The sequence below is a fragment of the Rutilus rutilus genome (assembly GCF_951802725.1).
Source record: "Rutilus rutilus genome assembly, chromosome: 6".
NCBI lineage: Eukaryota > Metazoa > Chordata > Actinopteri > Cypriniformes > Leuciscidae > Rutilus > Rutilus rutilus.
In genome coordinates, this window is record NC_140214.1 from 38,238,594 (window position 1) to 38,310,682 (window position 72,089).

Here is a 72,089-nt window from a genome sequence, read left to right on the forward strand (position 1 = left end):
TAACGTGGTGCTTTTTAAAATTTTTGATTGCGTTCGTTGTGTTGTACGACGCGAGGGAGCTTCAAAGAGCTCTGAATTACGGCTTTGCAAACATTGCATTTTGCTGTCTTGCTCTGCGGTGTTTCCAATGTGAAGTATTTCCACAAAGCGGACGTTGTTGGCTAGCCGCAAACTGCGGAATGGATTTCCTTAGTGGGGGCGTGTCTCATAACTCTGTGTCTCATTGAGCCTCGCCTCCGTTCAGGAAATCCATTCCGCAGTTTACAGCCAGCTAGCAGACTGGCTGGCGGGAATCACTTTTGGAGTCATTTCAGCAGACAACGTTAAAGCGCAGACATGACTCATGGATATCGGATATCTCCGCAGGTTGGATCGGGAAAATCCGGGATACGTGAATTACGCTGGTATCGGTCCCGATACCGATACTGGATCGGATCGGCCCCATCCCTAATCCGGGCCTTAGCCCAGAGAAATCCATGTATGTGTCAGAATAAACTTTAAATAAAGGTAAATCTTTCTTGCTTGTTAAAATAAAAAGTCACAATGTCACACCGAGTTAAACTGAAAACATCAATCCACAATCATCGTTAATACTGAACTGAAATCTACAATAGCAACACCATGGGACCAAGCTTTTATTGCTTGCCTACTCATCAACAAAAAAGCAATTATGCATTCCAAAGTAAGAATACCAGACATTCCAAGATGCTAGATTTACAAACAAAGGGAACAGCACAGGTCAAGTTCAACATGTGCACTGCTACAGCAATTGATTGCAGGAAAATCAGTCCATTTATTTTTCCTACTATTCTGCTGATGTTGTGTCTCTGTCTCACTTTTTTTGTCTCTGTCTCTGTTTTCTTTTCTTTTCCAATCAAGCCTGACTGGCCACACTAGTCCTGGTACAACCGGGATATTGACATACTCTTACTCTACAAAGATATTAGCCTGGCAAGCCAGACCTACATCAAGATGTTAGGTCTGGCAACTCACCATAGACACGGCTCAAATCCGAGGGGCGGGATAAACGGCTGTCTTTCAAATTCCCTCTGCACGCAATAGGACAGCGCTTCAACCAACCAGAGCGTTTTCCCAACAGCGGAGCTAACGTTAGTTGATAGATTCAACTTTTGCCATATCTGGCCGGCAAAACTACGAACACATTTTCCTTTTTTAAGAATGACTTAAGTGCCGTTCTTTGCTCTTTTCTCAAAGAAAAACTTAACTCCAAGTCCTCCAGAGTCGCGGCCAAAGCAGATTTGATAGACTGTTCGCCAGCAGCAGCCGCCATTCTTTGTTTTCAAGTAGCAGGGAACCGTCGCAAGACTCGCAACTCTGTCATCATTATGTTAAGCCCGCCTCTATACACTATGTGATTGGCCTGACCTAATTTTGTTTTTTCCAGCTCGAAAGTCAATGGAGAGTTGCTAGACTACCCTTGGTGCAAAATAAATTTTGCTGCCGCTAGGGTGCGTCTAGATTTCTAGGCTACAAAGATATACCAGTCAAAGGACCTAATCTCTGTTTAAATGCATTACAGTAAACAGATTCAAGTTATTCAGTCTAGCACTGCAGATAAACCTTACCCTCTACTGAAGTCTGTGCATCATTCCTGTGCTGTCGCTGCTTCATTCAATTTTGTCCTAGCTTTGCTGTTGTCTGCTTTCCTCTTCTCTCAATTGTTTTTTCTTTTTTTCTTCTCATCATAACATCTCTCCTTTTGATTTGGGCTGCTGACTGCTCTCCTCGCCTCTCTCCACTCCTTTTCTCTTCTTCTATCCACACCTGTCATCTTCTCCTTAATCTAATGTCTTCACTCCTCTTCTTGGGACAGGGGAGACCGAGAAAGGCCAGGGGCCTCATTTATAAAGCTTGCGTACGCACAAAACGGGGCTGAAAACATGCGTACGCCAGTTCCTGCGCAAAAGGTGGGATTTATAAAGAAAAACTTGACGTGAAAATATGCGCACCTACACGCAAACTCTGACCCATGCGTACGCACATTTTGGAGATGGAGCAGTTTGGCGACACCGATGGTGAGCTGGAGTTAAATGTATTTTTGGTCACTTTTAGAATTAAGAATTAAAATTAAACATAATACAGAAAGATAATACAAATATAATAACACTCACCAAACCTGTCACTTGAAGCAAATATCCATTCCTTCTTAAATGTCCGCGCCAGCGAGCGCGTTGGCCGTTTAGTGAAACTGACGCAGTTTAAATAAATAAAATAATGATTTAAACTATGTTTTACTTCTGATATAAACATTTCGATTAAATATGCCATTCAAATTATGGAGTTAAACACTTAAACATGAATTCATACTGAATAGTTACAATTTTTTTTTATATTCAATCAATAGAAATATGTTGTGGATGCGATTGTTTTTGAACACTTTTCCTGTGGCGTGCTTTAATGTTTTAACCACAGAGATAATTGCTTATCATGATAATACCAGATTGTCTGAGAAAATAGTTTCGTGCAAATAATGCACAAGGTCTATCCGTTTCCATTAAAATGGAATTAAAATAGAATATTAAAAATAAAATTCGGCAAGTGGAAAAGATTGAGAAAAACTTTCTCTGAAATATATTTTACACTATTTGATTTATGTAGGCTATTCAAAAACAAGGCAAGGATAGACAACTACTTGATTTGTATTAATGTAATGTTTCTTGTACCGTTTATATCATTTGCATATGATTATTCATCCACGTGATAACGTTTAAGTTATCACGTGGATGAATAATCATATGCAAATGATATGTAGATGAGGATCTGCATAGTAAAACGAGGCGTTGTAAGCTCCATATATGGTTATTTCAGGGTGGAGACGCATGTACACACAATCTTCCGCTGACTGGGATTTATAAAGTGAATTCTGCGCAGGTTCTGGCGTACGGACGGTTTTATAAGTCTGGATATTTTTTTGCGTACGCCATTTTTGGCTTTTGTGCGTACGTACACTTTTAGTAAGGATCCTACGCACAGTTTTATAAATGAGGCCCCAGGCCTGGATTTATGTTGTGTTTTATTTTGTTATATGTGACAGCAGATATCCGTGAGGGGCTGCTGTCTTTACTTTCATTTTGTATTTATTTAGTTATTAAAGTTTTTTAATGTTCGCCTTCTTCCCGCAACAACGAACTGTGTTACCAGAGGTGTTCCTTTAGTGGAGCCAGTTAAGCACATTCTTGGAACCAATAGCCAGGGGAAGGAGGACACATTTCAGTATGTGCCTATCATAGATGTTCTGAAGACTCAGGTGGAGAAACATGACATATTTGAACCATATTGAAGAACCTGTGAACAAGCCCCAAGTACAAATTTTTTAAGCAGTTACACAGATGGAGAATTCTTTCATGAGAGCCCCTTTTTTGGATATCCTAGAATTGTAAGATTACATCTGTACACTGATGAATATTAAGTGGTAAACCCCTTGGGGTCTTAAAGATCAGTTCACAAATTAGCAGCCTTCTATTTTATGATTGGCAATCTTGAATCTAACTGCAAATGAGGCATATTCATTTGTGCTTACTTGTAAGAAATCAATTTCTAAAGAAGTATTCATACAGAGACATCTTGCTGCCCCTGATTAATGACCTGAAACTGAAGGACTGCAGGTCAGTGTAAATGATCACAACATCAATTTGAAATGCGCTCTTGCCACTATTTCAGCTGACAACTTGTCTGCTCACAGCCTGGCAGGTTTCACCTGCTGCTTTAGCAGTGGACGGATCTGTCGCTTTTGTATGATCCGTGTTAGGATTCAGATTGTTTTGTGTGGGTTTGGTGGTTTGATTGGTGTTTGGGGCATGGTCTGAGAACACCTGAATCGTCTGAGTCGTCTCCCCATAATGTCACATCCTTGAGCCAGCTGTGACATCAGCTACGAAGACTTAAGGTCTCACGTTAACGAAGATGATGTAATAATTCGATCTTCTCAGGTACATCTGTACCATCTGCAAGCACTCAGGTAAAGTGCTGGAATATCCAAACAGACATATGGTGTGGTCAGTGAGTGCCCTTTCACTGAGCTGAACTACTTTGATGTAACAAACTTCCCCTTGACTTAATGCACGGTTTTCTGGAGGGTGTGGTGCCTCTTGCATTTAACATAGGGAGGAATGAATGGGCTTAACCTCCCTCAGAAACTTCCACATTGTGTGCTAAAGAAAAACACACTATCAGGGTCTGGTGCCTCTTCAGGATTTTGCCATTTCTCATTGGACATTACATTCCAGAAGGTGAGGTGCACTGGGACATTTACCTGAAGTGTAGGGATATAGGAGATGTGATTTTGTCCCCCACCATACAAAGAAAAATCATCCCTTTCCTAAGCCTTCAGATAGGCGAATTCCTGTCCTCCTTCCAGTCTGTATTCCCTGAGACTTTCACTCCGAAACTACACTTTCTCATTCATTCATTATCCACAACTGATACTAAAGTTTGGGCCACTGAAACAGCTGTGGTGAATTAGATTCAAGGTAAAGCACCAATACTTACATTTAGGGATGGGGCCGATCCGATCCAGTATCGGTATCGGGACCCGATACCAGCGTAATTCACGTATCGGATTTTCCCGATCCAACCTGCTGAGATATCCGATATCCATGAGTCATGTCTGCGCTCGCTTTAACGTCTGCTGAAATGACTCCAAAGTCCAAAAGTGATTCCCGCCGGCGAGTCTGCTAGCTGGCTGCAAACTGTGGAATGGATTTCCTGAACGGAGGACGAGGCTCAATGAGACACAGAGTTATGAGACACGCCCCCGCTCAGGAAATCCATTCCACGGTTTGCGGCTAGCCAACAACGTCCGCTGTGTGGAAATACTTCACACTGGAAACACCGCAGAGCAAGACAGCAAAATGCAATGTTTGCAAAGCTGTAATTCAGAGCCCTTTAAAGCTCCCTCGCGTCGTACAACACAACGAACGCAATCAAACATTTAAAAAAGCACCACGTTACTGTGCGTTCACACCAAACGCGAATAGCGCGTCAAATTCGCGTCTACCGCGTCTATTTGGACGCTTGAATATTTTGAATCCATTCGCGCGACCAGAGAAAAATTGACGTGCGTAAAAAGCAAAAGTTTGAAGCGAAATCGACGTGCGTCTTAGGCGAAATCCGCTTGTTTGTTTGCACGATGCTGATGTTGATCGAGCATTCATCGAGAGAGTTACTGCATCGGAGCGAGGATCACCCTTCAGATAGTGTGTGTGTAAGATGTTTACACTTGCACTTTTCTTATATTTCAAGACACAAGTATTTGACATTTTGGGACAATTTGACATGACAATCAATTTGAAACCCCAGTTGCATATTTGTTTTCAGAATGGGATTTTTCCTGTTAACAGGATTTCCTGTTTTTCTGACTTCCTTTTCTGACCTTATAACTTACTTACCTCAAGTTGCCTTTTGGGACATACATGCATACATACGTACATAACATATCATTCATAATATTTCAGCAACATAAAAAATAAACAATAATGATAATAATAATATTAAATCAAACACAGCTCTAGTATCGGAATAGTATCGGTATCGGCCGATATCCAAATTCAGGTATCGGGATCGGATCGGAAGTGAAAAAATGTGGATCGGTGCATCCCTACTTACATTACAAGAGGCACCAGTTAAGTCAGTGCTGGGAACTGACGTCGCTGGATTCCCTACGTCAGAACAACTACACGAGACCTCACCTGAACACGTGCTCAAGCTTGAATGCGAGGGCAGATTAATGACGTCACAGAATTTACTATAACGTGGACAAATTGTATTCCAGCTTATTGTGCCACACCAGCCCTATTTAAAGAAAACGCCCGCTTCCTCTACTGTGTAGATGGTGTAAGTATAGAGTCTTCTGTAGTTTCATTAACATTTGATGCACTTGACTTTAATTAAATGAACTGTTCATGCAAATATAAAAATATCAGTCAGTTTACTCACCCTAATGCCAAATTTGTAACACATTATTTGAATGAAATTTACCCTATAATTTACTCGCTCTCTTCCTTAATCATAAGCTTTGTACTGTCATTGAATAGCACTCCAATTTTGAGCGCATCAACCATAAAAGAAATCTGTACAACTCCAGGGGTTAATTCCACGAAACCGGTATGATTTCAGTCCCTCTGACCTTTTTAAGTGCATTTTATCTATTGGGTCACAAATTTTTAAAAGGTTTTTTCTTTTTCTTTTTTATCAATTGAAATGTTTCCTTTAATAAAGTTTGAAAACATGACGTACATTTTATCTTTATATTAGAAATGATCTTGTTTTTTTTTTTTCAGTTGACACCACCTATTTTGTCATGTCCCTCATGGCCTTCTATGAAAGTGTACTTGGGATATGAACAATAAAATTAGAAACAAAAAAAATGCTGTTAATGTTTTTTTGTTTTGTTTTGTTTTTTAAGTAAGTTCATGATTATTCATTACAATCACATTATTTAGTCCCTTACCTCAGTAACCCCTCAACCCCGTTACGCACATCACTCTCCCCCCATAAAAAGAATGAACTGATACTTATGTGGCATCAATAACAGGAAGTGACATCATAGAAGTCTTCTGAACAACATTGCATGCAGACACAGGCAAGTTACCACCTTCTTTGATATTTATAACATATTTATATATTATGATATTGTGGTTGTCAAGCTCAACGACTCAACCCTGTTACATCAAATAAAGATGGAAAACTATTGCTTGTGAAAATTATCTTTGTTATTTCAACAATATACACTATTTCTTAATATCATGCATGCTATGTGCTCTCCTGTTATTCACTACATGTAGAGCAGTGGCCATTTTGAGCAAAAAAAAAAAATCACAACCCCGTCACACTCAACCCCGTTACTTTTTTAATCATAACGGGGTTGTGAGATTGTGATGGGGTTGTGTTTTTAACACTTTGGTTCTGAAGTTATCCAGTCATTTATATGAATTATTATATTACTGCCTAGATTTTCACATCTCAGTGTTAAGTAAATTGCTCTGAAAAAATGTTTGATTTAATGATATCAATTTAAACATCTACAGACATCTATGAGTCTGTGATGGCACCGACACCAGCGGCAGAAAGGCAGAGGCAGTGTCGTGCACGCCTAAAAGCTGATCCTGAAAAAAGGGAGAAATACCTGCAGAATGAACACCAGAGATGGAGAAAAAATTTAGACACAGGAAAAAAGAAAGGTATCAGTGAGTTAAGTGAAAGACAACAGCAGCTGAAGCGCATGCAATACTTGTCTTCAAAAGCAAAATGGTATGTGAGATAAAAAGATTAAATTTGCCATTAGAGGTTGCTATAATTAGACTATGTATAGATAAGACAATAACATCCAATGGGGCGGCACATCAGCTCCACATCAATAATTATGAGTCTTGTTGGTTCTTGCGTGCCTAGTTGTCATATCTGTGTTGTGTCATGAACGATTCAGTCACAAGAACGAAAGAACCAATGAGATTCAAAGTAATCAAAGTGGAGCTGAGCATGTTGAATGTTCTTCGGTCATCAGTAATGTTGACACTCAAACACATTACAAAGCTTGGAAGAGCCTGGATATTATTAAATACATCTCAGATTGTGTTCAACTGAAGAAACAAAGTCATACACATAGGTTGGCTTGTTGGTGAGTAAATTATGGGGTAATTTTAATGACTATTTGATGACTTCTGTTAATTGGTGAAAAGCACTCAAAAGGTGAAATGTTTGTTTTACAGGAACCTAAAATGTCCTACACCAACCATAGTGATCTCAACCAGAGTTACTTTAATTTCATGTACGTTTCCATATGGCAAAATAAAATATATCAAGGTTATCTTTCATTTCACTGATCAGCGACTTGTCGAGCCAAATTCGCTCTACTGTGAGGTCACTTTGTGTGGATGTGATGAAATCACAGTTATGGCTAACTGGCCTTGCACTTGCCAGAAATACTTGGGAATTTTTATTTTATTTTTTTATGGCTCTGTGTATGTGGCTCTTCATTCTTTCGCATAGAAGGGTAGCAGCTCGCCTGCACTACCACTTCCTCACTCACTAAATCTGACACTGCAATAAAAAGGGTAAATATTATCACATCATACTGAAAAAGGATTCAATGTTTAACCACATACAACTTAACCTTAGCCTGTGATTCTTAACTGCCGCAACGGCATTTCTGAACATTAATGTAGCTGAAGTGACCATCCAAACTTCGGGCCATTAACGTTAGCTAGAGCCTTTGGGGCTCCTCAGGCAAACGTTTAAGTCCCCTAATTACTAGGTATTTACCTGGTAAATATATGGTAAGTTATAGTTGGTTATTGGTAATTACCACAGGTAACAAGTATGTAAATGCAGAGAAACTACAAACTAATTACTAAGTATTTACTCATTTACTCGTATAGTGGTATTTTCTCTGTTGCAATATTACATACCTGCAGTTTATTAAAAACAGGACAGGGATTAATACACTCGACACACTCTCAGTTCTGTGATCTCTGTGAGGAGTGTGAAAAGATAGAAAAGTGAACCCCTGCCCCATTAACACTGTAACTGCATCTGCTCTAAACTATTTCAAGTACACAGTACACAATACTAGACAGATAAAGACAATATACTTCGACAAAGGTAACTGCATGATATTCTATGAAAGTAATCCACCCTTTTTAGTAATATTTATGAACTATATTATTTAGAAACCCGCCGTTCAAAATGGCGTGCGGCAATTTGAACCAACATATTAAGAGCTAATTAACACAAAACTCAGAATATGCACAAAAATATTAGTATTCCAGCACACTAAGTGACTCAATCCATCATTAAAACACGTCATCCACCGATATTGGTCGACATTTTTACTTAATTTCTTAAATTTAAACACTACTTCAGAGCTCATTTATAACATACCTGTCTCGCTCAAATCCAAAGCTGTTCTGAGCATTGAGCGAGACGCGATTGGACGACTCGACAGTGGAAATGACGTCACTCAACTATAAAACTAAATACAGCATTTTAAAACAAAAACGTAAATTTTTCCTAGATTCTGTATAGGATACAAACAGTAAAACGTGTCCAGAAACACAAAAATAAAACTCACAAAACTCAAAACACTACACTATCTTGAAATGAAAACGGTAGTTTCCAATAAATTACCTTGTCTTACATAGTTGTTGTTCATTGCTACACCCATTTATAGACCCAGATAGCACACGTACGTCGGGCCGACGTTGGCCCAACATCGAGCGTCGGCCTCCCTCCCTATAACATCGCAAAGGCGTCGGCCAGGCGTAGGCAGATCTCTTGTCAGTCAGTGCTCTATTTCCCAGCTCCGTTACGTCGGCTTTAGGTCGGCCCACTATACGGGAGGCCGATGTCGCGTTGTGCTTGTGAACTTTCAAGTCGCTTTCAAACACTGGAGCGGCCGCGGCGCAGAGTTGCCATGGAAACGCCGCGGGACCACTGCGACTGGTAAGCAGGAAAACTCCCTCTCTCGCTGTTGTTTTCAAATTCACTGCTTTCAGGTCATATTAGTCTCTAAAATCACACGGATAATACACACAACTGTTCTTGACACTTCTCTTACTTGTAATTGATACGCTTATGGTGAATATTTACTTTTATATGGCTTTGTGTCTTCGGAAAAAGTCCGTTAGCATCTCAACTGTTTTCAGAAGAGGTAAGTTAAGCTAAGCTAAGTTAACGTTAACTCGGTTGAGCTTTTGTTTATGAAAGTTTGGGCTTTTAATCACCTCTTATGTGTATATGAGAGGTTTTGTAAAGGTTTTACTTGGAAGTGAGCTAATTTATTTTACACAAACGTAAACATAAACGTATGTAATCGGTGACGTCACTTACATGGAGAACTTACACTTAGACTTAAGTTACATGGTTGAAACTAGCTCAATGGTAAACAAATATTGATTAAAAAAATGTTCTGTGATTTCAGCAGCAACAAAATAACCCATAACAGAGGGAAAGCTCCACGACTTCAACATTTCTGAAGAAAGCTACTGCCGGAGAAGTAGGAAATACAGGCAGGTAGGTAACGTTAGGAAATCCAAAACTAAAGAATTAATTACTGATTTTAGGAAACAGAGTCCCCCTCTTCCCCTCACTATCATAACCTATTGAGATAATACAAGAATACAACCTTGGCACAATAATTGATAGTAAGCTATGTTTTGAATCACACACTGATGCTGTTTGTGCCAAAGCCCAGCAGCGAATGTATTTTTACCGTAGACTGAGGAATTTTAACATTGACCCCACTTTGATGAGAATGTTTTATTCTTGTTTTATTCAGTCTGTTTAACCTTCTGTTTTATCTGCTGGTTTGGTTCCTTGTCTACAAAAAACGATTAGAGAGTATTGTTAGGACGTGTAGCAAGATTGCAGGCTTTAACTTTCCCCCTCTCTCACACATTTAGCAGCTACTCCAACAGAGTGGCAAAGAAGGCACTATCTATTGCAGCTGACCCTAGTCATCCTTTGTCCTGCCAGTTCAAGCTACTTCCCTCAGGCCGTAGGTACTCCATGCCCAGATGCAGGTCAAATAGATTCAGAAACTCATCTCAGAAAAGCATTTCACCTCTGCTGTAGCTTATATATAATATAGCTTAGCTATAGCTTCTTACTTGTAATAAACCTGCCATTATATAATAATATTGTTGGCTCTGTGACAAATGGTTTGTTGTGTTCCTAGATCCTTCAATGTTGATGCCCTGGCCCTCCACCGTAGCAGAGTTGGGCGGATCATCATCTCTAAGGCGCTATGAACCATATGATTAGTAAGTAAAACTTCAAACATACACTAATGTCTAACATGCACTAATTGTGTTGGTAAAAAAATAATGTTTTGAAAGAAGTCTCTTATGTTCACCAAGACAGCATTAAAAACAATAATATAACAAATTTTAAATAACTGTTTTCTATGTGAATATATTGTAAAATGTAATTAATTCCTGTGATCAAAACTGAATTTTCAGCATCACAGCTTCATATGATCTTTCAGAAATCATTCTAATTTGACGCTCAAGAAAAATGTATGATTATTACCAGCTTTCATTTTCTCAAAGGCGTAGCAGGATACCCAGGGCTTGGTTTACACCTATCACAATTTCTAGCCACTGGGGGACCATAGGCAGGCTAGGGGAACTCATATTAATGTTACAAAACCTCAAAAGTGAAATTTTCATACCATGCAACCTTTAAGTGTTTTATACCAGTTTTCTATGTGAGGAAAACGCTTAACTGTACATAGTAGTCTATTTTTAATTAGTATGGTGTTTACAGAGTTATCATTTATTTATTTTAATATCACTGTCTATGCGTTAAGTCACGTTCTGCAAGTGCAAATCTCTAAATTCAACTTTGAACTTTGGTATTTTACAGGGGACAAGTTCTCAAATTCACATTTTTATGCTCTTGAGTTTTGCTACTCTTTTACTTTCATAAAAAACCTTACTGATAATGTTCGGGGCTCAGACACACTCTCCCAATTTAAATCTAGACTAAAGACACAACTCTTTAGCCAAGCATTCAATTAACACATCTCATAATCTTGTTTTACAGTTAATATGTGATGAAATAGTAAAAAGTTCACATGATCATCTTTTGCCTGAAATAATATGAACTGCAGCTATGCTAATCTTTCTCCTGTTGCTTCCCTGTTTCTATCTCAGGATGCTCAGCAAATTCACTAGAGATTATAGCAGCTCCAGTTTGGATCCAGCCTCACTTGTGAAGACTTCAGATGATGGCAACTATAGATGGACATAAAAAAACTGCCAGATATTAAGGTGGGGTAAGTGATATTTCAAAAACGCTGTTGGACACTGTTGATATTTGGAATGAACCCAAACAAACACACCCCTTTCTTCAATGCTCCACCTCCAAAACTCACTAGATTGCCCAGCAGCCGCATCACATTATTGGTGTAAATAACTAATTTATGTTATTGCATGACCTGCTCAATAAAAGCGCAACACTAAGAACGTTTCAGGAAACACGTTTTTAATTATGATAAGGGCTGGATTTCCCAAATCTTCTTAAAGCTACATCATTCCTAAGTTATACCTTAAGCTGTACCTTATCGTTAATACGTGTTTCCCGAAACGTTCTTAGTTAATTGTACCTTCTGTAAGTCATACGTTCGGATATTTCCCCACCGGTTAATCAAGTGTGACAACACCGGTAATACCATAATAGAAGTGACGCGCATGCGATGCAGCGTGCTCGTTTTTCCAGGCACGCATATGCCACAGCGAGATGAAAACATCTCAACTTTTCAGAATGCCACAAGAGCACCGCTGGTCATGTGACAAAAACCAACCGATCAGCTTTGGCCTTTCCGTAACAACATGGAAAACTCGGCCGAACAGCCGATCATAGCTGTACAGGGCGAGTTTTTATTTCTCATCTCCATAAATATATCTAGTAGTAAAGCTAATGCAAGGGCTAGAAATCAATTATTCCTTTGCTGATACTTCCTTGTCATCATGGAGAGCGCAGTTCATGGTTGCATAGCAACGACAGACGCCACAGGAGCGCAAGAGCTTGTAGAAAGGAGAGAGCGCTTTTCACACGTTTTTAGACGCGATATGTGAACGGCTCCTAATTCAGGATAAACTGAGAATCTATTTGGTTTAAAATCATTTTTGTTTTGTTTAAAATGGAGATCACGATAACATACATCAGAATAACATGTTTCAGTCTACTTAAAAAAAAGATACTCAATTGAATCATTAATTCAAACACTTTTAAAACCAATTAATTCAGTGTCTCATTCATAAACACCTGGGCTGGGTTTCGCGATAACGTTGTCTCTTAGCGTGCTACGAAGACTCTTAAGGTATAACTTAACTAAAGGAATACCATTTATAGGCGTGTTCCCCGAACCATACCTTAGAAAGCTGCTAAAGATATTCCTTCTTCCGTGTGACGTTACCCAGTGCTGCCCGTGGCGATGCTGCTGAATCTGCTGATATTGATGGCTCGAGAATCAATCTCGTGCAGGGGCTGCTTCACTGCGTTAACTGAGAAAGCGGTGTTCTTTATAAAAGCAATTAAGAAATGTACACGGGTTGGGTGAAAATAAACACTGACATGGATTCGGATGGCAATAAAATCACAGACTTACCCCTGTAAATGTTTAAAATACCATACGAACCCATGAGAAACAGTTAGCATCTACTTACAATTTAACTGACAGTATGCTTACACTGGCCTTTGAAAGCGCACCGCGGACAACTATTCGCTGTATCACTGCCATAGTTTGAGCAAACTCCCCACTACAATCATTCCCTTTAAATAGACTATTAAACCTATTAAACTATTAAATGATTTGCCAGCTGATGTACCTTTGATTGTTGTTAGATTTTTAATTATATTATCCAGTGTAATGACAATTTTATTCTTAGCTTTAGTCCTAACTGCTTTTTCTCAATGTTTTTCACTCTGTTACAGGTTGCCAGGAAGAATCCTTCTCTACATTGTTGCTGTTCCTTTTTGATCCCTTTTCTCCTGGAGTTCTTTCTGGTGTCATTAAAATGTCTTAACTTGAATTGTGTCTGTTCATTATACTAGAGACAGTTACACACAAAATTAAGAAGATATTTTTCAATGTCAGTAGAGCCTACTTTTTTCATATTGGATAGTCAAGTAACTCCAGGGCTGTATATATGTACATAGACATTGAGGGGGACAAGTCCTACACTGCAAAACATGCTTTTCTTACTTAGTATTTTTGTGTTGTTTCCAGTCCAAATATCTAAAAATTCTTAAATCAAGAAGTAAGAAAAAATAATCTTGATTCAATTGGAAAACAAGATTATTTTTTCTTACCCCACTGGCAGATAATTTATCTTATTTTAAGCAAAAATTACTTAAATTACTTTGTTTATCTGAAAACAAAATAGAATTTCTTATGTTATTTTACTTCTCTAGTAAATGCTTCTTGATTTAAGAATGTTTAGATATTTGGACTGGAAACAACACAAAAATACTAAGAAAAGCATTTTTTTGCAGTGTATAATTATGTCAATATTAACAATAGTATGTCAATAGTTAGAAATGGCCAAACTGGAAATTCAGTATTGGAAATTCTTGCTCCACTCTGTTTTTAGGATGGCAAAAAGGTTTAAAAGTTACATTTTAGGCTGGTCTACCTTACAGCGACCATCCAAATAGATAGCCAATCAAATCATAGAAGGCGGGGTTTACTGTTCACAGAAGCAGAGCATGTGTTTCATCAGTTTAACGTTAAAAGAGTGCGAGGTAAGATGGAAGTGTAAAACTACTCCACTTTTTTTCTTGAATATGGCCATTTTGAGGGATGAAAGTTGCATGTGTTCAGTATCAAAGCTATTTTATCAATTTAAGTCTCGGGGCAATGTTGACTACATTTTGTGCTGCTGAGTGAGTGTTGCAGCGCGATCTCCGCTCTGTGTGTGTGTGTGCGTGCGTCAATGAAAGCAGCGCATGGTGTCTAATGTAAAGAGTAGCCCGAAAGGTCCGACCTATAAATAAAGGTCCTATAAAACCCATGCAGAGCTGCCAAAAGATTTACAGCTTTGCATCGTTCAAACATCGGCCGGATATCATTTTCGATCAAAGGCCGACGTCGAGGAGACATATTGCCGATGAGCAAACGATCTCTGAGCGACATCGTGCCGATGGAACTTTGTACATCGGGCCAACGTCGGCCCGACGTACGTGTGCTATCTGGGGAGGGTTTATCAAATAATTTACCTTACACTTACCTGGTAACTACCCCGCAGGAACAGTTTTCCCTAATGTCATGGCACATCTTAAATACTGGGTATGTTCTTGCAGATGGTTTTACAATTTACTCAGTAAGTAAAGTGCAACTGTACTGTAAAATGAAGCCTTGTTTATTTCCATGGTATTACTGGAATTGTACCATATAACCTGATCATTCCCTTTTCCATATAGTCAAAAAATTTTACCTCGTATGTCCTGCAACGTTACCAAGGAAAACATGACAATTTACTCAGTAAGTAAAGTGAACCTGTACTGTAAAAGGAAGCCTTGTTTATTTCCATGGTATTACCGGAATTGTACCATATAATCTGAATCATTCCCTTTTCCATAGTCACTTTTTTTTTTTACCTCGTATGTCCTGCAACGTTACCAAGGAAAACATTACTTACTTACTTACTTACTTACTTAATACTTTATTGTCAGACCGAGGTCTGAAATTTTTCTTGCATGACAGTATCCATGTTTACCACAACATTTAACATACATTCAACATTGACATTCACTCTAACCACACAATTATACATTCAATACAACACTTATCCATCAACCCCAGCATCCCAATACTCTTGTTCTCTGATTAGGTTTTTTTGTTCAGCGCTAGAACTGCCTGATGCACAAAAGAGTGTTTCAGTTTCACCTTATTAAATTTGTGAACTGTATACCTCCGCTTTGACGGTAGTAGTTCAAACTCTTTGTGCAAAATATGCATGGGATTAGAAACTATATTGTCAGCCAACCTGAGAATATTATTGTGATAAGCTGAGTCATAGAGCTTCTCAAGCGGCTGACCTACTATCTTTGAGCAGATTTTTAATTGATTAAAAACCTTTGTTTTTAACACGACAGACAGACTTTTATACCAACTAGAGTTACAGTATTGCAATAAACTCATTATCACAGACCTAAAAAACAGCAGAAGAATCTGCCTTCTTACTCCAAAAGACCTAAGACGGCGAAGAAAATAGATTCTCTGCTTGGTCTTTTTACATAGGGTCTCAATGTGATCTTTCCAAGATAACATATCATCTATGGTCACTCCCAAATACTTATATGTCTTGACCAGTTTAATTTCCTCCTTATGAATAAAGACAGGCGCTATATCTGCCGTTGACCCAAATACAATCTCCTCAGTTTTACTCGTATTAATGATAAGAGCATTATTCTCACACCATTCAATCAATTTACTTACACCGTTATGATGACCCTCAGAACTATCTAAGTCATTCAACACAGATATTAGGACAGTATCATCAGAGTACTTCAAAATATACTGATTTAACATGTCCGTTCGACAGTCGTCTGTATATAATGTAAAAAGTATGGCGGAACTAACACAACCTTGCGGTACTCCGACATTTGTAATAATTTCAGACGACACGGTTTTATTCACCCTGACTCTCTGAACTCTATCTGTGAGAAATGATGTATACCACTGAATCAAATAAGGGTTCACCCTCAGCTGTACGAGTTTTAACACCAGTCTGTCAACCTGTATGGTGTTAAATGCAGAAGAGAAGTCCAAGAACAGAGTTCTCACAATTGTTCTCGGTTTATCTAGATTTTTAGAGATAATATGCACTAAAGCAGCAACTGCATCTTCAGTACTACAGCCTTTCTTATAGGCAAACTGCCATGGATCTAATCTATATTTAACTGCCGCAACCAAATACTGAAGTAACAGTCTCTCTAGACATTTCACAATCACAGAAGTGAGAGCTATTGGTCTATAGTCTTTGTATTTTTTTGGACATGATATCTTCGGTAGTGGTTTTATGTCCGCAGTTTTCCATATCACAGGGACAGCATGTGTATCAACTGAAGCTTGAAAAACTGGTTGCCACACAGGTGCTAGTTCCTGTGCGAAATTTTTTAAGAGGCCTGCACTACATCCATCAGGACCCACAGCCTTTTTTGTATTAATAGATTGAAACATTTTCCTAACATCTTCAACCTCAATAACAATTCTATCTGATGGTACTAGAACTCTATGTGTTGTTTCTTTGTTCTTATCTTGTTTGCCTGTTAGTTCAAACCGTGTAAAAAAGTTGTTTAGTTCATTCCCAAACCTAAATTCATCATCAGTTACAATGGATTTATTTGAGGACGACAGTCCAGACATAGTTTTCATAATATCCCAAGCCTTTTTAGTGTTGTTAATTTTAAATACTTTCTCCAAACACTTCCTATGAACTTCTTTTGTTTCTTTTAATTTAATTTTTAACTCTCTTTCCGTTTGTTTAAGTACCAGACTATTTTTATCTTTAAAAGCTACTTTCCTCACATTTATCATATCTTTAATATCTTTAGTCACATATGGTTTGTTATTTGGATAAACTTTAATCTCTTTAGTAGGTATGTTCAGCTCCACACAGAAGTTTATATAATCATTTAACACTGTAGTTCTTTCGTCTAATGAGCCTTCATCAAAGATTTCCCAGTTTGTCCAATCAAAACAGGCTTTCAGTTGTTCTACACTTTCATTTGACCATATTCTGATCATTTTCTTTTCTGGTTTACTTTTTTTAAGTTTAGTCCTATACACGGGAATCATAAGCACAACATTGTGGTCAGAATTTAAAATTGGTGGCATACTTTTGGACACATAAGCATTCCTGACATTCACAAAGCACTTATCAAGGATATTATTGTTTCTTGTTTGAGTTTTTACATACTGTTCGAATCCCGGCAACCAAGTCTCCAATTTGCACTGGTTTAAATCACCCAGTACAATCACAGGGGCATCGGAGTAGCTGAGTTGTAGTTCATGAACATAGTCCGCAATCAGGCTTGCTGCCTGAGATGGTTTGCCGCTAGGCGGTACATATACCACGAACACCAAGATACAACCAAATTCTCTAGGCAGATAGAAAGGTCTTAAAGTCATGCCGAGAATTTCCACATTTGGATCACATATCTTATATTTTACTGAATAGTTTCGACACCATTTCTCATTTATATACACACAGATACCTCCCCCTATATTTTTACCTGACGATGTATCTCTATCAGCTCGAACTAAAGTGAAATCAGGGATTTCAAAAATCGAGTCAGGCATTGTAGGCTTCAACCAACTTTCCGTGAAGCAAAGCAAAGATGCTTCACGAAATTCATTACAGTACCTTGTGTGTGATCTTATCATGTCTATTTTGTTATTCAGAGAACGCAGATTACTGAAGACAATTGACGGCAACGGAGGTCGTTTAAATCTCCTTCGCAGTCGGCTCCGAATTCCTCCTCTTTTTCCTCTTTTCTTTCGTTTTGTTCTCACCAGCTCACGTGGAACATTTTCAAACAGATCCTTAGACTGGCCTGTTTTCGACTCTTGCGTTGTCTTGAAATTTAACTCCAGCAACATCTCCCGAGTATAGGGGCGTACAACCCTCGTGACACCGCATGTGTTTGAAATTCCACGTGCAGTTGGGCATTGCATTGCATTGTGCAGTGTAGTTGGGCATTGCATTGTCAAACATAGTCCATAGCCGCCGATCATCCACAAAATCCAGATCAGGAGTACGTTATTCTCGACCTTCATCTTTCCACTACTAATCACCGACCGGACTTACTCACTCATAAACAAACAAACAAACAAACCGTAAACATGGTATACTGAAACGCAGTGCTGCCGCTGAGCAGCGCACCGGAAAACATGACAATTTACTCAGTAAGTAAAGTGCAACTGTACTGTAAAAGGAAGCCTTTTTATTTCCATGGAATTACTGGAGTGGGATCTTACACTATAATCTGTAATAGCTATTACAGATTATAGGGTAAGATCCCAGTAATTCCATGGAAATAAAAAGGCTTCCTTTTACAGTTGAAATCTAACAAGCTGACGATTAGCTTATTAAACATAACAAGATAGCAATCAGCGATAACCCGCCAACAGAATTCAAGCCACTTACCTCTATAATTAAAGATAAAATTCTCGTAGAAGATCTTGTATCCTTTCTCCAGCTTGGAAGATTTTACCTTGGAGTGTTCATTCACGAGTTGCAGCACATTGTCTTGACCAACTTTTGGGAGATGCAAGAGCGAAGTAGTCCAGCGATAACAGGCAGCCATGTTGAGCGCAATAACCGGAAGATTCAGTACACTGCTTCAGCAATTTTCAATAGGGTCCGGCTGCAGACTTATGGGGCAAGAGGAGCTCCACTCAAGAGCGGAAATACGTCACCTCCACTGCGCCCGAGCGGATACGTCACCTGACCTAATCTTCACGCAAAATATCGAAGCGGTATACTAAGCTGTTACGTTTTATGACTTTTTTAATATAATAATATTATATTATAGTAAAAATAATTTCAGAATTTTGTATTTAAAGCAAAAAAAATTACAAATCAACCACAGTAAAAATAATGAAGAATCATTTCCATAATTTCAATTCAATTCAAATTTATTTGTATAGCGCTTTTCACAATACATATTGTTTCAAAGCAGCTTTACAGAAAGTGCATTTCAGAAATGTACATAGAGAAATACAGTTAGTTAATCATGTATTAATTTAGGGCATAAACATATCGCCAGCGCCGAGTCTCTTCACAGGCTTCGAGTCGTCTCTGCACGGGCTTAGAGTCGTCTCTTCACGGGCTTCGAGTCGTCTCTGCACGGGTGTTGGGGCATCTGTAGTTTCCATGGGAGGCTGGATACAAACTGGAGCTGACGATCTGTATTTACCTCGGGACTAGCGTCCCGAGATAACAACAGAAAAGCAGACGGGAAAAAATGTGCATAGCTGCTGTTCATAATATTAATGCATTCAATCTGATTCAACTGTAGTATAAAAGGTAAGTATTATGTGAATGCTTGGCTAAAGAGATGCATCTTTAAGTTTTAAACTGGGACAGCGAGTCTGAGCCTCGAACAATATCAGGAAGGCCATTCCAGAGTTTAGGAGCTAAATGTGAAAACGCCCTCCCTCCTTTAGTGGACTTAGATATCCTGGGAATGACCAGAAGCCTCGAATTTAGTGATCTTAAGGAGTGCGATGGATTATAGGGCGATAGAAGATCCGTTAAATACCCAGGAGCTAAACCATTTAGGGCTTTATAGGTCATTAGTATTACTTTGTAATTGATACGGAACTTTATAAGTAACCAATGTAGAGATGATAGAATCGGTGTTATATGATAATATTTTCTTGATCTAGTAAGAACTCTAGCAGCTGCATTTTGGACTAACTGTAGCTTGTTTATTGAGGATGCAGGACAACCAGCTAATAAAGCATTACAGTAATCTAGTCTCGAGGTCATGAATGCATGAACTAACTTTTCTGCATCAGAAAGAGATAGCATGTACCGTAGCTTAGCAATGTTTCTAAGGTGGAAAAAGGCTGTTCTTGTAACATATGAAATATGATTTTCGAAAGACAAGTTGCGGTCTAATATAACACCCAGGTCTTTTACTGTAGAGGATAAAGTAACAGGACATCCTTCTAAATTAAAGTTGTATTGTAAGAGGTTTTGTGGGCGTTTTTTTTGACCAATAAGTAATACCTCCGTTTTATCTGAATTTAATAGCAGAAAATTACACGTCATCCAGTATTTTATATCTTTAACACACTCTGTCAATTTAGATAATTTATTGTTTTCATCTGGTCGTGATGAAATATATAATTGAGTGTCATCAGCATAACAGTGGAAATTAATTCCATGTTTTCTTATAATATTACCAAGTGGCAGCATGTATATTGAGAATAGCAGAGGGCCTAACACAGATCCTTGCGGCACTCCAGTTTACTGGCATTATCTTCGATTTTTCCCCATTTAAACAGACAAAATGGTAACGGTCTGATAACTAACACCAGTGTAATTTTGTAGTCTATCTAAGAGTATTTTGTGATCTATAGTGTCGAACGCAGCACTAAGATCGAGTAAAACTAGTATTGAGATACAGCCTTGGTCAGAAGCTAGAAGTAAATCATTTGTAATTTTAACGAGCGCAGTTTCTGTGCTATGATGCGGCCTGAATCCTGACAGAAATTGTATTTATGTCAAAAAAAAAAATCATCTTAAATTATTTTGACAACATACAATAACTGCAAGGGGACCATACTGTAACAAATTAGTTTATATTAAAATAAAAAAATATGAGCAAAAATAATTTATCAGAATTTTGTATTTAAAGAAAAATAACATACAAATCAACCACAGTAAAATAATGAAGAACAATTTCCACTGTTAATTTAATTGTTTTTGAGAAGAACAAAAAAACTATTTTGACAACACACTTGACCTGCAAGTGACCAAAACTGTTACATCAAAGACACATTGCGCGCACACACACTTCACTCTTCAAGACCTCCATCGTCTAAAAAGCAATCCCAGCTGCAGTAGCCAGGGTTGTCATCTGAGGAGTAAAACCCCAAAAGCACTCCCCGTTGTCCATTTCCCTGGTAGCCAGTCCCACAATCCTTGTAAAGCTGGCTGCATCTCTAGCACCTAGAGGTGGTGTACGGCTTTCTGTACCTTTGACAGTATCCCTCTAAAAGTCTTTTCCAATTCACTACACCTGTTCAATATCAAAAGACAATGAAAGTCACAATCTTTTTTTATCTTTGAAAATGTACTGCACACTTCTCTTTATACCAGTGGTGTCCAGGAGACTGCGACCCTCTGAGCCTGGTGTTGTGGGCACCTCTGACTTGAAGAGGTCTCTTTGGGTTTTGAAAAAGATACCACTTTGAGATGTATATGTGTGGACAAGGTGTCCTTGGCTTCGTGCAGGGACAACGCCAGGTGTTCCTTTGAGTGTTATAGGTGACCATTATCCTCCCAAGTCGGCTAAATCTATGAATGCCGGGCTGATGAATCGACAGGCATATTTGTGATGGAGACCCACCAAAGTCCACAGGCACACAAAGAGGAACATGCGCTGCACAAGCAGCCTTTTGCCTCTTCACACATATAGCTGCTTTTGCCTCTCCAATATTTTTTACTGCAATCATATCCCTCAGGATGTCTTTTCCGAGAAATCTCGCTACGGTAGTCTACAGAGCGAATTTGAGAGCACAAACTGTAGCTTAATCCACTCCGCAGAGCCAACAACTGATACTGCACACATTCCTCTAGCTCACATCTAACTTGATGAATTTTCCCCATGTTTTTCTCTGGACATGGACTGGCACAGAAAACCCATGTCCATTTTTTTGCACGGAAAATATGCCATTTGTCTCATCAACAGTAACACTCTGCAGATGACAGGCCTGAGTGATGTCGTGAGTCAGATCAGCATGTCTCCTCAAGAGGTGTGTGTTATAATTCTTCTTGAGGAGACTAAGATTGCAATGGGGACACCTGACAGACTTCCCATAAACCTCTGCAGCACCCTGCACCGGTTGCTGTGCATACAAGTGGTCTTGTGATGGCCCAGACTCGGCTGATGGAGTGGTGTACAGAGTGCATTTCTGAAATGCACTTTGGTGTACAAACCCTCTGGTGTACATGGATGAAAAAGGAGAAAGGAAGAAGATAAAAAGAAAGCCCAGTATAGAGGTAAGTCTTCTCATCTCAGCCATTAAGGTGTCAAACGAAATAAATTTACTTAGTATTGAGCACAGGCATGTACTGGCCATCGGGACTACCGGGAGATTCCCGGTGGGCCGACGTGCTTTTTGGGCCGATACATCTCATACTTTTTTTTTTTTTTTTTTGGTCTTAACGGCCCATAAAACTTGTACATCGGCGGCCCATTCGTTTTGTTTTGTTTTGTTTTGTTTAGTTTGTGGCACTGGGTTTGTGCCGGTGTAATGCATTGGTCAAAGTCAGCGTTAGTTGTTGTTTTTTTTCTGACAGACCGGCCCATGAAACACGTAGATCAGCGGCCCATTGGTTATTTTCTTGATTGACACTGGGCTGGCCCAATCACATCTTTAAACACCTCCCCTTTTGGGCTCTGAATGAGCGTGCAATGTCAGTGTGTTTCTGTCAAAATAGTCTGAGAAATGGAGAAGAAACGCAATGAATGTGCAGAGAAATAGCGTGAAAAATAGATACAGGCCCTTCAAGCAGACGCTGAAAAAAGTGTCAAAATATGTTTTCTGACCTTCATCAGCTCCAGTGGCTGATGATGATAGTGAGGAGGATCAGGAGAGAGATGAGAAAGTGTAGAGCCTGCGGTAAGCAGAACTACTTTCAAAACACTTAGGCTATGTCATGACTCATGAGTGTAGGAACCCATTGTCCAGTTACGCATTATTTCCACATCTGCATAGTTGATGATTACCGCAGTTTACTAGAAATTTAATGAGGCGCGTTTGTAAACCATGTTTTCCGCCAAAATGGCTTATGTGCTTATCTCTTTCAAGTATATAAATTATATGGTATATGGAAACAATATATGGCTATAACTGTCATGGGATTAATATTATAACTATTATTATGTAGTAATGTAATGTAAACAGACACTGTAACTAAAAGAGGTTTGAATTTTTCTTTGTTCAATTTGCACACTGAATATGGGTTGGAGCTTTTTAATTTTGAACTCTCAAAGTGCACCAGATTGATGAATTGAATGCACAAAATTTTATTACGGGGGGCATGCCCCCGAACCCCCCTTAGCCTTGTAGCAGCCTAATACTGTAGATTAGTAATAATAGTAGTGGTGGTAGTAATTGTAATTACTCTACTACAAGTTACATGGTCAGATAAAATGTATTTGTACAATGCAACTATGTGGAAGGATGATAGAAATTAGCATTTGTGTATGAAAAATGTATTACAGTTGATCCTTCAAGTCATGATTTGCTTGTTGAAGTTTTGGAGTGACTATAAGAGCATTTTTGTCTGTATAGTTTAATAAATACTTATCAATTAACAGGGCAAAACTCAATCTCACCTAGGGCAACCAAAAGGCCAGAGCCGGCCCTTATCCTAGCCCTGGAAGTGACTGAGAAAATGTGCATGAAAACAGTCTGGGAAGTCACCTGTGGGAGAAAAACAAAACAATCCATACCCTCAGTTTATAAACCGTACTCACGAATTCTTAAACTGTTCCCTCGGTTTAACAAATTGTGCCCACGGATTAATAAACCGCACCCACGAGATCCTAATCCGCGCTCTCAGATTTGTAAACCGTGTACCATTTGTACCGTACAAAACGAGTAATTGTTTTATCTGAAGATGCATAACGCTAGATTCCTCAAATTCTCTTCACATTTACACTTCTCAATACCCGTGAATCAAACAATCAGCACTAAATAAACAGAATTAAACAATAAATACAAACATACTTAATACTAAAATGTTCCCTATATGTGGTCTCGCACCATTAATGCTCAAAATGGAGCTCTGCGTTCGTGCAGAAGAACTTAAAAATATTTAAATTAACAAGCAATCAATATAATACTACCATCTGCACACTCTACAAACATTATATTTAAAAAATCATTAGAATTAATACCTGAATAGAGGGGAAGAAAATGAAACACAAAACTCGCTGATGTTTCCCCACTGCGAACTTCATGTGGAATGGAAAATCCCAGTGAATTTTCCAAGTGGAGGTGACGTATTATAACAAGTAAGTTGATGTGCTCTGCAAACTCAAAAATTGTAATTGGCTTTTAGTGCAGTCAGAAAAAGACTTTATCACTTTATTTCAACTTCTAACATCAATCAGTTGATATTGTTAATTATCCCTTTACTAGCAGTGGGGATTTCTTTAAGACTGCAAGGGAAGCTCAGCTTCCCCTATAATGTCAAAAAATGAATGGTCAAATATGTACTATTGTGTTAACATTTTATTGACTAATAATGCGTTAGAACACGTTCGTCTCGAAGACGAGTTCGTTCAGAATCAGTTACTTATAGCAGGTCGGCTGACTCGATTTCCTTCTCAAACATTCACGTGGCGTCACAGTGCATTTCCCTGTTGAAGTCCAGCGTCCATTGACTTCAATGGGGCTGCTTTGAACAGTTTTTTTCAGTGCTTCGAAACTAGACGGTCATTGGATAAATGCTGCGATTATGTCCCGCCCACGGACGCTCTGGGGGTGAATGAGGAGTGGGCTGGCCTGGACTCTGGCCTTCTGCATGATGATTGGAGGGTCTGTCGAAAGGCTGCATCTCCTTTTGATTGACAGCAATTTTGTACAATAAAAAGTCGCTGATGCTGAAGCTATTCGAGCTCAGTCCCATCGCGGATTTTGCAAGTGTAGTCGAAAGACAAACTGCTGCAACCCATTTCTTGGTATTTGCTTGGCGAAAATTGCTAGCCAATTTTCATCATACATTTCACACAATTATACACCACATTCCTTGTTTCAGTTTAACCTAATTCCCACATTTCCTCCGTCGAGTTTAATATCTTTGTTTTAGATTGTTTGTTTGTTCATTCATTCATACAGAGCATTTTCTTGAAAAGGAACGTAGGGCAGAATTTACGTATAAATAAATGGACAATATTTATGATGTAGGCCGAAAAATAGCTTCCCCTCTTTGAAAGACCAGCAGCCGCCACTGGTAGAGAGTGACACAATAGTCTGAAAAAAGAAAAAAACAGAAGCGCTTCGCAGGTGAATGCTAATCCTGCTATCGATAATGAAACACTGCAAGTTTCCAGAGATCCTGTTTCAGTGAATCTACATGATTACGTCAAGACAGACCTGGATTCAATTTCTGACGAATTCATGTTGTGCGAGGAGGAATTTCCTGAGCGTTCTGACATTGCTAACGTTCTCTCACAACTTGCAAAGCACTCTCGCAATTAATAAACACTCGTTCTGATTCCCTGGAAAAAAATTATAGGTTTAAATATACGCGCGATACTAACATGAAGGAGGTAATAAACGAAAACATCAAGCAAATTACGAGTGTCAAGAAAGCTATCGAGTTTATGAGCGAGGAAGTTAACAGTCTGAAACTCAAGTATGGAGCGGTGGAGTCCAAGGTGGGCTAAGTGGATCAGACTACCATTGAGCAAGAGAGAAACCAGCACATCTGGAAAGTTATTCGCGACGGTGGACGGTGGAGTCCCAGAGAAGGAGAGAGAAGATGTTAGGCAACAGATCATCCAGCTGTGTCAGCAACTCTTGCCAGAAGACAAGGATAAACTTCTGAACGCCATTGATATTGTACACCGGCTTGGTCGCAAGCAACCGAATAAAACCAGAGGAATTATTTTTCAATTTGCTTCCCGTTTCTATCGCGACGCTGTGTGGCGGGCAGCAAAGGAGTCTACTTTTCTCAGGAAAAAATGGCTTGAAAATATCCGAGGACTTGTCTCCAGCACATAAAGAGAGGAGGAACAAACTGTGGCCGGCAGTGGAAAAAGCAAGACAAAACAACAAACGTGCTTTACTTTATTGGAGGAAGGGCGTTTGTAGAAGGAGTCCAAATATTCCCTCCAGCCTGAAACTTAATGTAGCTGATATGGATATACATGAAGCCTGTTTGTAACTGTACTGAAACACTGGGCTAATCTAATAAACAGTCTAATCTCGAGATTGTTGCCTGCCTTAAGTTTTATTATTTTATTTTTACGAAAAGAGGGGAAAGGGATAGCCTGGTAATACCAAACTCTGCTACTTCGCTTTGCTTCATAGACAGAGTCTGGAAGGGCATAATTGAAAAGCGTTTTTTTTTCTCGCGGGGGGGCGCAAGTTTAAAATCATTGGTTACCCGTAAGCCAATCACATAACGTTTGGTTATGGCGTGTGTTATGCGCATGCTCAGCCCCATCCATCCTCCCCTCAATACGGTGCAGTCGTCCTGTCCCCTTTGCAGAAAAGTATCCCCAAAGAATGATGTTTCCACCTCCATGCTTCACGTTTGGGATGGTGTTCTTGGGGTTGTACTCATCCTTCTTCTTCCTCCAAACACGGCGAGTCGAGTTTAGACCAAAAAGCTCTATTTTTGTCTCATCAGACCACATGACCTTCTCCCATTCCTCCTCTGGATCATCCAGATGGTCATTGGCAAACTTCCGACGGGCCTGGACATGCGCTGGCTTGAGCAGGGGGACCTTTTGTGCGCTGCAGGATTTTAATCCATGACGGCGTAGTGTGTTACTAATGGTTTTCTTTGAGACTGTGGTCCCAGCTCTCTTCAGGTCATTGACCAGGTCCTGCCGTGTAGTTCTGGGCTGATCCCTCACCTTCCTCATGATCACTGATGCCCCACGAGGTGAGATCTTGCATGGTGCCCCAGACCGTGGGAGATTGACCGTCATCTTGAACTTCTTCCATTTTCTAATAATTGCGCCAACAGTTGTTGCCTTCTCACCAAGCTGCTTGCCTACTGTCCTGTAGCCCATCCCAGCCTTGTGCAGGTCTACAATTTTATCCCTGATGTTCTTACACAGCTCTCTGGTATTGGCCATTGTGGAGAGGTTGGAGTCTGTTTGATTGAGTGTGTGGACAGGTGTCTTTTATACAGGTAACGAGTTCAAACCGGTGCAGTTAATAGAGATAATGAGTGGAGAACAGGAGGCTTCTTAGGGTGCTTTCACACTTGGTTCGATTGTCTGTTCCGAACCCGAGTTCGATTGCTCCCCCCTCCCCCTGCCCCCGATGGACTGTGTTCACATTATATTATTTGCATCCGAACCGTGGTACGCTTGCATCATTAAGCTGCAGCTGGCGCGTACTCGTGTTGCTTGGTAACTGCTATGAAAAGGCGTCAAAATGGATAGAATTGCTCGCTTCACATTTCTTTTTCTTTTTTTTAACCTTTGGTTTTGTTTTCAAAGAAAATATACAGAAACACAATTGCGTCTGTCTGCCGCAAAAGTATTAAAACCGTTCCAAAGACAGCGGGATGTCCGCCGAAGACAATTTTTGTGGAGGCAAGCAGAAATCATCTCTCTGCTTGCATGCGTCAATCCCTGTTTTCGTCAAGGTAAGCGTATAGACCCTTTTACAGTTGTTAAACACACACGCACGCAGGCACGCACCACATTATACGTCATCAATAGCGGTTCACTTCCGCGATTTGGTACGATTGCGTTCATATCAGCAGCGAATCGTACCCGAGTACACATGAACCGTACCCCAGACCACCTTTTTAAGCGGACTCGAGTACGGTTCGCGGGTGCGCACCCGAGTTCGGAAAACAGCGTTCACATCATCCAAACGAACCGAACTATGACGTCATTCGAACCCGGGTGCGCACCAAAAGTGCTAGTGTGAAAGCACCCTTAAAGAAAAACTAAAAGGTCTGTGAGAGCCAGAATTCTTACTGGTTGGTAGGTGATCAAATACTTATGTCATGCAATAAAATGCAAACTAATTATTTAAAAATCATACAATGTGATTTTCTGGATTTTTGTTTTAGATTCCGTCTCTCACAGTTGAAGTGTAACTATGATAAAAATTACAGACCTCTACATGCTTTGTAAGTAGGAAAACCTGCAAAATCGGCAGTGTATCAAATACTTGATCTCCCCACTGTAATTGGCGTCCAATAACGTTATTAAACAATGAATATAAACTAATAGCTTTAGTATTAGCCAACTGATTAAAAGGAGTATTACATTATATTTGTTACGGTGGGACAGATGCAAGAGGCGTGCGGATCCATGTGCAAAGCTTTTAATCAGCGAGATGCGTTCAAAACAGGCAGAGACTTAATCATGAACAAACAGGCAAAGGTCAGAAACAGCCATGAAGACTGGGCCAAAACGTAGTACAAAACCAGGCAGATGATCAGGACAGGCAGCAAACACTCAGAGTCGAAGGACAAAGCAGAGGTATCAGAGGCAGGCAGCAGACAGGGAGATATCCAAAACAGAAGGGTCACAAAACGGGCAGGCAGACACAGAAATGAACATTCAGTAAAGTTCACAATAGTTAACCAATACTCCGCAACCAGTGAGCTCATGTATCAGTAATCTATAGTCCCTGATATTGACTACAGGTGTGGAAATAATCAAAGCAATGAAGTATGGGAAATGTAGTCCAAAGTAACCTGTAACTGTGTGTGCAGTGAAAAAGTCTTAATAGTGAACAGGTGACCTCTAGTGGTGATAGAATGGAAACAGCAGGCGTAGAATGTGTCACAATATTATTGATGAAGCACAGTCTGGCTTTATGCAAAACAGACGCATATATAATAATATAAGATTAATATTAGACATTTTAGATTATTCTGATATAATTAATAATGACAGCTTCATTTTTCTCTTGGATTATTACAAAGCTTTTGATACTTTAGAACAAGGTTTTTTTTTTTTTTTGCACTAAAATTTTTGGATTTGGTGATTTTTTTTTTTTCTGTAAGATGGTTAAAATGTTATATGTAAATGGAAATAGTTCTATTAAAATAAAAAACGGTACCTCTCCCAGATTTTTCCTTAATCGTGGTGTTCAACAGGGATTTTCAGTGTCTCCTTATTTATTTTTAATTGCAGTACAATTTCTTAATTTACATATTACAAGGAGCAACCTAAAAGGCATCACTGTTGGAAATACAGAATTAATCATTAGTCATTAAGCTGATGACACAGCGATGCTTTTAGAAGACTCCTCTCAAATCCCCGTAGCCTTAAAGGTGAACTAAGTAACTTTTTTACCTTAACTGAACAGCTTCGGAGTCATTGGAATGGTTATAATACTTATTTCGGGTTGAATGGTGGTTGTTTCGCACCCCCCTGGTGCCCATGAGCGGAAAATCCGCACTTGCAACTTTGAGTCGGCCGGCCGCCGGCCGCCGCGTCAGGAAGTCTCGCGTGATATCAGGTTGTAAATGTATGTAAACAACTGCTTTACGGCCAAAAGAAATATGCTAAAATGCTGTCATTATTGCGCTCCCTCACGCTGTTCGAACCCGAATGAAGAAGACGTTTTAAAGAATGTCCCATCTGCTTTGATGTCGTTGATCTACTAGCCTCTGGTGTCTGAGAATCGCCAACGAGTTTTTACAACAGTGTTGTCAAATATCTATTCCGAAGCTGTGGGAGGAGCTCTAGAGAGAAACCTGCGAGCAAAAAGTGAGAATACAGCGAAGAAATCCCGAAGCTACTGAGCCCCGCTTTAAATACCCTTCAATCATTCTCTGAATAATCAAGTCTGAATAATGATAAATGTCAATTATTTTCCATTAAAAATTGTAGTGTTTCTTCAGTATGTGGCATAGCTGTTAAAAGCACAGTAAAATATCTTGGTATAGAAATAACTAAAGGTAAAAATAGATGTGCAACAAATTTTAATCCGATTATTGCTAAAACAAAGAAAAAACGTATAATTCCTGGCTTCAAAGGGATCTATCTATTAAAGGAAGACTTTTGCTCACTAAGGCCGAAGGACTTTCACGTCCCTCTTTTCCAATGCCTTATCTCTTTATGTTGATAAGTCCACATGTACATTGATTGATAGAGATCTGACAGATTTTGTCTGGAAAAATAAAAAACACTATATGAAGAAATCGGTCATTCTAAACTATTCCAACAAAGGTGGCTTACATTTGATTGATTTTAGTTCTTTAAATTATACTTTCAAAATAAATTGGCTTCATCGGTATTTGAAAAATCAAGACTCCATCTGGAATATCTTCCCACAACAAGCTTTTTCATGTATTGGGGGTTTAAGATTTTTATTGATGTGCAATTACAACATATCAAAAATTCCTAACTTTCACATTTCCACCAACAGGTACTTTTGGCATGGGCTTTAATATATAAATACAATTTCACCCCCCATAAATTCTTTATTTGGAATAATAGGAATTTTTATACAAAAATACATCTTTATTTTTTGATAAATGGTTCAATAATGGTTTACTTTATACTTCAGCTCTTCAACCAAGGTTTTTTAATGAATTTCTTTCTGAATACAATATGCCAGTTATCCCAAAAGAGTTTGCCATAGCTATGGGAGCAATACCAGCAGGAATCTGTATCCTCTAAAACTATAATTACTACTTTTACTGAGCCAACTGAAACTCCAATAGGTAAAATATGTTTTTCAGGGAAAAAAAAGATAGAAACAATAAAGTTAGATCCCTTTTTCTTGAAGATATCATTTCTGTTTCTCCTGCAATCTCTTACTGGACTAATTTATTGAAAAATTTAAATTGGAAAACGATTTGGTCCTTACAACAAAAATATTTTCTAACTAATAAAGTAAAAGAAGTGTCCTTCAAAATAATAAATACATTTTACCCTGTTATATATTTTATGAGTAAATATAAAAGTAAAAGTAATATTCACACAAGATGCTCATTTTGCCAAGTTCACACAGAAACTGTTTATCATTTATTTTGGTCATGTTTCTATAGAACAACTATGGAAAAATATTGACATATTTATTAAAGTTAATTTCCAGCAAGATATATCGGTAACCTTTAAAGACATTATTTTTGGATACTTTATTCTGATCCCACTAAAAACAAAGCCTGCTTTGTTACTAATTTAATTTATTTTATTGCCAAATTTTATAACCACAAATGTAAATTCAATAACAACAGACCTTTTTTTTTTTTTAAATGTACCTTACACATTTCATCCTCATTAAATAAGAAAGCAATTAAAACAATTTCAAATTGTAATGACTTTGATTTGTGTAGCCTACACTAAATGTATAAAATAATATCTTGCCCCCATGATCTTTTTTTATAATTATTGCTTTTTCTACCATCTATTTCTCCTTTATTTTATTTTTTCTCTTTGTTTTAGCTAGTTACTCATTGCTAACTTCTTCCTTGTATGTTCAGAAGACATTGTTCATATTGTTGTTACATTTTGTACAGACATTTTTGTAATTTTGTTACAAAATTGTATGCCATGATTGTCATCTCTGCACTGTTTACAAGCATAATAATGAAAAAATTTTAAAAAGTAAAAATAAAAAAAAGAATAAAAAAAAAGACCCTTCTCGCAATTTTTCAATATTATGAAGCTGCAGACTCGGAGCCTGCATCTACAGTCCCGCACCCAGAGTCCCGCATTCTCAGACCCCTCGTTTTTCGAGACAGCGCCTCCTGCTGTTCGGAAGATCGTATAACACCCTTATCCAAATGCCATTGAAAACAATAGGATGCAATATTACGGTCTTGTTTTATTTAAAGTTATCCAAATAAATATTTGTGTTCCCTGCTTAATGCATGTGCCAAAAAAACTCATTGTGTTCTCTGACTAACAAATTACCCAGTAGTTATTTTTTGAGTGTGGGTGTAATTGAAAGAAACTTACTGATGGAAGGGATACAATACCTACTATGGAAGCTTGTTTCCGCCACTGAATAATAAATAAATAATAATAATTGCGACTTTTTATCTCACACTTCTGACTTTTTTTTCCTCACAATTGCGATATATCAAGTCAGAATTGCGAGAAATAAAGTCACAATTGCGAGATATGAAGTTGTAATTCTGAGAAATAAAGTCGCAATTGCAGATTGAACTATCTTCTGAAAAATATTATGTGATAGCCTATTATATTGCAAGGTTTTTTTTTTTTCAAATTCCAATTTTTCTTTCAGTTCAACCTATAATGGTGTAATTAACATTATACCATGCTAACATTACAAAACCTGTTTTTTTATATTTTGAATGCGAAGCAAAACTCAAATAAGAATAGACAAAACAGCAATAATAAACAATTCTGTACTTTATTTAACGATCACCTAAACATCATCTTGCTGTAAACAGGACAAAGCAAAGAAAAAAGGAAAGAATTGTGTTAGTGACTTTACTTTTCGTCTTCAATTGCATTAAAAAAAACTCCTCATTTATAAGTCGCTTTGGATAAAAGCGTCTGCTAAATGAATAAATGTAAAATGTAGGCTAATGTAAATGCATAAGGTAAAATAATTTCCTATTAGACATTCTCTGGCCCTATCCGGTAGGTGGCGGTGATGCTCCTGGGAGTGAACAGCCATTTAGAAGAAGAAGAAGAGGATAACCGGAAGTAGAAAGTGTTTCATTGAACGGCGGTAGCTGTAGTGATGCGACTGTATATGCAGCACACAGGGAAGATTTACTCATATTCACAATATCTTCTTCATTACACAGTTATTGTGTGATGGCGGCGGCAGGAGCGACGCAGGTGGGCGATGTGGAGGAGGACGCGTCTCAGCTCATGTTTCCTAAAGGTGAGAGTGAAACAGTACAAACACACCGTCAGCTCTTCATCATGGACAACTAACGCACACACACATTCGCTGGAGTCTGTACTGTAAGTTTCGTGTACGATGATAATTCCGTTTTATCTGAATATCACAGTCAAGGGCTGCTTTCTCCAACATGGGATGAAAGTGATACAATATTATCATATATTCAGAGGCAAAGTCCTCAGTTTTATTTGTTGCTTTATATATAAATTAGAAAAACCAAATACAAATCTATTTTGTATTTTTTTACATTATGTAATAGCTAATTAATGTTATATTCATTAAAAACCAAGTATACATGTCAAGTTAGTTTTTTTTTACCATTTTTACATTTATTCCAAAATAATGACTAAAGACACAATTTAAACAATATATTTGATTTGCGAACTGATGTTCAGCTTTTCCTTTTAATAGTCAACTTATTTTCATCAGTCAGTCGTCAATCTTGTACACAGACACAAGATGTATCTTTAATTTCCCCAAGCTAAAAATAACCCACAGTCGTCATGTTTTCAAGCCATTTCAAGTTTGATTTTGATGTGACATGAATCGGTGATATCTAAAATTAAGTACTTTTTTTAATTATTCTTCACATTAACGCCGTCGTTTTGGTCATTCAGTCCGATTCGAGAACGTGCACGAAAACAAGAGGTGGGATTTATCGCAAGAACCGATCATAGCCAATCACAGCGCGATGGAGGCATTGCCTCACGTGACTTTCCTCCATTCATTCTCAATGACCCCCCACTTTGTGGATCCGTTAAAAGTCAATGGTCTCAGGGGAGGCAAGAGAGACGCGGCGTCCCGCTGTAACTTCACCTGCTGGTGACAGTGTTCCTTTAGAAAAACGAGTGATTTATACCCTTTTTAATGTCACATTTTGTAATATTCGCATTGTTTTATTGTTCTAATATGCATAATTGTCTCATCCAATTCTTTGAGGAGGCACTGCCCCCCCTCGCCTCCTCAGAGGAAACGCCCCTGAGTGTGTTTTGTTGGTTGAGTGTTATTTTCTGCTTGATTTCTTGATTGGTTTTGCGTCTCGTTTTCGGGTGTTTTTCATTTCATACGCTGACCGACGTTTGTTGTGCCTCAGAGTTCGAGAACTCGGAGACGCTGCTGAACTCGGAGGTCCACATGTTGCTGGAGCATCGCAAGCAGCAGAACGAGAGCGCGGAGGACGAGCAGGAGCTGTCGGAGGTCTTCATGAAGACCCTCAACTACACCGCCAGATTCAGCCGCTTCAAGAACAGAGAGACCATCGCCAGTGTGCGCAGGTCAGCGGGCTTCACACGGCAACACACACTGATCTCTGAGAGACACGCCGACAGCGCTAGCTTCTTCTAGTGTGATGGTGCTCCTATGAAAGCGTGTTTCCGCCACTAAACATAGGCAAGGTCATTGTGCCTTTTAATCACGATATTTTTCTCTCAGTCAGAATTGTGTGATATAAACTCACTTTTATGAGGGGAAAAAGTCTCAATTACCTATATATATATATATTCAATTTTTATAGTCTAACGCCTGCTACAGACATTTTGGCAATACTATAAGATCATTACCAATCACACTGTACGACATGGATCTAATAAACGTACAAACGACATGTATGTACGATGATGATACCTATTCAATCATAGGCTATGGCGCAAGTTAGTACAGAGCGTCATCAGCATGCGCTGAGCCATTTTTATTGGCTAATCAGTGTAGTAAAGTAGGTCGTATTAGCAAAACACGATGAGGTTTTGTTTCGCATGTCGTTGTATTGAGATGTTCGATGGTGGTTGTGTTTGTGTGAATGACACTGTGTGCATCTTCTGAATATCGACATCAGCTTGGGGAAAAGCTACTTACATGAACTTTGATTCATTATATGACCTTCTCTTTACTCCCTCTGTTTTAAGGTGTTGTTAGTAGTATATTATAAAGGTAAAGAACACATTTGACAGGTTTTTTTTACAGCGAGATAATTGGGCTTGTGTATTTTTCCCAAAATCTTGATTTAAACTAAATGGGATGTTTCTGAGATTGTGTAGTTTTTTTTTTTTTTTTTTTGTATAATTTTACTGTCATTTCGTGAATATGCCGTTCATAAGATTTTTGGTTACATTGCTGTTAACCGTGGCCGTGTTTCACAGCTTACTCCTGCAGAAGAAGCTTCACAAGTTTGAGTTGGCGAGTTTAGCCAATCTGTGTCCCGAGGCTGCAGAGGAGGCCAAAGCCCTCATCCCGAGGTTGGTCATTATCATGTGCAGATCATGCCTGTATGTCAATCTGTCATGTTGTTTTTTTTTTTTTTGTGCACATTATATATGTTGTCTTGAATTGTGGATGGACTGCAGATCTTGACCCAGGGTTCAATAATGCGGACTAGGGCTACATTTCCCAAAGCATCATAAACCTCAGTAGATCGTCGAACCATTGGTCTTAACCACCGACTTGGCTCACGATGCTTTTGGGAAACGCAGCCCAGAACTGTGATTTACACTATTGGGCCACAGTGAAAATGTTGGCAGAGCAAGTAAAAAACAGAAGTTGTGCTACTCTCATGTAGTGTGTGATGAAGCTGTTTGTGACAGGAAAAGGTCTGCAAAGTTACAGAGATCCAAGTGCAGATAAATAGGTATTGTCTCCCAAAAGGAAGAAGCGATTCTTCGTCGGCCGCCCGCGAACAACGTCTAATTTTACCCACCTTCAAAAACACTGTAGTTGTAGCTGAGACGGGACGAGTTGTTCAAGTCGAGAAGACACGTTTGCTGCGTCCTAATTCGCTCACTATCCGTCCTAAACTGTGTACGAAATTAGTATTAGTGAGTCTCAAATCATGGCATGTTGAAATTAGTATTAATTTTCATGAGGAGACTTCTCCAGACCCACAACTGGCAGATCAACGTGCTGCCTACGACATTTCTCTCTGATTCGGTAGGAAATTAAATTAAATTGAATTAGGAGGATTTTTGATAGGGCAGTTTAAATGGTGATAGGAAGCACGTAACTAAGCAACAGAGCTGTCCGTTAAAGACGCAATTATGTTTGTCAAAAAACCTTGCCTACTCTTCTGCTACACACTCAAAAGTATGTACTCTTTTTAGTTTTGAACCAAAACAATACATACTATTATGGCGTAGTGTAAGTGGGTGAATTTGGACAAAGCACCTGTTTTTTTTATGCCTATATGCACTTCCAAAGGATGAGATTGATATGGTAAAAACCAACGCCGTCGTAGTGTGTGTATCAAGAGCTGAAGTTAAGAAATGCTAACGGGTGTTTGGTTTCCGACACGAGGTGTAACACAGACTGGGCCATCTGACCAATCACAACACACTGGGCCATCTGACCAATCACAACACACTGGGCCATCTGACCAATCACAACACACTGGGCCATCTGACCAATCAAAACACACTGGGCCATCTGACCAATCACAACACACTGGGCCATCTGACCAATCACAACACACTGGGCCATCTGACCAATCAGAGCAGAGTAGGCTCTTGAATCTTTTATCGAACCGTTTTAGACACTGAGAAAAAGGGAAATAAAAGTATATTATGAGAAAATTCAATTGTTTCTTGACCTTGGATGCATGTAAGCGTATTGTAGGACATTTCAAACCAGAAGCTTTCTAATTGCACTTTAAAACATTGGCCCACCGATGGCTAATGAAGGTGTTGAACTGATCAGCACATTAACGGATCTAACCAGCTGTTGTCTGTTCTCTGTCTAGCGTGGAAGGCCGGTTTGAAGACGACGAGTTACAGCAAATCCTGGATGACATTCAGACCAAGCGCAGCTTCCAGTACTGAGCTGATCTCTCCTTCAGTCGCAGTGATGCTCACTGCTTTCTCTCCTCTCCACGGCTTTATATTTCACACCAGTGTTCACGTCTGTAGGTGCTTATGTCTTTGTTTGGGAAAAAATAAAGTGTTTTTGATAAAATGTATAGTGTTTCTCAATGTCACTGTACAAAATATACAAAAAGAACTATTAATAATTATGATATTAACTCAGATATTGAGTATCATGAGAATGCTTAAACTAAAAAATAGGGTTTTAGTACATTTTAGTCTAATTTCAGCCCTGAATGTTTACCCAGAAAGTGAGACTGCGTCCCTGTCCATCATTTTAAAAGCAAATGTCACTAACACATTTTTAATGCAATTAAATAAAAATGTTGTTAAAATGTTTTTAACATGTAAAAAGTTAAATATAAATGTATTTAATGTTTGTATAATTGTTTAAAGATGTGTTTGTCAGGCATGTGCTTAGTTAAAAATACTTAAAATTGTCACGTCACTTCCAAAACTTTATCATACGTTAACTGAAAGAAATATCCAGTGATGTAGTCGAAAGTCAGATTCAAAGATTTTCCATGTATTTCACGTGTTCAGAGATATAAAGGCCCCTGTGGCAGATACTGTCTAAGTGAACCATGTTATCCAGATATTATATATTTTTCAGTTATTATTAATGGCTAAGAGTCCGGTTACTGCAAATCTAGATAGTACAGAGACACATTTGTGTTATTCCTGAAGATGAAGCAACACTCAGTTAAAAAGATAAAAAAAAATAGAAGTTTAAGTAAAGATTTTCATTGTGGCGATTTCTGTTTTTAGCATAGGCCTACATTGTTTTCTTTCTAAGATTTTGTAGTGTTTATCCTTACAAACAGACAATTGACGACATTTTTTTTTTACATTTATTTATCATAAAACATTTGTTTATAATTTCTTTTTATGGAAGAATGTGATTGTGTTATAATAAAATAATGTCATATTATTGTGGTCACTACCGAAACGTGATGTCAAAAAATGTAAAACATACCTTTCATTTCATCATGCAGTCTGAAAACAATCTGATCAAATTTGCTGTGAAAATGTTTGTTATTTAATGCATTTCTATAATACTGGGTGAGAAAATACAAGTTATAGTTTGGAAAAAATAAATAAGCAACTGCTAAGAGTATTACGAAATATTACTTAATATTATAAGAATTACACTTTTGCAAAAATAAACTATATATATGTTATGTTGTGAATAATAATTCCCCTATTTAATATATTCACTGTGTGTTTTCAGCTCAAAAGAAATGAAAGTTTCTCCGGGTTTTTATTATTTATTACATTCAAAGCAACTGCGTACATGGACTGCGTTGTCACGTGGTACATGTTACTTTTTCCAGCGCTGTTCACGATGCACCAATCACAGTGCATTCTGATACATTTTATTGAATTGTTTATGTGGCTTTTCATTTGAATGTCAGTCTCCAATTTTGGAATTTTAGACGAGTGCACTGCTATAAGACACAAAACGTGGTGAGGTCTGAATGTAACAACTCTTCCTGAGCCGCAGAGCGCAGAGATTCTTGCTGCGCTCGTCCACGTGTTATTGATGCGCCAGTGCGCATGCGCATGGTGTCCGGCGGCCCGGTGTGTGTGAGTGTGTATGATGGCGGCGTTTGTGGAGATACTGAAGAACGAGTTTCCACAGATCGACTCTGAACTCTTCGATTATATCACTGGTACGGTACAAATATATGACATTAATATACATATGTGACGCCTTATATGCGCTGTTAGTGTCCAGTCCTGCGTCAATGACACGAGTTCATTCATTATATAAAGTAGTTCTGGTGATGTGTTGGTCATGCTAGCAGACAGTCTCAGACAAATCTGATGAATTACTGACATTAGCGCTTAAATAATTTAATGGACAAACGAGTTATCGATTCAATCAAAACATAACTGCATTATAAGTTGACATTTGTGAAATAAAGCAGTTTGACAGTGACACCGGTCTCATGTTTCCAGACAGACAGATGGTTTACTACAATATAATATATAATATAGTGCAGTACATAAAAGTTTTTGTTTATAATATATATATATATATATATATATATATATATATGCACACACAAAACATGTATATTATATTCATATATAAATATTATATACACACATTATATAAACAAACTTTTATGTTAGATGTGATTAATCGATTTGGCATCATTCATAATATAATATAATATAATATATAATATAATATAATATAATGGTTTGTGCCTGACAGATGATTTTCTTGAGCAATACCGCAACTTTGTGAAAGATTTGTTCTGCAGATATAGTCATAGTTGCCCAGGCGTCACTCAAAATAATTTATGAATGGCGTTAGAATGAAATGAATAAATGAACACATCTTCGTTCCATCTTCATTATGCCTTCATTTGTTAATATATTTTCCCCTAAAAGATGTATATGCAGCGACAACTGTAGATTTCACTTATTAATATTAATTTAAGTTATTATATTATTAAAGTGTATGCGATTACTTAGTATGCGGTGTCATTTTAACTAGTGCTTTATTATTTCTTCAGGTGAAAACCGACTCTTTTAGGGCCCTTAATAAAAGGACTGGCACTATGGTGTCGGCCCAGATCCGGCCCACATCTTTCACATGTGGATTCAACCCGTACCAGATGTGGGCCGGATCTGGGCCGACACTATGTTGCTGTCTGGGTAGATCTTCACAATTAATTGTTAAAAGATCGCAATTGAACCTTTGACTCAATAAAATCATCTGTAAAGTGTGAGTTTTGAAACTATATTTTTCCAAGTGTGTTACGCTTGCAACTAGTTCTTTATCACGTTGACCTCGCAAATCCAGAAGAGCAGAGTGTGACGAGGTGCATTGATGGAGATGTTGAGGATCAGGTGTGTGCTCTGACTGTGTGTGTCGTGTGTTTTACGGCGCAGGAGTGTTGGGCAGTGGCGGCTCAGATTTCGAGGATGGGGAGGAAGTGTTTGAAGCCATCGGTGGCGTTCTGCAAGAGGTCGGGGACAAGAATGAAGACGACATCCGAAACATCTGCTTCCAGATGTTCAACACACTCCAGCTGTAAGTGCCACACTGCAAAACATGATTTTCTTACTTAGTATTTTTGTCTTGTTTCCAGTCTAAATATATATTTACTAGGCGAGGAAAATTACAAAAGACATTATGTCATTAATTCCTGTTTTCTGGGGGAATTAAGTAAGTTAATGCTTAAAAAAAGCTCAATTATTTGCCAATGGGGTCAGAAAGATAAAAAAATCTTTGTGTTCACTAAAGGAAGTATGCAAATGTAATGATTACCACTCGTGATCTGAATGATCCACTGAATGATCAACGCTGTATAGATATAAACGCATATTTGAGGTCTAAACAACCACATGCTCACCTAAAAAAACCTCTTAAAACTACATTCTGTGACACAATAACAGTAGTGTGTGAGTGTGTTTGCTCCTCCGCCATTGACGCTCGCTGTGAGAAATTAGTGATGGATCTGATAGAAGTTTTGAAAGTTACCGTGTGACGTTAGTAGAATATCGCATGGCTGGAAAAGGCTCTCAGCCAATCAGATTCGAGATCCAGAACTAACTGTTGTAAAAAGTTATGAAAGGGAAACTCCTCTAGCGTCTTCTGTCGTGGTCGTTCTTTAAGATGAGCTGTCAGTCTGTGTCACACATTTAAGACTTCAGCAAAAGTGAAAAAGATGCATGCTGGGTTCCCACGGGTCCTTGGCCCTGGAAAGGTTTGGAAAATAAACACCTTGAAAGTGCTTGAATTTATTTTGTGCAAGTGTGTTATTTCGCCAACACTTCGTGGCCTATGCGCACTAGCTTGCTTGATTTACGTTAGTTACTGGCATTTACGCGTTTCCCGCGCGAGGTACTTTGTGTTGTACGTTGGACACAACAAATGTGTTCCCACATTAAGTCCTCGAACTTGAGGGTATTGGACCTGGAAAGGCTTTGAAAGCTCCTTGAGTTTGAAGTTAACCAAAGTGTGGGAACCCTGACCTATTTGAGACTTCAGCAAACGTGAAAATGATTTAAAACTGATATGGATACATGCCAAATTCAATGACACGTATGTGCTTTTGTGTTCTGCATGTCTGTGTTGTGACTGGCCTTTACTAAACCTCATCTAACCCATGATCTTGTTTGCTCTTGTTCTTGCCAGGACGAAGTGTGACTCTGGGCAGCAGCAGATGCTGCTCGAGGCTCCGGTGCAGTTATCTCAAGTGTCTGCCGACGCAGGTGAGAGACATTTATTTATATATGTATTTCAACTCTCAGTGCTGTTAGACAACAGCTAGATGACATAAAGCATGCAGGTGAAGGATAATACTTTATTATTTCCTCTTTTTTTTATAAAACCAAAAACAAAACTCCACCATTTCTTTAACTATGAGAATGAAAGGATTTGTTTTGGTGCTGCTTGGAATCAATAATCGTATCCCTTATAACACCATAATGACATTTTTAAATGTTTTGTTCCTTAAAAACAAATTTCTTCGTGTCTTAAAATATCTTGAATGTAACTCTACACACTTGCCTCATTTAGTATACGTGGTCTATGAATATGTAAATGAGCCCCGCCTCCACTCACTCACTCAGCTCAGAGATCCACTCGTTGACGATCACACGTTGATCTGATTGGTTACAAGGTAGTTTGTGACGTCAGAAACACCAGCGATTTCAAAGCGTGTTTTTGAGACTGTCTTTGGTTCACTGCAGTTTTAAGGAGGAAATACTCAGCAATGGTGTCGACTTATGAATTTACACATGGTTAGTCTTAAAGTGTATTAAAAACACCGCATAGACATATAAACAACATTAAAAGCTGGATTTTCACCACAGAGGGACTTTAAGGCTATTTTCAAAGATCATTATTTTGTGTACTGGGTGTAATAGAATATGTTAACATGCTTTAATGCTCAAATTATTTTCCACATGCTGTACACTTTTGTAGCTCCTCTATGCCCAGTCTTTCTAAAACACGTTGATTTCTACAAAGCCCCTCCTTCCGAAAAAAGCGGTGTGTTGTGATTGGCCAACAGACCCGGTGCGTTGTGATTGGACAAACGGGTGTCAAGTGGGTGTTGGAAATATAACTCCCCTCACCATAATCGCGAGCAATTATAAAGTAGTGTTGCACGGTGTACCGATACTTCAAAAGTATCGCGATACTCGGAAATTAAAAACGTCACGATACCTAAATTTATCAGTATCGATACTTAAAAAAAAAAAAAAAAAAAAACGCCTCCCTATGGACGTCTGTGTTTTTTTCCTGACGCACGCAGCAAGAACCTGCCGCTGTCAGTGTCATGTGACAAAACACTACAGCGAGATGGCTGCATGTGCGAGCACAAGTGGTAAACGACTCGTAGAAAAAGATGACGCGAGGAGTGACATACGGAAGTACGTTGCCTACCTTGCTCTGTTGCACGGTGCACCGATACTTCAAAAGTAAATCGGAAATTAAAAACGTCACGATTCCTTAATTTATTAGTATCCATACTTCTAAGAATGACCACGTTCCAGATTTGTAAGGCCGGCGACACACTGGCTGCGTGTCGTGTCCGTTTTTATTTCGGCTCCCATGTTAACTGCCTGCGTGACACACGCGTCTGGGCGCAGCTCGAGACGCGCGGAAAACGCGTGCATTGCTAGAATAGAACCGACGCCTATTTTTCACGCGTCACGCAAGCGTGTTGGAAGCGTTCCCAGGCAAAATAGAATAGGAAAATATGTTTCTATGTCATTTTGACACGAATACATATTAATAAATGACATTTTGATGTTTGAAAGTTTTGACATAAATACAATATAAATGTAATAAAAAAAAATATGATCGATTTTCAAATATCGCACCTCTTATTCTGTAGCATATTTTGCCGTCAACACTGCCGACGTTGTCTTTGCTGCTATATTCCACAACTCTCTCCCCACGTCAAATATATCACCTATGAGGCTTATCATATGTTACCAATATTAAACATTGTTTAATATAATCGCTGTTCATATTTTTATTCAAAGTTCAGAATCAAGATAAAGCTCTTATGTTTCTTATGATAAATGAGAAAATGCTGCTAAATTTATTAAAAAAAATCACCTTGAATGTCATTGCTCTAATTTATTTTTTATATTTTGATATTTCATATTTTGTTCAAATGTTTAATATATCTGCTGTTCATATGTTCATTTATTCGTGTGTTATATGATTAGAATGTTGTCCCGGTTTTAAAATAAAGCACAGCAATGATATTTGAGAGTGTTTCTCCCTTTCAGGAAAAGTATCGAAAAAGTATCGAAATCGCAATACTTGACTTGGTATCGGTATCGAAACAATAATTTTGGTATCGTGACAACACACACTTTGCTCTGATTGGTCGGCTGGATCAGTGTGTTGTGATTGGTCGAGCGCTTCCAGTTTGTTTGGGGAATGTCCCGGCACTTACCATAATCACCAGTTTAACACACTACTAACTAACTCAACCAGACCCCGCCCCTTTATTCTGCATATTAATTATTTAAATGAGGAATATTGTGACGCGTTCGTTCCCGGAAGAAACTCGAGACTACAGTGGAGGCGTTTCAGGGAGTTCAGAAACACTGACACTGATATAGAGAAGAACTCAACATTACACACTAAAGATAGGTTCAGTTTAACATCAGAAGAGTGTCTCAATGTTTCTGCTCTTTCAGCGACGTCTGCTAATGATGTTCATGGTATCTGGATGATGAAGAGGAATCCGAGTACAGTAAGTACATCTCGCCTCATCCAAACTTTCAGAATGTTTTGAGTGTGTCTGTGTCCAGCACCATCAACTGTGTGACACTTCACTTCTGGTATAATGTAACTTTATCACTGTCTTCTGTTCATGTTAGACTGTGAATGCCAAGAAACTAGAGAAAGCTGAAGCCAAACTGAAAGCCAAACACGAGCGCAGGAATGAGAAGGACTCACAGAAATCCTCATCTCCACTGTGAGTTCTGCTTCATCACTGGAACGGTTTCTGCTGCTGACTTGAGATTGTCACAGTGCTTACGATGTTGACACGGAAGTGCAGCGGTCTACTGACGCTGAAACCCTGTGACTGAGATCACTGAGTGCCTGTTGTTCTGCTTCTGAACGTGTGTCCTCAGGGTTTTGGAGGAGGCCTCGGCCAGTCAGGCGAGCAGTAAGAAGGAAAACCGCGTCGACTCCTCTGGGAAGAATCGCAGTTATGACATACGCATCGAGAATTTCGACGTGTCTTTTGGGGAGAGGTGAGAAATCACATGATTAACAGAACCACCACAACACGAGTATCGAATTCATGTGACCGTAAGCGCACAAAACATTCTCGAGACGGTAATGATAACTTGCGTGATTTAGGGAAGGATTCGTCAGACTAACTTTGGGTTCGTAAAGTTTTTAAAGGAGTCATAACCTAGTATTACATTGGATACCTACTGCTGTATTATAGTCTTTCAGGCCCTTCTAAAAAAGAAAAGTGGAAAAAAAATAAACACAGACCTACTTTTACCCTTATTTCTGAAGGCATTATTGTCTCGCGAGATCAATGCGATGTTTTGGCTGTCGTGGACGCTCTATATGGCTCTGCACGCCAGTTGAAAGGGTTGTTGGGACAGCGTCATTAAAAATGAATTTCATCCACTGGTCCCTGATAGTTTCGTCCGATTTTTGGAGATAAAACACATTTACATGTTTTTTATGGCAATCAACCACAGAGCAAGTCCGGTGTGCACTCGGTTTCTCCATCTGTCTCGACTGAACTGACTATGAGGGGGAGAGGGGAAGGGGGGCTTCCTGCTGCGGTGTCCATATATGGTATATCCTACTACCTCATGACGTCAAGAGGGAGCTGAAATCAAAATCTGGTATTTGAGTGCGCGTGCACGCGCGCTGGTTTATTTACCCTGAGGTAAACAAACGCTTCACTTTTAAATATCGGCTTCCCGGCCAGTGTATAATCGTTAGTCGATCATAACATACATTGATTCTCGTGGAAAAGTGAAAATTGCAGGTTATGACTCCTTTAAAAGAAGTCTCTTCTGCTCACCAAGGCTGCACTCATTTGATTAAAAATCCCCCCAAATCAGTCATATTGTGAAATATTATTACAATTTAAAACAACTGTTTTCTATGTGAATATATTTTAAACTGTAATTTATTAAGCTGAATTTTCAGCATCATTACTAAAGTCTTCAGTGTCACATGATCCTTCAGAAATCAGTCTTATATGATGCTCAGGAAACATTTATTATTATACGGTTGTGTGTAAATGTTCAGTTCTTTGATGAATAGAAAGTTCAAAAGAACAGCATTCATCTGAAATAGAAAGCTTTTGTGACATTATACACTACCGTTCAACAGTTTTGGGTTCATTTTATTTTATTAAATAAAAAAAGATGAATTAAATTGATCAAAAGTTACAGTAAAGACAATTCTAATATTAAAAGATTCTGTTTAAAATAAATGAAATAGAACTTTCTAGTCATCAAAGAAAACTGTGCACAACTGTTTTTAACATTGATAATAATAGTGAATGTTTCTTGAGCATCAAATCATCATATCAGACTGATTTCTGAAGGATCATGTGACGCTGAATATTTAAAAAAATGTAATCAAATTGGTGAGCAGAAGATCCTTCTTTTAAAAACATTAAAAAACGTACCGATCCAAAACTTTTGAACGGTAGTGTATATTGGATTATATTGGTTAACTTGTTTTTTTTTTTTAGTACTCTGTCTGTTGATGTCATCACATTCACTCAGACTGCAAAATGCACATTCACAACTTAACAATATGACTGTCTAAGACAGGGGTGTCCAAACTCAGTCCTGGAGGGCCACTGTCCTGCAGAGTTCAGCTCTAGCCTGCCTCAACACACCTACCTGGAAGTTTCTAGAATGCCTTGATTATCCTTGATTACCTTGATTATCTGGTTCAGGTGTGTTTAATTGGGGTTGGAGCTAAACTCTGCAGGACAGTGGCCCTCCAGGAGCGGGATTGGACATCCCTGGTCTAAGGGGTCATGACATAGATTATTTTTATTTTATTTTAATGTTCCTTGAGGTTCACTTATAATGTTAATACAAAAAAAAAAAAATATATATATATATATATATATATATATATATGCTGAAAAGGTATTATTTTCAACCCTCATTCTCTCACTCTTTCTGAAATATCCAGTTTTTAAGGCGTGGCTCCTTTAAGGCTTGTCAGTAAATGGCCAGTTATGATTGGCTAACGTCATTGCATAATAAACAGTATCAACTACTGCATGTGAGTAAGTGTTTTAAAAATACTTGCTGTTTGTGATGCAGCTGCTGTCAGATCCAGTACAGTTGATGTTTCAACTGTCAATAATAGTGTATTTGTGAACTCTCCATTACACTGGGCCTCATTTACGAAACAAAATGTTGCTTTTCTGTCAGCTGAACCAGTCTGGTCATTCTCCTCTGACCTCAACAAGGCATTTTCACCCACAGAACTGACGCTTACTAGATATATATATGACCATTCTCTGTAAACACTAGAGATGTTTGTGTGTGGAAATCCCTGTAGATCAGCAGTTTCTGAAATACTCAAAAAATATAATAAATTAATACAATTAAATTCATAAATTAGCCCATTATTTATTCACCCTGAAGTCATCGAGTACACGAATACAGTCAGAGCTGTGTTAAAGAAATGTCCTGGCTCTTCCAAGCTTAATAATAGCAGTTTAATTTTTTTAAATATGTCTTAAATATGTTCACTGCAGTTTTAAGGAGGAAATACTCAGCGATGGTGTCGGCTTTATTAATGAATTTACACATAGTTTGTCTTAAAGCTAGTGGTCAACCGATATTGGTCTTTTGATGGCCGATGCCGATATCTTAGAGAGCAGGGTGGCCGATAGAAAGCATATATATATATATATATATATATATATATATATATATATATATATATATATATATATATATATATATATAAATTACAAAACAAATCCTTAAAATAAACATGCTTATACTTTAGATGGCAACTTCTTGAATCTGCAATCCTATTACAGTATTTTTCACAAATAAAGTAATTGTTTAAAAATATATGAATATGTGAATAAAAAGGAAGTAAACACTGTAACTCAGTAATCTGCTAATATTGTGCGCACTGGTAATCATATTTTTTCAAATATAGACAAGGTAACGCTAATATTACATACAGCACACAGTGAAAACGATATGAATATGACACAGTGGGCAACTGGATATAGCACAGCATATTTTAAAATGAAGGATTTAAAGTTTTTCGATCGCGTCTCCTGAAGCGGATCTTCTGTTCTGACCGTCACTCGCAGTCACACGTTTATCAGGCTACAAATGCACACTTCACAAGATATCACAGCTGGATTCCATTAAATCTGCAAGATATTCAGAGATTTGTTTAATTGATGTAGATGCGCATTTGCTGAATGTTGACGGTAAATGATAAAGTATTTTAGCCTGATTGTTTGCCTTTTCTGTTACAAATAATATAAAAGCAACGCTTTACTTTTTCGCTTACCATTTACTTTCTTTGTTTACAAAGTATTAGATATGACTGACAGAGACCGTAAACTAATGAAGACGGAGAATGTGAGTGAGCGCTGTGTGATCAGGCGCTGCCGTTCTCTTCTCAGGTGCTGGTGTTCTCAGCGCCGCCCGTCAAAATAAAAGTCCCGCTTCCAACACATCGGCCAATCAGAAAAACTCATCTGCCGATATTTTAAAAATGGCAAATATCGGCCGATATATCGGTGGACCACTATTTAAAGCATATTAAAAACACCACATAGACACATAACAACATTAAAAACCACATATTTTCACCACTGGGGGACTTTAAATCACCTGATGCTCAGTTTGAACTTCAACAGATCATCTTGACCATTTCTACATGCCTAAATGCATTGAATTGCTGCCATGTGATTGGCTGATTAGATATTTGTGTTTAGATTAGATATAGTTGAACAGTTTTACCCAATAAAGTGGCCATTTGTTTATATCCAAATAAATCGAATCGAATCCTGAAATGTATGTCAGTACCCAGCCCGACACTTTACTCTTGCGTAAGACAACCCTCACACTTTGAAAAATGCCTGCATGGCCTCTTGTGTCTTATTGCTTTAATAGAAGTGCATTAGTTGGTGTGTTAAGAGTGTAAGCTAACGCTTGTTCCCGTGCGCAGGTGTCTGCTTCAGGGCGCTGAACTGTCTCTGGCCACCGGCCGGCGCTACGGTCTGATTGGCCGTAACGGGCTCGGTAAGACCACTCTGCTGAAGATGCTGGCGAGTCGAAGCTTGCGTGTCCCCTCACACATCTCCATTCTGCACGTGGAGCAGGAGGTGGCCGGAGACGACACCGTGGCTCTGCAGAGCGTCCTGGAGAGCGACACGGTTCGAGAGGCGCTGCTGAAGGAAGAGCGCTCTCTCAACGCACACATCGCCAACGGGACGTACGTCAACTACACTCACCAATGCCTTACACACTTCAATATGCTGTTGGATGTTTGTATCCAGGGTTTGACATGAACTTTTTTGCTCAGCAGCCGCTTGTGGTTTTCCAAAGTTACTAGCCACTCATTTTCAATTTTGACATCGATACCATAGGGAAAAATCTGCCGTATAGATATTTTTTATATTATCTCATATTTAGGCTGCTGTAACTTTAAGACCTGACGCACGGACCCATTATACTGTTCGCGCACTTTGGATGCGAGTACAACACACACTGAAATGAAAGCCCTGTAACAGTGACAATATTCATCCGGATCAAATGAAATGAGAGAGTAAAGGGTCGGAGAGATGAGAGAGTGAGAAAGCTCAGCTGGTATTGTGTATCTATTCTGCGGAAAATGAGTATTAGAAGTGATTCAGATATCGAAAAAGCGATATTGTACTTAGTTGATTATTTCAGATGCCTTTTTAAAACACTACAAATTGAAAATGTATAGGGCCATGTGGGGGACGCTGTGCTGTTTTCATCCTCCTCTTTTTTTAACGTATAAACTAGGGCTGTTGATTTAATGCGTTCATTGAATTAATTAGTTCTGGGTTGAATTTACTAAGGCCCCACCCAGAACCTATGTAGTTCATCTGAAATTTGATTGGGTTCAAACATGAAGCAGGACAATAACTCACTGCGTGATGTAGCCTATAGAATGCAGTTAAATGCCCCTAATATTTAGGATATTGGGACAAAAATGCCCCGTATGAGTTATCATATTCGCCTCATATTTGTATCATATGATATAGTTAAGCAATATCACCCGAGTGCTGCTTTTTCCCGAATAGCATGAGTGCACATTTTATACTGATTTTATACAACAGTTCAATAAATAAGAAGTTAATATTGTGTTATATTTTAGACACAATATTGTCTGTTTTTGTCAATGAAAAGGTCACATAATAAAGCCACAGCAGAACGATTGTTCTGAATGAATTTGCATTTTGAATGACTCGATTGGGTGAACCGATCGCCCACTCATGATTTACTTCATTACTGTATGAATCAGACGTTTGAATGAATTAATGAATGACTCAATGACTTAGGTCTACTCATGGCCTGGTTGAGTTAGTTAGTAGTGTGTTGAAACTGGCGGTTATGGTAAAAGAGGTGGGGCATTTCCCAAACACACTTAAAGCGCTCGACCAATCACAACACACTGATCAAGCCGACCAATCAGAGCACAGTGTGTTTTTCAGAAGGAGGGGCTTCATAGAGTCGGGAACTAAACAGAGCGTTACTGACAGACTGGGAAGAGAGGAGCTGCAACAATGGAGAATGTGGGGGAAATAATCAACATTCAAGCAGGAAAACCTGCTCTAGTTTTGCACAAAAACAAACAGACTAGGGATGTCCCGAGACCGATGCCGCAGCTTTGGCTATTTGCCGATACCGATATCAATCCGATATTTTTATTTTATTCTTGAACTAATAATACTACTAATAAAATATATGGAAGCACCTTGCTCAGTTAGCCACATAAAAACATCTCACTCAAATGGAGAACAAATACTTCTCCAGTATATAGTCCACAACAACAGCTGATAATGAAAGACTGCCACCCTTTATTCAAAAGACCTGGAGATATGTTTGGTAATAAATTTAAAATGAATTTGCTATATTTCAGATCAATATATTTGTTTCCTTAACATTTTATTCTCATCTGAATTATAAATAATTTCTTTCTGTATAAAATAATACTACCATTAAAAACACATTTGATTTTCTTTTTTAATCAGTCAATGTAGAATGTGTAAAACAAACAGACGTTGTAAAAGTGCATAATAGGTCCTGATAAATATATTTCTAGTGTTAGCTAAAACCTGTTTCTGTGTGTTTCCTTCAATCTTTCAGTGCCGAAGGGTTAGAAAGTGTCCGTCTTTCTGAAATTTATGCTAAACTGGAAGAAATTGAAGCCGATAAAGCGCCCGCCAGGTGAGTAGAAAATGATTTGCATGTTTATCAAATAAATGTGCGAGATCATTTTACACATGATTTTCATGTATTTGTAGATCAGGCTTCCATATTGTTATTCAGGACATGCAAGCATAGTCAAACAGTGTGATGGAAAAGTCATGTGATGCTCATTTTCTTTCAGAGCATCAGTCATCCTTGCCGGTTTAGGCTTTTCACCTAAAATGCAACAGCAAACAACCAAGTGAGTATGTAGCCATGCAGTGATGGCTGATGTTTCGCTCGTATAAATCTTCTCTCTTCTTAAGATGATTTATAAGTGGTTCTTGATGTGTGTGTTTCCTGTAGGGAGTTTTCTGGAGGCTGGAGGATGAGGTTAGCTTTAGCAAGTGCCCTGTTTGCACGGTGAGTTTATTATATGATGGTGTATCCTATACTACAAATCAATGTATTATATAGCATTAATTTCCCAAAATTATGAAATGATAGTATAAGTATAATTTAAAAGGTTAACTAGTCAGATTATTCAGAGTACTTTGTGATAATAATGATTGTTTTATCTGATGCAATTTTTTTCAGGCCTGACCTTTTGTTACTTGATGGTGAGTAAAATGTCCTGAATACGGTGGTAATATTGATAATCTGCGTTAAATATTGATGCATATCTTTTATTCATCACTTCTATACAGAGCCCACAAACATGTTGGACGTAAGAGCCATTCTGTGGCTGGAAAACTATTTACAAGTAAGTGTCTTCTAGACGGTTCGATCGTTTGCTTTCATGGCTGATGTTTCATCATGTATCAGTTCTAAATGAAACCTAATGGAACGTTAAAATGTTTTAATGGCCAAAATCTGATAAGATGGTAGTTCCTACAAACGTTTTGGAAGTGATTATACCTTTCTTTCAACCTAGACATGGCAGTCCACCATCCTTGTGGTGTCTCACGATCGTAACTTCTTGAATGCGGTGGTAACAGACATCATACACCTGCACTCCCAGCGGCTGGAGAGTTATCGCGGCGACTATGAGAACTTCATCAAGACCAAAGAAGACCGACTGAAGAACCAGCAGAGAGAATATGAAGCTCAGTTACAGTACAGAGAACATATACAGGTATCAACCAGCTTCTCTGAAGAACATCTTCCTCACCTAGACTGTGTCTAAAGGAGGAGGAGGTCTTTCATTTGAGTGAAATCGGGTCCTTAAAAGTCTTAGTTCACACAGAAATCATTCTAATATGCTGATTTAGTGCTTTGTTTTAGTGTTATTTATCACTGTTGAAAAAGTTTTTCTGCTTAATATCTTTGTGCAAACCGTTATACACTACCATTCAAAAGTTTGAGGTATCGATACTGAAATATCTGAAACGGTTCCAATACTCCTTTTCTGCAGCATGTTGTATAACAGTATATTGGATCCGTGCATAAGCTCTTAAAGTGACAGCAGTCTTATGCTGCGTTCAAACCAAACGCGAATATGCGTCTAAATTCGCGCCTGCCGCGTCTAGTTATACGCATGACCACTTTGTGTTCATTCGCGGGTCAAGAGCGAAATCGACATTCGAATTCGAAATCGACTTTCGAAACTTTCGCCTCCGGATTTCGCCTCTGACGCACGTAAATTTCGCTTCAAACTTTTGTTTTTACGCGCGTCAGAGGCGAAATCCGGAGGCGAAAGTTTCGAAACCCGTTGGCGGCCATCTTTTTTAGATGTTTATCGAGCATTAGCATTAATCGAGAGAGTCACCGCTCGTATTTCATGTAATCTAGAATAGATATGGAATAAATAGCATTCAATACAAAATGAGTATCTCTCATATATTGAAATCGAGTTTTATGTTTTTATTTGCTTTGTTGTGCATTTTAGTCATATTACAAAATCATTTATTGAGGCCAAACATAAAATAACATTATAAACTGTCACTTCACCACGTGACAGCAGCAAGCAGGCTCCTGATTGGTTAACGCGGCGCGAATTGACGCAGAAGTTCAGATTTTTCAACTCGGGTGGCAGACACGAATTCGCGTGAAACGCGTGAATGCACAAAAAGCACAATTCGCGCGTAATGCGCCAGACGCTCAATTTGCGTCATTCGCGCGAACTAGACGCGCGAATGAGGCGAATTCGCGTCTGCCGCGCTAAACGCCTCATTCGCGCCGCAAGACCTCCAGACGCGCGTAAACGCGTCTTACCATTGACTTAACATTGAAATCAGACGCATATTCGCGTTTGGTGTGAACGCAGCATAATAAACCTGCAGCTGTCTGTCATTAATGCTAATCAAAGAGACAAAAGACAAAGAGAACATCACTCACTGCTCTTGACTGAATAACTTTTGTAACTTTGATTGTTAGCATTAATCTGGATTCAATTTTTACAATGAAGACTGTCCAGTATTAATTTCTGTAGTATTTCTTACCTGAATGCTACTTTTAAACCCACCTGAAAAACTTAAACCCATGATTGTTTCATTTGTATCTTTAATCTTTTTTTTAGTTATTTGTGCTATCGTTTGCAATTTGTTTTTGTTCTTATTTTATTACTGACGGTTACTTGTTCAGAGTTAAATTTAGTTCAGCGTTTCAAATTAAGCCTCCTTGTGCTGTGTGAAAGCTATTGCAACAAAATTACCCAAATTATCCCAAAAAATCACAATAATATAGATATGGCAGTTTTTCGCCATGGTATCGAATATCGATATTCTTCAAGGTATCGTATCAAAGTAAGTAATAGAAAGAAGAAAGACAGAAAGAAATACTTTTATTCAGCAAGGATACATTCAATTGAGTGACAGTAAAGACTTTTATATTACAAAAGATTTGTGTTTCTAATAAAAATTCCACAAAAATATGAAGCAGCAAAAAAAAAAGTTTTCAACATTGATTGTAAAAAAAAGTTTGAGCACCACATCAGCATATTTTAATGGTTTCACCTTTTAAGGAAATTTATAATTTATAATAATCATCATATTAGACTGATTTCTGAAGGATCAAGTGACACTGAAGACATGCTGAAAATTCAGCTTTGCATCACAGGAATAAATTACATTTCACAATATATTCACATAGAAAGCAGTTATTTTAAATTGTAATAATATTTCACAATATGACTGTTTTTACTGTATTTTTAATCAAATAATTGCAGTCTTACTGAGCATAAGAGACTTCTGTTAAAAACATTAAAATATCTTAATGATTCCAAACTTTCGACCAGTAGTGTAACTTCTGTATGAATTATGGCTTCAAAAAATGTGAAAGAAGAAAAAAATATGAGTGTTTTGAGAGCGCGTTGTGCATGTCTGCCGAGTATTATTTGATCGATGTGGGTTTTTCAATGCCTGATGCTGATTCACCAAAATTGCTGAATTACTTTTTACACAGTTTTCTCAATCCACCAAAAATGTACAGTGCTTATGATCCATAGACAGAGCTGGCAGTTGAAACGCATGTTAATGTTGTGCTTGTGTCAGGTGTTCATCGACCGCTTCAGATATAACGCCAACAGAGCGGCTCAAGTGCAGAGCAAACTCAAGCTGCTGGAGAAACTGTAAGTGTGACACGAGCAGCTCATGTTTACTCACTGATCAAACACACACACTCGCTCACTCGCCCTCTGTGTGTGTGTCACAGGCCTGAACTCAAGCCCCTGGTCAAGGAGTCTGAAGCCGTCTTACGGTCAGTTTTGCTCCGTCTTCCTGTGTGTGTGTGTGTGTGCGTAGTGTGTGTTCAGAAGTGAACGTGTGTTTGGTTCTGATCTCCAACAGTTTCCCGGATAACTTTGAGAAGCTGTCTCCTCCGATCCTGCAGTTGGATGAGGTGGAGTTCGGCTACTCGCCCGACCAGCGGCTCTTCAACGGCCTCAGCGTCTCGGCGGATCTCGAGTCTCGCATCTGCATCGTATGTGTTCGCAATAACACTAAACAACTTTGTCTAGCTCTACAAACCAGTTCCAGAGCTTACTGGCCTTTTCTGAGGCGATCACTATTACCATTGTTTAGAATGATTATAAAAGCCACATTTTTTAACGTAACATCTGTGAAACCTAGATAGTTATAAATATATGGTTCCCCCCAACAAAACGTGCATTCATTTAATTTATTTGAAGTCATTGTCCCTGATTAATGTCCCTTAATCAAGAGACTTAGCAAGTTGATTGCCAACCAAAAACCATTGCTGAAATACAGACGTTTCCATTAAAAGGTTTAAATATGAAGTATCCATTTCATATCTAAAGTACGACTTTAAACCATCATATTATTATTTATGTACTTTAAATATCATTTAAATTTTAAATTTTAAATTTAAAACTATGATGCAAGAACAAATTATGCAATATTTATTGTACATATGTACAATATTGTCTTGTTACATATGTTACATGTACTTACCATAGTAATAACAGTAAATTATGCATAATTACAAGCAACTAAATCTTAAATCCTAATCCTACCCTAACATTGTAGTAATAAGTACATGTTGTTAATTAATATTACTCAGTACTTAAATATAATTACACTGTAACAATGACACCTTAAAATAAAGTGTTATCCTCGGTTACACTATATTTTACATTACGTATACTTAGTGTAATTTCAGTGTACTTATCCAAGAAAGTACTGGTAATAAAAGGGTTAAGGTTAGGTTTAGGGGATCAGGGTTAGTACCTAGTTATTGTAAATGCTATAATAAGCACTTAGTATGTACATGTTGAACTGGACTGTAAAGTAAAGTGCTACCAGTAACTCTTATCAGTTAACCGAGAGCACATCGTCTTTCATTGATTGTCTTTGTGTCTGTAGGTGGGAGAGAATGGAGCTGGTAAATCCACTGTACTGAAGCTGCTAATGGGAGAGTTGACGCCCATCGACGGTGTCAGATACGCCCACAGGTGAGCTTCACTGCCACACCGAAGAGACTGTAACCTGTCTGTCTGTCTGTCTCTCACATTTCTGTGTCTTTTCAAACAGAAACTTGAAGATTGGTTATTTCAGTCAACATCACGTGGATCAACTGGACCTCAATGTCTGCTCAATAGAGCTGCTGCTGAACAGATTTCCCGGTAATGCATCAAATTGCCACTTACATTCTCATCAAAAGCCATCAGGATTACACCCCTGACCCCTGCAGAGACACTTCTGATGTCTCAAGTCCTGTTCATTAATGAAGATATTAGTCACATCAATCACACTGAGAATGTCAAACTGTTATTCTTGGCCTTTGTCACTCATGTCACATCATCTGTGTGATTGACGCATTTAAAGTCCACATGAAGTCAATCATTTTGTATTGTCTTTGACTGTTTATACTAATAGTAAAGTCCCCCTGTAGGCAATAATTGTAACCCTTAAAACTCATCTTTGATCACCATATTTAAAAAAAAAAAAACATTTTTAAATTAAAATATCTTGAATGTAACTCGACACCCATGCCTCATTTAGTATACACGGGTCTATGAATATGCAAATGAGCCCCGCCTCCACTCACTCACTCAGCTCAGAGATCCACTGGTTGACGATCACACGTTGATCTGATTGGTTACAAGGTCGTTTGTGACGTCAGAAACACCAGCGATTTCAAAGCGTGTTTTTGAGACTGTCTTTGGTTCACTGCAGTTTTAAGGAGAAAATACTCAGCAATGGAGTCGACTTATGAATTTACACATGGTTTGTCTTAAAGCACATTAAAAACACCGCATAGACATATAAACAACATTTAAAAGCTGCATTTTCACCACATGGGGGACTTTAAGTCCATTTAGCTGAAGTTTGAACCGTCTCCTCTGTGTTGCTGTGTTGATCAGGTCAAACGGAGGAAGAGTACCGTCATCAGTTGGGTCGATATGGCATCACGGGGGAACTGGCCACGCGGCCGGTGGCGAGTCTGTCAGGAGGACAGAAGAGCCGCGTGGCTTTCGCTCAGATGACCATGCCCTGGTAAAACACTAATCTAACCAGTGTTATATTAATATCATTGAGATACAATTTTTACAAATACAAAAATATATATATTTTTTTTACTTTTATATTTTCCATTTAGTTAAAGTTCTAGTAATTTAGTTGTTGTTGTTTGTTGTAATTATTGTGATTTCTTTTTATTAATTTCAGCTTTAGGTATTTTAGTACATCAAGTTAAACTAAATGAAAATGAGAGATGTTGCCTGAAATAAAGTTTCTCTTTTATTTTATTTTATTTTATTTCAGTTAAAGGTACAATAAAATATAAATATCCCACTAGAACAATGTTATATATTTTGTTGACTTGTGTACTTTACACAAGTTATCCCAAATGTTTCTAACAATGTTTAAATCCAGAGTAGTCCCCAATGTAAAGATGTGTCTTTGTTATTGTTTTGAATAAGCGATCTCTAGTGGTGAAACTCTCAAATTTTGCCTTTAGCATTGATTTTTATCTCAAGTAACAAATGTTTCTTATGGTTTGTTAACCACAATAACCCTGATTCTAATGGACATTTTACATCACCTGACCCTCAGGCCCTGTTTACACCTGGTGTTTTAATCCGTCTCTTTTTCCACTTTCAAACACTGATTTCTTCGAGGGGAGGGTCTATGGGCTATATATGGTAAATATATGGGCTTTTTTTTTTTTTTTTTTTTTTTTCGATCTAATAGACTTAATAAGCTCATTTAATTTAAAAATGAACACGACCGGAGGTTTAGTTTCTTCTCTGACAGACACGAGACCAGCCGAACGCTGTGAGTGTGTGTTAGAAATCAGGAATGGAGAGAGAACATTGTGCTTGGTACATTTTTCGTCTTCAAACCAAACTTGGATCTCCAGCCGACAAAGTTTAAATCCCGTCTGGCTAGAGCTCTTCCCATAATGTTACTCATTAGGTCAGTAGACGGAGAGCAGACGGTGTTTAGTGGCTGTTTGAACACATTCGATCACATTAGCGTTTACACTACGAAAGCAATCCGGTTAAATGTGTGATCCAATCGACCAAAACACATCTTAATGCCAGCTGTAAACAGTGCCTCACATTCATTGACTGACCTTCACTTACGCCCTCTGAACCGTATTTATACCGTATGGCCTTCATCTGCACGTTCATTTACACATTCTGACTTTCATTTATAGCCCCAACTTCTACATTCTGGATGAACCCACAAATCATCTGGACATGGAGACGATCGAGGCCTTGGCAAAAGCCCTCAACATTTTCAAAGTAAGTGCAGAATCTGCTAATATTGTCCTCCACGTTGAACAAGCAAATCTGAGGTGTTTACAGCATTTTCATTATGTAATTGTAATCACTTGATGTAAAACAAACCAGCAGGGAGTAGCAGCAGCTAATTAAGTGTTGTCTGCAGAAACTTGACGCGTGTGTGTGTGTGTGTTTCTCTGTCAGGGTGGTGTGGTTCTGGTGTCCCACGACGAGCGTCTGATCCGGATAGTTTGTAAGGAGCTCTGGGTTTGTGAGGCCGGGCGAGTGCACCGCGTGGACGGAGGCTTTGACGAGTACAAGGATATCTTACAGGAACAGTTTCGTCGGGAAGGATACTTGTGATAGTTTCCTCGAGACGTCTGTTTACCTGCTCTACATTACAAACACCAAAACTGCCATTTGATGAGAGCGTCCACAGTCCCAAGCCAGCAGGTCGGATGTTCTCACTATTGCCAGTTGGATGTTCTCACTCAAACCCATTCAAACTCCCTCAATCATGCGGCTCAGACACGTCCTCCGGGTTCAAGGCTGGACGCCTCCTGAACTTTTATGTAGAACCACATATTAAAGTTGAAAGAAGTGGCGAAGTGGACATATGCACTAACAGATGTTATACACCATACCGCTTTTAAAAAAATAACTCAAAATACAGAAATAAAATAATAACTGTCCAAATTTTTGTAATTTTGTGTCTGGTCACTATTGTTAATGTTTTTCATTTGATTGTGTTTCTTCATTTGTCAGATAACCAGATCCATCAGATGTAGTTCACTTGCTCAAAATAATGCATTTTGTATCTTCTCACTGTCTGGGAAAATGTTCTATTTATTTATACATATAAGCTTATCACACTTCCTGAAATAAGGGATGGGCAATATTACCAAATTCTTATTTCACTATAACCATATATATATATATATATATATAATTATTATAAAAAATAAATTTAAGAGCTCTCCTACAATTGGTTTCAAAAAACACTTTTCTCACACAAATTTTTCTCATAATATACATTGCAGCATCAGATTTTTTCTCACAGTGTCTAAAAGCGGATCACCTGTTGTGATTGGTGATTATCAAAATTGAATAGCTATTAGCATATCTGAACTTCAGCTCCGGAGGCTTCCTTGACACTTGATACACAGCAATACGAACAGTAACGATGCCGTTCGTTTTACTGTATCAATTCCAGCACGAGTCCTCATCCTTTGGAAATGCATGCAAAGTGGATTGGCTTCTCGACAACACGAATCAGACTCTTCCAGTCTCGGCTACAACTACATGAGGCCGGGTTAAAAATGGTCGTATGGTCAATGAAGACCACAGGCTGGCATTATGCAAATTTGTTACAAATATATGTGGGTTCGAACAGGAAATCAGAATGTATTTTACTGAAGAATTAGATCAGGCTGTTCAGAATCGCTTTTTCTTTTGGGAGAAAATAACTCAATTTATCTGCATTTTGATCTTTGAAACTTTGCAGACCTTTTAAATTCACAAACGGCTCTATTACACACTACATGAACGGTCATATTCGAACAAGCATAAAAGACCACTTAATTTACATATGAAACACTTCACACGCCAAAGAAAGTTGAATATTTAGCTCACATTTATTTTAATCTGACATTTTTGTACGTCTGAACCGTGCAATAAAAGGATAGATCACCCAAAAACGTCATCATTATTCAATTAGAAAAAGAATGTGTAATATTGAATAATAAGGTTTTATATTCTTAAAAATAGTACCAAACGAAGGCAAACATGAAGTTTTGCATGTCAACTTAGACTAAAAGCCGCTCTCGAACAGCGTGTATGAGTCAAGTGACAGATCAGTCTCCGAGCCCTCAAAGCGTTCTGTAATCACTCCAGCAATCATGGAGGGAAAGAAAGCGCAGACAATCTGGCTTTCCAAAAAGAAAAAAAGGCAGATTGTCTGCTTCTACTATGTTCCATTTTTTGGGATTTCCAATCAGGATTTAGACCGTGTCTTAGTAGAAGACTGCTCTCATCAGAATTACAAATGGCTTCCTCTTATCATCCAATCGTGGTTGTATCTCTCTATTAGTGTTACTTGACCTTAGTTTTGCATTTGATTCTGTCATCAACACATTCTTTTGAATAGACACAAAAATTATGTTGGAATTAGTGGAATTGCATTAGCATGGTACAAATCGTACCTATCAATTTATTTATTTTACTTTTTTTGCCAGGAGCCATATCACCCTGTAGCCCAAGACTGGTCCCCCACTGAAGCGAAGCAGGGCTGAGTCTGGTTAGTACCTGGATGGGAGACCTCCTGGGAAAACCAGGTTGCTGCTGGAAGAGGTGTTAGCGAGGCCAGCAGGGGGCGCTCATCCTGTGGTCTGTGTGGGTCCTAGCGCCCCAGTGTAGTGACGGGGACACTATACTGCCAAAAGAGCACCGTCCTTCGGATGAGACGTTGAACCGAGGTCCTGACTCTCTGTGGTCATTAAAAATCCCAGGATGTCCTTCGAAAAAAGAGTAGGGGTGTAACCCCGGCATCCTGGCCAAATTTGCCCCTTGGCCTCTGTCCATCATGGCCTCCTAATCATCCTCATACACTGATTGGCTTCATCGCTCTGTCTCCTCTCCACCAGTAAGCTGGTGTGTGGTGGGCATTCTGGTGCAATATGGCTGCCGTCGCATCATCCAAGTGGATGCTGCACATTGGTGGTGGTTGAGGAGATTCCCCCATCTATGTAAAGCGCTTTGAGGTCTCAGAAAAAGCGCTATATAAATGTAACAAATTATTATTATTATTAATTATTGTACCATTATTCATTTGTAGCAGTAAATCAAGAGAATGGAGTACCTCAAGGCTCAGTACAAGGACCGTTGCTTTTCACCCTGTATATGCTACCCTTGGGAGATATCATTAGGAAGTATAGTGTTAGATTTCACTGTTACACTGATGATACTCAGCTCTAATTCTTCACAGCCTGACGAAACATACCAATTCACATAACACAATGCATAGTTGATATAAAAAAGAATGACTAGTAATTTCCTGCAACAAAATTCTGAAAAAAAATTCTGAAAAAAAAAGAATATATATATATATATATATATATATATATATATATATATATATATATATATATATATAGTCACAGTTGAGTAGTTGAGCAGAGCAGCAGGGTGAACATCAAACCACACCAAAATGTAAACAACAGGTACGTAGATCAAACCCAGATGCAATGAAAGGAAAAAAAAAGAGGATATTCACATCAAAATGTAGGCAAAGGCTCTCATCAATTTTATTCCATCAAGGCCACCAAAAAGTAAAAGAGTGTCAAGTGTAAAACCTTTCGAGCTCAACCCTTTGTCAGTGCCATTCAATTCCAAGCACACGCTTACATTCATTTAAATTCTAGGACATTATCGCAATCCTACTGATATAAACAAATATTTTATTAATACAAAGGACATACAGTCAAACCAAAAATTATTCAGACACCATTGTTAGGGGTTAACAGTTTAGGACCCAAGGACCAGATGTTTGAAAGAAGACCCGGAGTCAGAATTATAAAAAATATTAGAAAAGTTTTACTGAAGATAGTTTGCAGTTTCATCAGCAGAAGTTCAGCTTCAAGACTCACACAGGAGTTTGTAGACCGCTCCTCTCAAAGATCACAGCAGTTATACCATTTCCAAGGTCTAAGCTACGTCATTGCTTACAGGTTGAATGATTCTCATTGGCTAAGAAATTGATAAACATAGTAATTTTCCACACATATACAGATAGACAGAAGCATATCTCCATAGATTATGCCGCTGACACTCGGACCCTGAAGTTAGGCACGTCGTGACCTTCCAGGTTGCAGATTTGGGTGGCTGGGTGCCATCATGTCCTGAACAACAAACCAGTCAATCTCCAATAATGCCAGTGGTTCCTTAACCTGTAAGCAAGAAGACTAACACACACACCCAACACACATCTTTTCCAAGGTTGAATATGGCCAGGCTCTAACTATAAACAGGAGTCTCGTCTCAAAACATCAAGATAACAAGTTCTTTCTCTCAGGACAGGACACTTTATTCTAAATGGAAAGTATAGGCTTTAAATGACAAATGGTCCCTTAAACTATAGACTTTAATGACCCCTATGTGTTTTAACATGTTGAAGACCTTTCTCAAACACAAAACCAGTCCCTATTTCATTTCTGGAAGCTGGGATAAATAGGCAAGCACTGTTACTGCATTCAAATATCAAATACAGACATTAAAGAATATATGAAAAGAACATTTCCGCAATCACACTGGTAACATCTATAACAAAGTAAAATCTCCAGAGAAGTCATTCAACTAATTTGATATTTACAAGGAAAAGTATTGATTAATACCTTGATTATAATCACTCATTACATATACATTGAAGCAGCAGTGGATTACAATCCACCCCCTTCAGTCCCCCGTTTTAGACCAATGTGGGATCCTAAACACCACATCTGGTCTTTCCATAAAGGCTGCTTCAAAATGTTTGGTTTCTGACCCATGCTCCTCTATCAGGGTAATTTTTTTTTCTTATAAAACAGACAATATATTTTTACTTCAAGGACTTAACATGAATATAATATCCCACATAGCACATATATATAATTGATCTCCAGAACCTTTGGACATAGCTGTCTTTACATGTCTTACACAGCTGTAATTCATCTTGGCGAATTTGGTATTATCATCCACTAACTGATACAAAACAAGTACATATTTATTCTCTGGAAGCCGGGCTAAATAAGCAAGCACTGTTGCTGTATTCCTAGCATGGGCTAGACCCGCAGTCACTACTCAGATCCTAAATACAGACATGGTCTATAATCATAAATACCAGGATATGTTCATAAAACTATAATTTCCAATTCCTTTTATAATAAACTAAGAAAGATAGTTAATCCATTATTTTCACTACCCCCATTATAGACCCTTTAGGTTCAAAACACCATGGTTGTCAAATTGAAAATATACGACAAAATAAAAACCTAATAATAATAAATAATAATTAAGACCCATAATAATCCATCTAAGTACTTTAAGTTTCTACTGAATTCATCCTTCAGTTAACAGTCACAGCATGTAACATCTTGTACTTTTTTTTTTCAAAAATAGAAATAAAATAAAACAAACTCACATCATCATTTCAATCATTATTTTACCACTAAAATATAGAATTGTGCCATTCTGCTTAATAAAACTTTTGTTCATTCCTCATCTTTATAACCCGTCAATCCCTGTTAATCATACTCAATGCCTTATTATTTTTTTATCTGAAACTCACTTTTCATATCATTTCAACTTAATTTGACTTAACAGGTGTTAATAAATTGTTCCATAAATTCTATCAGAAATTTTATTTTCATAACATACATTTTTCCTACTATATTTACATTGTTTTCTTACAATCCCCACACACACGTCAACAACCCTTTTTGTTTTTCACTGTCAGCCTAGTGACACTTAAAGTTCCCTCTTTAGGGAAATAATGGTATTTTATTAATTCTTCAATAACCTTGTTTTCATAACATTAATTTTAACTTTATTTTCCATTATAACTACTTCTCACAGTATTCCTCTATCAAATGGTTAGTCTGAAAATCCCCCAAAAATATTATCAGTATTGTCTCAGTCTCACTTATATTTACTGTTTTTCGCAAACCAAAATATTATGTTACTCGAATCTCAACCCTTAAGACAGCCATATAGCTGCTTTCTTCTTTAACCTTTATTACCTAAATTGTAGTTTTCTTAGACATCTAATGTCATTCATCCATTTAATGGATTGAGAAATAAAACTTTTTAGAAGTTATATCCACTCCTCCTTTGTTCGCCCACCGGCCTTTCATAAAACTGAGGGCGCTCTCTCTGGATAATTTGGATAGTGACTTTGCCAATGTGTCACTTGTCTCTATGCCATCAAGTCTATTATTTGTACGTTTACCATTATGATCCCATACCTAGGTGTCTTATTTAAATTTAGACCCTCAGTTGAATTTAGACAAGAGTTTTTACCCCATAATGGATGACAACTTCACAATTCCAATTTACACAAATAATAATCCAGAGAGTAATTCAGATCAACATCAGAAATGACAAAAGTAGTCATAATTACCAATAGCAGACAGAGCTGGAAAACCAATCCAATTAAAGCTCGTCCCAATGTTCTGTATCGTCTTTTCATCAGATTGACTCAGAATTATCAGCTTCTTTAAAGTTTGTCGTTTCACTTAACCCATCTGTAATGATAAAACACTCATTCCAGAGGTTAATGACAAAATATTCACAAAATCAGGAAAAAAATAGTACCACAAACTAACACATACAAGACATGAAGTGCAGTCACCATCACACGCACTCATTCTAGACACACATATGTTAAATGCTAATTTTCAATGTTCACTTTTTATATTAACTCTAAAAATATTTACTTCACATTTTTCTTTCGATTTTACCTAATTTTACATAGTCTCTTAACCAGTTTCAAATCACGTCTGTTCAGTATTCATTTGATTTTAGAAAAGTCAGGGTTGTTTTGGTTCATTATCATTATTTTGCTTCAGCTTGCTTTAGCAGGCAGATAACAGAAAGACAGACAGAGCACCATCCCTGCCTCCATTCAGAGTCTCTCTCACTATACACAAATAATCTTTTCAACAGCCTCCTTAGACTGTAACTGAATCATAGTCTAGAACCCTTAATAGTTCACAAATGTTAAAATACAAATGTTTAACTCAAATTAGTACCATTACAACCATCTAAAATGCATTATGCTATGAGCATTTCTAAGGTTATATTTAGTTTAAATACTCAATTCACCTAACCCTTTGTTATCCAGAAATTTCTCTTGACTCATCACAAGCTGTCTTCATCTTTAGCCACCACCATGTCTAACGACCTTCAGGAGTTAAATCTTATAGACATATTATTTCAATATCAACACTATCTCTGCATTTTCCTTGCCAACCAGCAATACAACCAGCATCATGTTCCTGATATAAATTAAGTTTTGTTACTGTCTCCACAACAAATAATGACAATCACCTCACGGTCTCAGCTGACTCTTGAAAGCCCATTCCCATCAGCTCTTTATCTATAATCTTCATCAGGGTGTTGTCCCCTGGCATGGTTGCAAACACTTGTCATAATGAAAAACAAGCCATACAATGAATGCGGTTTCTTGCAAGTGGTATATAGAGGAACTCACATTTTCTGGGTCAGACTGCCGTAACTCCTTACAGCTCCATCTCCCCTTAATGATTTAAGGATGCTGCTGGCCTCACAGTCATCCGTTCCACTCTCATACCTTTCTCACATAACACACCTCCCTTCTATATTGGGCAGGTGCCCAGTGGCGGCGAAGCCCTGTCTTAGGTTGTCCCCCTCTGGCCATCGGAGAATCTTACCCGTCTTTGGGTCGACACCTCATGCACACTGGTAACCGCTCTTTCCCATCACAAAATCAGTTTTCTTCAACAGACTAAGTTGTTTTCTGGAGCTTAGGGAAGGCACATTCAAGAGTCACCAGAGCACTCTGGACTGCCTAATAGTGTTAACACAGGGAGACAGGTTAATAACAGCAGTATTTAATCACTAAAATTCATTAAACATCTTCAAATCAGCAAAATCGCAATACTGAGCTTATACTCGTTGAATTTAGATCAACCGTCCATTCAGTGTACATCTACGTCTGTAGCCGGAGCCATCAGCCCGTTTCATGGTGGAGACTAAAATGAGACAAAGAAGTTACAGGCCCTGAATTAAACTAGTCAAAAACGTCACTTCTATTGTTTAAGACTTCTTAAAAGTCATTCAGTTTTACTTTTAAAATATTTACAAATTTCCCTTTAAATGTATGAAATCTGAACTGCCTTATAGCATGATTTCTTTTAACATCTCCATGTCTATGATTTTTAAACTGAAACACTGTGCTTCACTATAAATTATTATCTTATTATCACTTATGACACAGGCTCAGATAACAGCTTTTAGCTGACATTGAATGAGGGAGACTCTGAGACATTCAGGAGGACTGGTACACTGCACTCTCATCAACTTATAAAAAAAAAACTAACTTTATCTAACATATTTAACTCTATCCCAGCGTAAGGCATCTTTGCCAGAATTTACATGCATTTTCAAACAACCATATTTTATATTTGTCTTTTGCCCACATCAGGGAATTTAGCCAATCACAAGCTTATCTTTTGAAAGCAAAACATCAGCTCCTAGTTCTTTCATGGTCAACCTCCACGTCTTTCTACACATTTTACATTTAGCAACTGTTAATCCAGTAATACTGCTTATTTGATGACATTTCATCTCAATTTTAGTTGTCAAGTTCTAATTACTTCAATGTTTTTTTCTAGCAGTTTATCAATCTGCAATTAGGATTCACACTAACTTTGAGGAGTAAAGCACTCTCCGCTTGTGATGCATTTTTTGAAGTTATCATTGTAAATCATTTATGAGACTAGTCTCTCAATGTAATCTAAACCTTTTCTAAGTGTTTCATTAACACACAATCATCCCTTTAGTTACTTTTATGTATTTTGCAACTCATATTTTTAGTCATTATCTGTAATTTTACATCAACCTGTATTCATCAGAAAAATATTATTATTATAGATCTTTCCTTCAAAAGGATTCCCTTAAGTCTTTTGGCCTTGTTTTAGTTTTATCTCTTATTCTTTCTTAGACGAAAACTTTGATATTGTCATTTAAACACTGATATACTTTCAAACCCACATTAATACTAGAAATTTCTGTTACTTTCACATTTTTTTTTTTCACTTTATGAGTGGCCATTTACAATTACGGGCTAAATGGCCCTGCTGACCATAATTAAAAACCCTCTCTGTCATCTGGTGGGTTTGTGTATCAGCCTCAACTACAGCAACAGACACCTTGCCTATAGTTTGATCATTGAGCTTGCAAAGTGCTCCAACTTACTGCACACCCGTGAAGCAGTGTGTCCCCATCAGGAATGCAAACAGAGCCACTGATAAGCAGTTCTCTGTATTCTTTTACAGTCCACCAGTGGCGGATTCAATCACAATAGCCGAATCATAATCTTCATCATTATCATTGGCAGCACATTAATTTTCATAAGCTGCACAGAAAATCACTCAACATATTCTAAGGGGTTTTCTCAATGTTTCTGTTAACTTTAGTCTCACTTGTCCAGGGAAATTATCCCCAACCCATAATTACATTTACTTGCTTTTTGTAATCATCAGAAGCAATACAAGGCTAAAAATTAAACATTTTCAGTTTCTTTATTTGTTTAGCCAGTCAGGTTGTTGTTTAAATTTCAAAACAGAATCAAAACCCTGAATACCATTTACATATTAATTTCACATTTCTTGAAGTCTGAGCTTCAGAGCACAGCTGCTTACAGCGTTTGCTCTCTTCTGTCTCACTATTTGTTTCAGGACTGTTCAGGTTATTGATCAAGTTACTCAATTTGTCTGCCATATCTTAATCATGGTTCAAACTCACCTGAAGTTATAGCAGAAATGGAGGCGGTGATCTTTGATCAACACAGCTTGGCTTCTGCGTGATGAAACTGCAAAGTATACTCCAACATGACAGTTACATATACTGGTCCATGCCAATTTGGGTCACAACTTTTATTTTTCTCTTGGGATCATTCCTGATGCATCCCTGGCAAACAACCCTATTTTGTTAGTATCCCTAACTTCCTAATTCACTAAATTCGGGGATCCCCTATCTGAGATGGAAGAGACAGAGTAGGTTTGTGGCGCCCTGGATCTCCAATCCAGGGACGTACTCTGCTGGGGTGGTGCTACACCAACAATGCCCAGCGGGGCCCCCACAGAGCACGTTTCACTTGCGCTGTCTGCTCTTGTTAACTTTAAACAATGCTATCAGCGACTTCTTATACTTTTAACTTAGTATAATTAATCTTCACTCTCCTCATCGGAGTGAAGCTCTTCACTCTCCTCGTCGGAGTGAAGCTCTTCCGTTCCCCTTCACAATCTCTTCCATTCAGACAGCTCTACCACATAATAAAATCTTTCTACCTTGTTTGCTGATTTGCCAGGGGTGTTACCAAGAACAATTGCCCGCATCCTCCACCATTACTGTTAGGGGTTAACAGTTTAGGACCCAAGGACCAGATGTTTGAAAGAAGACCCGGAGTCAGAATTATAAAAAATAGAAGAAAAGTTTTACTGAAGATAGTTTGCAGTTTCATCAGCAGAAGTCAGCTTCAAGACTCACACAGGAGTTCGTAGGCCGCCCCCCTTACAGTTACAAAGATCACAGCAGTTATACCATTTCCAAGGTCTAAGCTACGTCATTGCTTACAGGTTGAATGATTCTCATTGGCTAAGAAATTGATAAACATAGTAATTTTCCACACATATACAGATAGACAGAAGCATATCTCCATAGATTATGCCGCTGACACTCGGACCCTGAAGTTAGGCACGTCGTGACCTTCCAGGTTGCAGATTTGGGTGGCTGGGTGCCATCATGTCCTGAACAACAAACCAGTCAATCTCCAATAATGCCAGTGGTTCCTTAACCTGTAAGCAAGAAGACTAACACACACACCCAACACACATCTTTTCCAAGGTTGAATATGGCCAGGCTCTAACTATAAACAGGAGTCTCGTCTCAAAACATCAAGATAACAAGTTCTTTCTCTCAGGACAGGACACTTTATTCTAAATGGAAAGTATAGGCTTTAAATGACAAATGGTCCCTTAAACTATAGACTTTAATGACCCCTATGTGTTTTAACATGTTGAAGACCTTTCTCAAACACAAAACCAGTCCCTATTTCATTTCTGGAAGCTGGGATAAATAGGCAAGCACTGTTACTGCATTCAAATATCAAATACAGACATTAAAGAATATATGAAAAGAACATTTCCGCAATCACACTGGTAACATCTATAACAAAGTAAAATCTCCAGAGAAGTCATTCAACTAATTTGATATTTACAAGGAAAAGTATTGATTAATACCTTGATTATAATCACTCATTACATATACATTGAAGCAGCAGTGGATTACAATCCACCCCCTTCACCATATATCATTTTTATATTTTTTTTACTTTTACATGAGACACTATAGGTAATTTATGTAAGTTAGGATAGCAAGGTGTCTATAAATGTTGGTTTGACTGTAGTTTATATATTTGTTATATGTTCAAGTGCATTTTTACAATTAACTTCCTTACATTTTTATCATTAATAAAAGTATAACCTTTTAAAATAATTAACAAGAACTTTGGCATCGTTCTTTGTAATTTTCATGAATCATTTTATGTATTGTAGGGGTTCTCACAAATACCACCAAAATGGCCTGGTTTCACAGACAGGGCTTAGACTAAGCCAGGATTAGGCCTTAGTTCAGGTAGGAAATTTAAGTAGCTTTTGTAAACATGTCTTAGAAGAAAACATTACTGGTGTGCATCTTGAGACAAAACAATGGCACTGACATATTTTAAGATATGCTTTCAGTTAAAACAGCTGAAACATGCATTTTAGTCTGGGACTAGGACCAGGGACTAAGCCACAATACAACTTTAACATCGTAGGATGTCCTGTTACTTTATCCTCTACAGTAAAAGACCTGGGTGTTATACTCGATTGCAACCTGTCTTTCAAAAATCATATTTCATATGTTACAAAAACCGCCTTTTTCCACCTTAGAAACATTGCTAAGCTACGTAATATGCTATCAGTTTCTGATGCAGAAAAATGAGTTCATGCATTCATGACCTCGAGACTAGATTACTGTAATGCCTTATTAGCTGGTTGTCCTGCATCCTCAATTAACAAGCTACAGTTAGTCCAAAATGCCGCCGCTAGAGTTCTTACTAGATCAAGAAAATATGATCATATAACACCGATTTTATCATCACTGCATTGGTTACCTATAAAGTTCCGTATTAATTACAAGGTATTGCTACTGACTTATAAAGCCCTAAACGGCTTAGCTCCAGTCTATTTAACGGATCTTCTATCGCCCTATAATCCATCGCGCTCTTTAAGATCACTTAATTCAAGGCTTTTGGTCATACCTAGGATATCCAGATCCACCAAAGGAGGGAGAGCATTTTCACATTTAGCTCCAAAACTCTGGAATAGCCTTCCTGATAGTGTTCGTTGCTCAGACTCGCTCTCCCAGTTTAAAACTAGATTAAAGACGCATCTCTTCAGCCAGGCATTCATATAATATTTTTAATCTTACAGTTAAATCCGGTCTCTAGTTCATAAACGCCAGAGGAGAACTGGCCCCGACTGAGCCTGGGTTCTCCCAAGGTTTTTTTTTTCTCCATTGGGTCACCTGATGGAGTTTTAGGACACCATTAGGCCACTTGATGGAGTTTTTCGGTTCCTTGCCACTGTTGCCTTTGGCTTGCTCAGTTGGGGATATTCTGGGGATATTTAATTTGATTTTATCAATCAATAAATTCCACTAGAAAAAACCTTGTTGTATTATTTTAATTTAATACTGTGAAGCTGCTTTGATACAATCTGTATTGTGAAAAGCGCTATACAAATATACTTGACTTGACTTGACTTGACTAGGCTTAAACCTTGTCTGTGAAACCGGGGATGATGTTTTAAGGTGACTGCGAGAGTGTCAGATGACTCTTCCTTTTTTAATTGTAGGGCACCAGCAATGAATTTCACATTTCCAGTGAAGAACAAAGATTGTTGAACAAATAAAGATTATGTAAATTGAAAGAAGTTTGTCATCTGACCAATCTGTTGGATTTGTGAGATATCAGACAACTTCTAACTTGCCTCTTACTGTATTATCAACACAAAAAGGAAGACAAGTGTAATAAAATAAATTGTATTAACAAAAAGATAAAAAAAAAGAGTAAATAAACACAAATAGTAAATGAATACCATGAATTATGCATATTATGCATAAAATACAAGTGGTTAAGTTGAGTGGCTATGGCAGTTACATTATCTTAGTGAAAGATAAACTGTTGTTTCTCTGAAACTAATATGGTGATGAAGAACCGTATGCATAAAACGCATATGAAATTATTTGTTTTTAACTGGCATCAGCTATATTATCTCTAATGTAAATTAGAAAATCATATACTATAATATAATATACAACAATGCCAAGGTCTCTGGAAAGAGGTTTGCGTTGCACGTCTTCCACTGGTTGTGCTGGGTGACAATGCAGTGGGAAAAGAACCGGGAATCCGTTTCAACAGCCTTGAACACAAAGATCTGTGGGATGCTGTTCTCCTGGAGCACTACAAGGGTCCTAAAATCTGGAACATGCAGAAGGTCCTTAACAATCTGGAACACACAGACGTAGGTACCTTGAAGTAAAAGTTTGCTCTCTGGAGCTTAAGCTTGTTGCAAATTTGTCTCTCTGAGCCAGAGACTCAGAACTTGTTCAGTCCGCTTTTGTCTCTTTGGCATGGAGACTCGGGAAATGCTGTATCTGTTATTGTCCCGCTGGACGAAGACACTGAACATAGTATGTCTGTTAATGTCTCTTTCCTCAGACTGGAGACTCAGAATGTGGTCGTATCGGTTGCTGCCTCAAAAGCTGTAGACTCAGATCATGGAATCTGTTGCTGTCTTTTCTTTCACAGGTCAGAGACTCAGAACGGTGTACAGTGCGTGCAGAATTATTAGGCACATTGATTGAGTCTCCCATCCAGTGAAACAGCAACAGATATGACCAAGTTCTGAGTCACCGGTCAGTCCATTTACAGATACACCGTACCATTGTGAGTCTCAAGGGAATTAACATATACAGTGCGTGCAGAATTATTAGGCACGTTGATTTTCTGATCATATTTTTTTTTCAGGCACATTTGACCAATTCCAAACCACATTAATCGTAATAACTACAATTAATTTTGGATTTAATCATTTATAAGTGAAATATAATTGTTCATGAAGGCTGGAAATGAAAAACGCCTTATTTTCAGGTGTGCAGAATTATTAGGCACGTTTTCTTTTACAGATAAAATAAGCCAAAAAAAGAGATTTAACTCAGACTGAAAAGTCAAAAAATTATTAAATCCCCATGAGAAGGATGCAATACTAGAAATTGCAGTTAAGGCATGGCCATTGGAAAGTGAAATACTCATTAGGTCAGCAGGGTCAGACAAAAACAGGTGGAGAAGAAAAGACTCATGTTAACTGCAAAATAATTAAGAATTAAGGTGAAGAATTAAGTGTGAAACCATCAGGAACCCTTTAGTCTCCAGCGCCACCATTTTCCAGAACTGCAACCTACCTGGAGTCTCCAGAAGAGCAAGGTGTCAGGGTCTCAGAGACTTAGGTTAGGTAAAGAATCCTAAAAATGTACCCCCTCTTAATAAGAATCACAAGCTGAAGAGTAGTAAAATACATGAAGACTGTTTTTTTATAGGCTTTATAGACAGACAGATTGAGAGTCACTCTTGAAGGACCAGCACCACATCCTCTTCTGCTTGAAGAATTCATCTTCCAGAATACGTTTTAATAAGTTTTGGGAGTTTATTTTTAGTCCATCTCCTACTCTGAAGTCTGTTTTGCAGAGATGGACTAAAAATTAACTCCCAAAACTTACTGTCAGATTCTGGAAGATGAATTCTTCAAGCAGTGGTACAAGAGGATGTGGTGCTGGTCCTTCAAGAGTCACTCTCAATCTGTCTATAAAGCCTATAAAAAAAAAAAACAGTCTTCATGTATTTTACTACACTTCAGCTTGTGATTCTTATTAAGAGGGGGTAAATTTTTAGGATTCTTTACCTAACCTAAGTCTCTGAGACCCTGACAGCTTGCTC

At 38.2% G+C, this 72,089-nt stretch overlaps 2 protein-coding genes and 1 long non-coding RNA gene across 6 annotated transcripts; all 3 read left to right on the top strand.

The window, feature by feature from the left end:
- Positions 1 to 9,194: 9,194 nt before the first annotated feature.
- Positions 9,195 to 13,553, top strand: LOC311292247. 4 transcript variants are annotated; one of them, XR_014627697.1, is made up of 6 exons: positions 9,195 to 9,667; positions 9,938 to 10,029; positions 10,419 to 10,513; positions 10,694 to 10,778; positions 11,673 to 11,794; positions 13,456 to 13,553. It is a non-coding gene; the product is annotated as an uncharacterized lncRNA (long non-coding RNA). The 4 variants fall into 4 exon arrangements; XR_014627698.1 differs by having other exon boundaries at positions 9,195 to 9,459; XR_014627695.1 differs by having other exon boundaries at positions 9,195 to 10,029.
- A 19,010-nt stretch (positions 13,554 to 32,563) lies between these two features.
- Positions 32,564 to 36,752, top strand: polr2d (RNA polymerase II subunit D). Its single transcript, XM_084411018.1, has 4 exons — positions 32,564 to 32,791; positions 33,906 to 34,086; positions 34,948 to 35,043; positions 36,537 to 36,752. The coding sequence occupies exons 1-4, from the start codon at positions 32,722 to 32,724 to the stop codon at positions 36,613 to 36,615; spliced, it is 426 nt and encodes a 141-aa protein (XP_084267144.1). The 5' UTR covers positions 32,564 to 32,721; the 3' UTR covers positions 36,616 to 36,752.
- A 1,475-nt stretch (positions 36,753 to 38,227) lies between these two features.
- On the top strand, positions 38,228 to 58,078 carry abcf3 (ATP-binding cassette, sub-family F (GCN20), member 3). The gene is made up of 21 exons (XM_084411833.1): positions 38,228 to 38,330; positions 39,565 to 39,706; positions 40,814 to 40,890; positions 43,342 to 43,397; positions 43,525 to 43,622; positions 43,783 to 43,905; positions 47,858 to 48,124; positions 50,029 to 50,109; positions 50,273 to 50,332; positions 50,437 to 50,493; positions 50,668 to 50,690; positions 50,778 to 50,833; positions 51,005 to 51,205; positions 53,562 to 53,638; positions 53,722 to 53,766; positions 53,856 to 53,988; positions 54,891 to 54,979; positions 55,059 to 55,150; positions 55,892 to 56,024; positions 57,190 to 57,277; positions 57,461 to 58,078. The coding sequence occupies exons 1-21, from the start codon at positions 38,255 to 38,257 to the stop codon at positions 57,617 to 57,619; spliced, it is 2,133 nt and encodes a 710-aa protein (XP_084267959.1). The 5' UTR covers positions 38,228 to 38,254; the 3' UTR covers positions 57,620 to 58,078.
- Positions 58,079 to 72,089: the final 14,011 nt, after the last annotated feature.

Excerpts from the sequence above, each read along its gene's own strand:
- polr2d (XM_084411018.1), top strand. The coding sequence starts at position 32,722 with ATGGCGGCGGCAGGAGCGACGCAGGTGGGCGATGTGGAGGAGGACGCG. Across the intron at positions 32,792-33,905 it reads TCAGCTCATGTTTCCTAAAG|AGTTCGAGAACTCGGAGACG; the intron begins GTGAGAGTGAAA and ends GTTGTGCCTCAG. Across the intron at positions 34,087-34,947 it reads ACCATCGCCAGTGTGCGCAG|CTTACTCCTGCAGAAGAAGC; the intron begins GTCAGCGGGCTT and ends CGTGTTTCACAG.
- abcf3 (XM_084411833.1), top strand. The coding sequence starts at position 38,255 with ATGATGGCGGCGTTTGTGGAGATACTGAAGAACGAGTTTCCACAGATC. Across the intron at positions 43,623-43,782 it reads CAGAAATCCTCATCTCCACT|GGTTTTGGAGGAGGCCTCGG; the intron begins GTGAGTTCTGCT and ends GTGTGTCCTCAG. Across the intron at positions 50,110-50,272 it reads GCCGATAAAGCGCCCGCCAG|AGCATCAGTCATCCTTGCCG; the intron begins GTGAGTAGAAAA and ends ATTTTCTTTCAG.